The sequence below is a fragment of the Miscanthus floridulus genome, chromosome 7 (genome assembly GCF_019320115.1).
Source record: "Miscanthus floridulus cultivar M001 chromosome 7, ASM1932011v1, whole genome shotgun sequence".
Classification (NCBI taxonomy): domain Eukaryota; kingdom Viridiplantae; phylum Streptophyta; class Magnoliopsida; order Poales; family Poaceae; genus Miscanthus; species Miscanthus floridulus.
Window position 1 is genome coordinate 25,084,949 of NC_089586.1, and position 71,018 is coordinate 25,155,966.

The window sequence follows — 71,018 nt, forward strand, 5'->3', positions numbered from 1 at the left end:
TGAACCGACACTTCTCCAGAGTTGTCTGGTCAATAGACTTCTATGTTGGAACCATATTCATTAGCAACAATAAGATTTTGCATTGGTTGCTTCTGTTGTCCGAGCTGTGGGACATCCTTCCCTGATGCTCTTTTCCTTTTCTTATCTGCATCATGTGACTTCACGAGGGAGCGGTCATAGTCTGATAGTGGCGAAGGCTTACGAAGTTCAATCATCTTTTTCTTGTGAGCATCGACCTTCTGCCTCAGCACATCTCATGGTATGTAAAAGTACGGCTTCTCCTTAAGCTTCGCTTGACTCTTGTTTTTTATATCTATAAAAAAATCTTTCACTTTTTTGTCTTCTTCAGCTGCTATTTGCTCATCAGTCTTTTCAGGAAGTATTTCTTGAGAAATAACTCTTTTTCTCGGGGTCTTCTTTGCCACCGGGACCTTAGGCGTCTTTGTAGTGAGTCATTGTGGAGGGGGTGGGGGTGGTGTTGGAGACCAGTGTGGAGGCGATGAGGCCGGTGTTGGTGGAGACCGGCGTGGAGGCGTTGGAGATCGTTGTGGAGGCGGTGGGGCCGGTGTAGGAGTTGGAGATCGTTGTGGAGGCGATGGGGCCGGTGTAGGAGTTGGCGATCGCTGTGGGGATGAAGTCGTCTCGCCCCCGCGATGCTGTGATGAGATGGGGAATGAATGATTAGGCTAGGCTGGGGGGAGACCCTGCTACAAAAACAAGTTGTGTGTCAATTATTTTTGAAGCCAATAGAAAATTAATGGAAAATAATATTTCATTCACTTTCATTCGTACCTAGGGTGAGGTAGGGGAAGCGGTGGCGCCCCAGGAATGATGATGAAGCATTTGCACCATTGAATAAATGTCTTCTCTGCTTCTCCTAGTGTTTTCTCCCCATCACCGCCTTCAATGTCAAGAGGAACATTGTTGTAACCTTTGAGCACTCTATCGACCAAGACGCTAGCATATTTAGGTTGAATAACTGACCCATAGATTCTTGGTATCTTTGTTCGGTCTATTGGAGATACAACCCCGACAGCCACCATGATTGATGCATTATTACCATCTGGAATGTGCAGCTCACATGTTGTTAGAGGCTCGGTAATGTCATCAACAGGGAAGCTCAACCCAGCGTCGTCTTGAATAACTGGCAGCTCCGTAGAAGCACAACTGCTTTTCATCTGACCAACGGGGCTAATGGTGACCCCCGGTGTTGATTGCGATTGCATTTGACTCATTGCTAGCTGCACTTGCCTCTTGATCTCCTCCTGCATTCTTGCCTCAAGAGATTTTTCTCGTTCACGTGATTCAAGCAATGCTTGTCGTGACTCATCAACAAATTGCTCCAATGCATGGATTCGTTCTGCCTCCTTATCCTTCTTTCTCTAGCGACTTCTGTAGGTATCCTTGTCTGCTGGGAATGCGTGTAGCCACATAACCGGCCCATAGCCTCTTGTTCGACCACCGTGTTTGGGATTCTCTAGGGCATATGTCAATTCATCCTTCTCTCTGTTGGGCTTGAAAACACCACTATCAGCTTCTTCCCTAGCACGAGCTAGTCTCTGTGTTGCTCTCTTAATTTTTTGGTCGAAAATTAGCTTGCCAGTGTCTGGGTCTAGGCTTCCCCCATGAACATAGAACCAATTCTTCGCGCGTTGAGGCCAGTTCTTCTCTATTGTTTCAGGTATGATTCCCTTGGCAGTAATCTCTGCTTCTAGGTTCTGCCACTTGGGAATAGCACTCCTATAACCACCTGATCCCATGCAATGATGGTATTGCTTCTGTCAGGCATTCTGCCGATTCCTCATCACACGTTCCTCACTATCTTGAGATGTCTTGTATTCTACGAAGGCATCCCAATGGGACTCCAACTTGACAAACGCCTTAGCATTGAAATCTGGCGTAGCATTCTTCAAGATAAACTTTTTATACAATGTCTTCTTCCAACTCTGGAACAATGTTGCCATCTTCTTCATTGTCCAATCCCTCACTAGCTTCTTCAAAGCATCATCTGCTTGTAATGTGAAATGCTGAGTGATATCTCTCCAAGCTGGGTTCTTGTCACGATCAAATACAAAACTAACATTAGGAGCGGATATCTTCAAAACTTTTCAATTTGAAGTCATTTAGAGTTCATAATACTAGAGTCAAAGTGTGGTTTTTTTATTTGACCAAATTTGACTTGGTCAAACTTGCTCAAATGAGACACGAAATGACCTCAGATGAAAAAACTATGAATACCAAGTTTGATCATCTTAGCAAGATCTACAATTGTTACATAGCTCATTTTCCCATTTGAGAAATTTTTATCAAACACTAGTCACAACTTCTTAAATCTCATATAGACTTTCTAAAACTATGTCACACACTTATGAAATTTGAACTACATTTTGTTCAAGCTTTCTCAAATGAAAAAATGGCCTATATAAGGATTGTAGATATTGATGAGCTTAACAAACTTGGTATTCAAAACTTTTCAATTTGAGACAATCTAGGGTCCCGAAAACTAGTTTGTAGGTGTCGAAATTTAAAAATCATAAATTTGAACCATCCAAACTTTCTCAAATGGAAAGTTGACCAAAACAACAATTGTAGATATTGATGAGTTTAATAAACTTGGTATTCAAAACTTTTCAATTTGAAGTCATTTAGAGTTCATAATACTAGAGTCAAAGTGTTGTTTTTTTATTTGACCAAATTTGACTTGGTCAAACTTGCTCAAATGAGACACTAAATGACCTCAGATGAAAAAACTCTGAATACCAAGTTTGATCATCTCAGCAAGATCTACAATTGTGAAGTCATAACATATTACATAATATCTGTCTCTAAACATAATATATTAAACATGCATCGTTATATCATACGGGCACAACAGTGAATTTCTTCTTAACGTATGACCCTTGGTTATGATCTTGTCGTAACCATGGAGTGTCTTCATCATTTAACATGATGCTTGGATCTTTCTTCACTATGAAGGGTGGAATTCGGACATTTCTTTCGTAATCTTCTGACATGTCTGACTTGTCTTCAATTCTCACTATATTTATTTTCCCAGAAAGAATTATGTGGCGCTTTGGCTCATTGATCATTGAGTTGATGTCTTCGTTTTTTCCTCTCTTTGATTTTGTAGACATGTCTTTCATATAGAACACCTGACTCACATCGGCAGCAAGGACGAATGGTTCCTCTTTGTACCCAATATTGTTGAGGTCCACTGTTGTCATTCCATACTCTTTATCGACTGTTACCCCTCCTCCGGTCAGCTTCACCCATTGGCACCGGAACAAAGGGACTTTAAAATTAGGTGCGTAGTCTAGTTCCCATATCTCTTCTATGCGGCCATAATATGTTTGTATATTTCTATTTGGATCTGTGCCATCTATGCGAACACCACTATTTTGATTGGTGCTCCTTTTATCTTGGGCAACTGTGTAAAATGTATTCCCATTTATCTCGTACCCTTGGTACGTGAGGATATGCCACGATGGCTGCCTAGCCAACAAATACAGTTGCTCATCAATATTGTCATCGCCTTGACATTCTTTTCACAACCAACCACTGAAACTTTCCATGTGCTGACGCCTAATCCAAGCTTCAGTCTTCCCTGGAAACTTGGATCGTAAGAACTCCTTATGTATCTCGATGTATGGATGCACCAATGACGAGTTCTGAAGAACTATGTAGTGTGCTTTATTGAAATAATCATCTTCCATGCCGATATATGTTTTCTTCCCTAAAGTTCCTTTACCACTAAGTCTCTCCTCGTGTTGTGATTCGGGAACGCCAATCGGGGCAAGGTCAGGAATAAAGTCAACACATAACTCAATGACCTCCTCTGTTCCATAGCCCTGGGCGATGCTTCTTTCAAGCTTAGAATGGACTTTCACATATTTCTTCAAGACTCCCATAAACCTCTCAAAGGGGAACATGTTATGTAAGAACACAGGTCCAAGAATACTAATCTCCTTCACCAAATGAACTAGGGTGTGTGTCATGATATTAAAGAAGGATGGAGGGAACACCAACTCAAAGTTGATAAGACATTGAACCACATCATTCTGTAGAGTAGCTAGTTCCACTGGATTGATTGCCTTCTGAGAAATTGCATTGAGGAATGCACATAGCTTCACGGTGGCTAGACGTACATGTGGAGGTAGAATTCCTCTTAAAGCAACTAGAAGCAATTGCGTCATAAGCATGTGGCAGTCGTGGGACTTTAAGTTTAGGAATTTCTTATCTGGCACATTTATTATACCCTTTATATTGGAGAAGAATCCTGATAGGACCTTGATGCTGCTTAGACATTCGAACATGCTGTCCCTCTCTTCTTTGCTAAGCGTGTAGCTAGCAGGACTTAAGTAATGACGTCCATCATCTGTCTTCTCTGGATGAAGGTTGTCTCGTTCTTTCATGCCCTGCAAGTCCTGGCGTGCTTCAAGTGAATCCTTTGGCTTCCCGTATACACCCATGAATCCTAACAGGTTCACACAAAGATTCTTTATCAGGTGTATCACGTCAATTGTGTTGCGGACCTCTAGGACTTGCCAATAGGGTAGCTCCCAAAAGATGGACTTCTTCTTCCACATGGGTGCGTGTCCCTTAGCATCTTTGGGAACAGATTCACTGCCTTGTCCCTTTCTAAATACTACTTTCACATCCTTGACTATTGCGAGTACATCTTCCCCGGTTCGGTTATGAGGCTTCTTCCGGTGGTCTGGCTTACCTTTAAAATGCTTCCCTTTCTTTCTTAATTGGTGATTCAAAGGAAGGAATCGACGATGGCCAAGGTACACGACCTTTCGACATCTTTTCAAATATATACTGTCAAGGTCATCAAAACAATGTGTGCATGCATTATATCCTTTGTTTGTCTGACCTGAAAGATTACTTAAAGTAGGCCAATCATTGATTGTTATGAACAACATTGCTCGTAGGTCAAAGTGTTCTTGTTTGTACTCATCCCAGACACGTACACCTGGTTTATTCCATAAAACTAGAAGTTCTTCAACTAATGGCTTCAGATAGACATCAATATCGTTGCCAAGTTGCCTTAGACCTTAGATGAGGATCGGCATCATAATGAACTTCCGCTTCATGCATAACCATGGAGGAAGGTTGTAGATACATAGAGTAACTGGCCAAGTGCTATGACTAGTGCTCTGCTCTCCAAAAGGATTCATACCATCTGTACTTAAGGCGAACCTTAAGTTTTTAGCCTCATTTGCAAACTCTGGAAATTCCCTGTCTATCGCTCTCCACTGGGACCCATCAGCTGGGTGTCTCAGCATATTATCTACCTTATGGTCTTCTTTATACCACCGCAACAACTTTGCATGGTCTTTATTTCTGAACAAACGTTTAAGCGTGGTATTATAGGAGCATACCACATAACCTTGGCAGAGATTTTCTTTCTAGGACGTTGATCATCGTGCCTGATCTTATACCGCGATGCTTTACATACCGGGCATTCATCCAAATTCTCGTATTCATTGCCATGGAAGAGGATGCAGTCATTAGGACATGCATGTATCTTCTGGATTTTTAATCCCAAAGGGCAGACAACCTTTTTTGCTTCGTACGTAGTGGTGGGCAATTCATTTGGCTTCGGAAGCATCTTCTTTATGAGGTTCAATAAATTTTCAAATGCCTTATCGGATACACCATTCTTTGCCTTCCACTATAGCAATTCTAGTGTTGTACCCAACTTTTTTTGCCCCTCTTCGGCCGTCGGGTATAGCAACTTCCTATGATCCTCAAGCATGCGCTTGAACTTAACTTTCTCTTTTTCACTTTCCCATTCTTGTTGTGCATCACGAATGACATCGCCAAGAGCATCACCGAGATCATCTTCTACCGCTACCTCTTCTTCATCTCCCTCCATTGTAGTATCATCAAAGGCACCATACTGAGCAATAATGTCATCAATGTCTAAATCTTCTCCTTCACCTTCTTCCATCATGACCCCGCTTTCTCCATGCTTAGTCCAACATATATAGTTTGACATGAAACCTGACTTAAGCAAATGTGAATGAAGACTCATTGAGCTTGAATATTCCTTTAAATTCTTACATAGGGCATATGGACAGCACATGAAACCATCCCGCTTATTTGCCTCGACCACACCTAAGAAATAGTGCAAGCCCTCAATAAAGTCTTGGGAGCGGCGATCGGCATTGTACATCCAATGGCGTGACATAATCTGTATTACACGACAAATTATGAAAACCTTGAACATAATTAAGTATTTTATTACACAACATAAATGATACACACACGGTTGATTAATTAACTAAGCCTGGCTATAACGTAAGCAATCCCAACTATCACTAAACAAACTAAAACTACAATGCACTTCAGTAACATAATTATTTCGTGATCGTACGCAACTAAAACAGACAAATCATTCTTCTGTTGAATATCAATAAGTTTCTCCTGTTGGCTCACTGCCTCATCAGCAGCAGCCGAATTCTACACGTATGTAGCATAATCTTCCTCCTAGTACCAACCATCGCATCCATTGCCCTCTCACTGAAATTAAAGCCAAAAAATATTTAGTCAAAAATATTCAAGAAAAGCAGGTCAATTAGCCATAATAATCAAATGCGTAAGAAACTCACATCGCGATCCGGGCACTTGTAGAAAATACGACCCTTGTTGGGTCCCTATCTCTTGACTCGGTACTCCATCACAATCTTCTGCTTACACTTGCCGCAGATAATGAGAGGGAGTTCTGGCCTCAGTCGTTTCACAACCGAACGAGAGGCCGAGGATCCGGTACCAGTTGTCATCTACTTTCTATACTTATTTTTGCAAACTACTGTAAATTTCACATTTTCTAAAATAATATATTTAAACAAAACTAAAATTATTTATTTATCTAACTAAACCATGAAATATGTACTATGTATAATAGTAAAATACCAAACTATCAAGTGATTTTACTATTGTAAATCATCATGTGATTTTGAGCTAAAAATGACATAGAAATCATATATCTCAAAAACATGTTTCAATAAATAACCATCCGTACTAGTTGACCTTGCTTACGTGATCATCTCGGTGAGCATTTCTCCACCGGACGGCACCGTACTTGGCCAAGGAAGAGCTCCGATTCTACGAGGAAGGCAACACGGTCTTCCAAGACCGTTGCCGCTCTCCCTCGTAGAATCAAAGCTCCTCCTTGATGTCCGTTACCGCTCGGCAGAGAACATGCTCGCCGAGCTGAACACGGTCCGCAAGTTCAACTAGTACGGATTTTCTACAGTTTTCTAACTATTTTCTAAGTTTTTCATTTTATGGAAAAATTAATTCTAAAAAATAAAAGGCATGATTTCTAAGTATTTCATTTCATGGAAAAAAATAATTCTAAGTGACCTGCTCGATATCGGCGAGCTCGCGGGCATTTAGGTTGCCGAGGATAGTAACATTTGTAGATGACATTTGTAGGTCTGAAGTTATCAAATATCCATCAAATTATAGCTCAAAAACATGTTTCAATAAATAACCATCCGTACTAGTTGACCTTGCTTACGCGATCATCTCGGACAGCATTTCTCCACCGGACAGCACCGTACTTGGCCAAGGAAGAGCTCCGATTCTACGAGAAAGGGAACACGGTCTTCCACGACCGTTGCCGCTCTTCCTCGTAGAATCAAAGCTCCTCCTTGACGTCCGTTACCGCTCGGCAGAGAACATGTTGGCCGAGCTGAACACGGTCCGCAAGTTCAACTAGTACGGATTTTCTACAATTTTCTAACTATTTTCTAAGTTTTTCATTTCATGAAAAATTAATTCTAAGATCACGTAAGCCGCCGGGGACGAGGATGGCGCGTGCTCCAGCGAGGACGAGCGAGGCGTGATTTTGATGAACTAATTTAACTTTTGTTTATCCAAACATATATGCAAATCATCATGTGATTTTGAGCTAAAAATAACATATAAAATCATAATAAAGTCCAACATATAAAGTTACACATGCATCTACATCGCAAAATGAGACAAGTTACTGATAAAACATAAGAGGATTAAGTTTGTTACCTCCAAAATCGAAGAGCAACGCCAATGGAGGGGGAGAGAGCAAGAACAACAGCAAGCTGAAGAACAGAAGTAGTGTGTTTGAATGGAATGGCTCGGGCTCGGGGAGGAAGAAATGAGCTGGATTATAGGCCGGGATAATTAGTCCCAGTTAGGGGGACCAAACTGAGACTAAAGATTAATCTTTATTTTCGGGGCATAACCCAAACCGGGACTAAAAGCTTTAGTCCCGGCTGGTATTACCAACTGGGACTAAAAGTAAACCTTTAGTCCCGGTTGGGACTACCAGCCGGGACTAAAGATCCCTGACCCACGGACAACCGTTGGGCAGGGACCTTTAGTCCCGGTTGGTATTATGTCCTTTAGTCCCGGGGGCAAAAAATGCTGAGGCTAATGCCAAATTGGGACATCGTTCTAAAGTCTGTTCTCTAGTAGTGAAAGAATGATAACTAAACCTAGAATGCAGATTTCATCGTAAAGAACCTAACTAACTAAGCTGCGCTCAGTTCATGTGCTTGATGGTTTTAACTCTCTTAATAATTTACTCTGCAGATTCCTTGTTGAGTTTTCAAAGAAAACTGACATTTTATTAAGAAAACCTTATGTAGATAGCTGTCCAAGAAAAGAAAGCATACAATAAGATTGTGAATAACGTGGACGCCTCCAAGAACTAATTATAAATGCCTATTGATGTCTGTCGTCTATGCTCTGATAAGATATATACTCTATCTGACCGTTGGGTATCATGCAGGAAAGCGGGGCCACTGAAATGGACACAACTCGATTACAGCTTACAAGTGGCTTTCCATTTTGGATCTTGGCCTGACATCAGTGTCAGTGTTGTTCGGTAAAGGATGGTGTGTGTAGATCAAATCTGGGAAATCCATTATAAAACCCTCATCATGCATGGTGTGGTCAAGTGGCTCAATGTCAACTTTTGCCAAGCACGAAGCGTGGAGTGTTTCTGCCGCAACACCAACACACAGTGTCCTGATTGTTTCAAAATATTTATAGCGACGGATCATCCATCGCAGCATTCCATAACAAAATATTTATAGCGACGGATCATCCATCGTAGCGTTCCATAACAAAATATTTAAGGCATCTTCTTTAACCAATCATATATGCTACAGTTGAGATTTCCATGAGGGGTGTCGTGGTGACATGCCACATAAGCACTTGGAGGTTGGTATGCCACTACCAAAATGGTGAGTTCTCCAAGTGTTTTTAATAAGTACCGGTAATAAAACACTACCACTAGCCATAGCATATGAGAATCCCCAGCAGGACGCATTTGGTAAGAAAAAATTTATACTAAATGTTGAATGCTAAAACATTTAGAGAACCCCACATCACTAGAAGAAGTTGGCAGATTTTAGTTGTGGTGGATCAATTTTTGGACTTACCTGGAAACTTAGGACAACTTTAGAACCGTTGGTGAAATTCCCTTTTATATGTAGATTGACAACAAAAGATTAACATTACGACTACTATGAAAAATATTTTCATATCATATAATTTCTTCCCTATCGCCAATCAAAGTGTCTAGTCTATTTGTCATGACTTATATAAAGTGACTTATGGGTCATAGGCAGTGTTACCCATACCTATAAAGCCGATTTATATAAGCCAATAGGGCATACACACATATCTTATCAGGGGTGTCGATGTACAAATGGATATATTTTTTCGATCTGAGGAAGTAATAATTAAGGTACTCCCTCTCCTTTCTGTAAACGATGAAACTCTTTATAGAAATATTAAGAAAATAATTTCTATATTACTTTCTGATTTTTATCACCATGCCAGTGTACTCAAATTATTGGGACTTGAGAAAGAAGTATACAAAGTCTCACTTTCTAAGGTTTTTACATTAAACACGCAAAATGAGGGAAAGCGAGCTATAATTCTGTTTTCTTCTTGAGCATATACCTTTCACCGTCCAGTTACATGAATCACGATAGAAACTGCATTGACGCCTGAAAGCTACACTAAACAAGCGAAGACAAATATCTTAAAAAATAAGTTGCGGTCCAAAAAAAAAGGTGATAATCTATATTGCCCCGTTCCCATTTCCCAAGCTGCTTTAGCTTGGTTCAATCATGTCAATTCACTGCAACAATCTCACTGAATTAACATGAGTGAACCATAGCTCTCGCGGGGTATTTCGTTGCTGCAGGGCCGTTGGATTGGAAGTGGGTCGTTATCAGGTTTAGGTTTGCACTGTATATTTGCCCTTTTTTTTTTGCGACTTATATTTCCCCCGTTATGAGTGAGAGCCAAACGTGAATCTTTCAGCCTTTCAGGTGTCGATTGGAAGTTGCAATCATAATTTGGATACACGCAATTCAAGTGGTTTTGGCACTACACCAAAATTATCAAGGGCCAGCGCCTGCCTTTTGAACAAGCGACGAGGCACGCGAAGCAGCGGAGGGCAGGGTGCCGGACAGCGAGTTTCCAACATGCCAGTATACCTCATTGCAAGATATGCTCACTTCCTGCAGGCTTCAGCATTGTACTATGTAAATATTTGCAAGATATGCTCACTTCCTGTAGGCTTCAGCATTGTACTACGTAAATGAGTGCACTTTCAGGTCATCATCAACAACCAAAATGGATAGCAAATATTCAGGTTCATTATGCTTGAAAACAATAGCACAATTAAATTTTAAAAAGGCCGAAACCATGAAGCTGAATTAACAAGAGAAACGGTAATGGTACAGTGATTCAAGAAGTGAAGGATTTTACATCACCACGAGCTGGTGCTGGACCTTCCCGTTGGATCCAGCTAATTGCTCTTGACAGGAGCACCTACAGCCAATATAACTCCTTACCCAAGTGGGTTATCTGGAGCCCTGGTATCGCAGGCCCAATATGCCTTAGGGTCAGGGCAGGGCCAAGAAATGTGGTGATGTTCACATTCGCAAGGTAAGCCTATGTCTCAGTGCCACCTTGAAGTATCATCTAGTAAAAGCAAAGTTCAACAGAAATGCTGTGCCAGCAGGTTATCTTGAAACCGACGTGCCAAAATGAGCATCATTTGATCACTTTGTTCTTCTCGATGCAATCTCCGCTGCCCATGCTTTTCCCATGTCTGTCTGAAATTTGCCTACATGGGGGGGGGGGGGGGGGGGGGGGGGGGGGGGTTGGGGGGTTAGTACATTGTGAAGTCGAAGAGATCGAGCAAGAAATAATAAAAAGGCATAGACATGTATCAGTTCATGATCAAAGGAAACCATCATGGATGGTAGTGTCAAGTTTTAAGTAACAATAATCATTCAGGCACTGATATGTTCTGAATTTATGATGAATGTTTATATTATCTCAGAAAAACATATTTCAAGTGTACGAATGAAAAAAAAATGACAAACAGCCTTCTCAGCTTAGATGAACTGTTCAATTTTATGTGCTAAGATGCCCATGAAAATTGAGAACATAATGGAAAGAGAGAGAAAAAATCACACCTGCTGTTGATTGGAAGAATTCTTCAAGGTCACGTCCTTGCTCTGGAAATTTTAAAATACATAGGCGTAAGTGTGATACTGTTAACCCATCTCATGATCAACAAGGAGTTTACCGGGCATTAAGTGATAGGATATGGATTATATGTATTACTTCTCACACCCAGAAGGCAGTGGAGCAAATTGAATAACGACGTAAGCACAAATGATGCAAAAGATGTGCTATATTTGGAAAATGTGAGCTGATTTTAACTATATCCATTTATTTGGTTATTACAACAAGAATACTTGATGACTGCATTTTAATAGTCATGGTCTGTACTTTATAGCTACTTGTGCATTCGAGCGCCAGTATGAACTCACCCTTTTCATACTCCAGAGCTTGAAGTATCATCTCAATCTGGAAATATAACAGAGAAACACGAGATTACAGCATGTAAAGGAAAAGGAAGAAGTTGGAGCCACAGGTCAGGGTCATAATGATTGCCTACACTAGCTAAACACCCTGCCAGTTATATGGCATTGCCTGTTGAATGATCACAAGGACTACCATCTGATAGGTTCAGACAGATGTTGCCATTATGCCACCAACTTGATGGTATGAAATATGAAACTGTACCTTATCAAAATCTTTGACAACCTTTGCTTCCAAAGACGCATTCTCCTCATACTCCATCCAAAGTTCACGAATTTCTTGTGCTGCAAAACAACAGCATGCAGATAAAGGCGAGTATTTATTATATATAACGTGTCAAAGATCACAGAAACTCTTTAGTCTGGCTTGTACAGAGAACATCTGTTATCCAGCATGAAGAACTGTTTCCAAAAGGCTGGAGCCTGAGATTGACTTTTTTGAGTTCTAAAAGGTAAACTTCACATGTAAGTAAGGGATGCCGACGCTCTCCAATATTTTTTTAGCGATTAATTATGTTTTGAATACTGGGTTTCTATGTTGTAGAACTCTCAGGGCAAAAACGTTGGATGCTATGATAGCCATTTGAGCATAATAAAAGGATCCATAAGGCTTCAAGGTAGAAAAAAACATTAGAGATGGAATAATATTATCACCATTTATTACAATATCATGTTCCAAAAAACTATAGGCATCAACATTTGCTGAACAATAATGGCAGTATACCAAATGTATAAGAGGACAAACTCTTTGGTTTTGGCTTCTAGATAGGCATTTCTTATCTTTACAACCTCCATTTCAAAATGTAGGGCATATTAGGATTCAAAAAAATCAATCAAACAAGTCAAAATATTTGTATATTTAGTGCATAAAAGATACATCAATAGATTCGTATTTCACATGCCTTTTAGTGAGACATTGGTTTTGTAGTAATTGATAATATATTCATATATTGTAAGGGAAATTATTGGACAAAGCGTACCTTTGAAGAAAATTCTCAAACCCTAATACACCTTATAAAAAGAAGACAAGTATAAAGAACAGTTTCTCTGAAAAGAGTCTCAGAGTAATTTTAAGTTATCAAGAGTTTCCTTGACACCTAAGGGATGTGAATGCTCTCAGAATTGTTCAATAATATCTAAAGTTTAACTATGTATCAAAAAAATGAGAACACAAAATGCTCATTGGATTTCTATGTAGCAGAGCCCTTCAGTATAGGCAAAAAATAATTTCCAGGTCCTGATGTGCTTCCCTGATGGAAGTGAAAAGTGTCGTATAGCAAAATCACAAAATTCATTGACATCTGCATATTATTCTTTTTTTCCTATGAACTGTGGCACTATGAACACATACTGGAACCACTAAGTCTAAACTATTGTGTCATCTAGAAAGCTGTTGTCAGTTTCCAATAGCATCACATTCATTTCATATAACTACATATCATGAAAAGACAATTCGTGGTAGCAGCCTACGATACCTACAGCACAATATGTTAAATGTATTACAATTGCAAGTTTTGGTATTCACCTCTTGAACCTCCACCAAGCAGCTCGCACATATGGTCCAATGCTTCTTTCTCCCTGCGGCTCTTCTCTTCCTTGGGTACACCATCAGAAGGGGTGATGTCACCAACAATTGCTGGAGCACCAAAAGGCAAAATTGGGCAATTAGTGCCAGCAACAGGCTAGCCGGCTCAGGAACAGCAGTCAGCAGCAAGAGTATATATATGCAAGGCATAATCATGTGTTCATTCTCACTGATATTTTTTTAAGCTGAGTGCCATATTGCATGCTTCTGAGACAATGAAATACTGTGAATGAAGAAAGGAAAATTTGCACATAGTTTAAGTTTCACACTTTGACTAGACCTACAGCAGAGGCCAAACAAGTAGCTCATCATGGCATGAGTACTTGAACGCACATCCTACATTCCTACTACAGGTATCCAGTGGTCTAGTTACCATCTACCAACATCCCAGGTAGTAATAAGCTGCCACATTCACAATTTACACTCCTCATCTCATACAAAGCCCCAAAACTTCAGTGAAACCATCTAGATAGAAGTCTTCTGAGACCATACCTTCTGCAATGTCATGCACAATCGCCATCTTGACACACCTGTAAATGAAAGGACAAATAAACAGTGTATGAAAACGGAACCGTAAGAAGGTTAAGTACTGCCGAGCTAGAGACTGCAGAGCAAACGGTCAGGGTCACCTGTCGCGGTCGACGCCGGGTAGATCGGCCGCGACGAGCGCCATGACGCCCATCCGGTACATGTGGTCGGCCACCGACTCGGGACCCTGCACCCCGCGCTTCACCCAGCCCGCCCTTTTGGTCGTCTGCAATCACATCCACACTCCCATCCACCGTCACATCTCCATCCAACTAAGCCGGCCCTGGAAATGCGAAGCGATTGGACGGGGGCGCCGGCGCTCACCTTGAGGCGGTAGCAGAGCGTGAGGAAGTCGATGGCGTTGGACGCCGAAGGGGCCGGGGCCGGGGCCCCGGCGTCGCCCGATGCGGCGGGGGCGGCGGGGGTCGGGGAGGACGAGGAGGACATGGCGGCGGCGAGGCGGTGGGGGAGCGCGCGGTGTGCCGGGGCAAAGGGGAAGGGGTGCTGCGGGGGCTTGGCGGCGGCGAGGGTGGTGGCGCAGAGGGAGGAGAGGGAAAGGGCTCGGCTCCCACCACCCATCGGTATTAGCTGAGGCCGGAGCAGGCGGAGGAGCGGTGGGCAGCGCAGCGCATGCTCCGCGGATGCCGGGGTGGTCGCGTCGCTCGCGGAACCGGCGCGTGCCCGCCCGCGACCCCGTGGCCCAGCTTGCGTGGCGGGCGGACCTCGGCGGATCACGTGGGGTTCCCCTAATTTGGGCCCCAGCACACGGGGATCGCGTGCCTTGCCGAATCAGTCGCGCTAGAGAGTTTCCTTCCATTTTGGGCTACCGTTCCCGTTCCGCAGAGTCATGCAATGTTGCGGTTAGCCCATGGTTGGCAAGGAATGCGGCCCGGCCCGTAGGGCCCCAAGTGAAAAAAAAATAGTGACAGCCCAACAATTTATACGTCTTGGGTTAAGCCTAGTCTGAATTTTAACCCAGCTCAACCCGCCTAGAACTTATAGCATGGGAATAAGGGATTAAGGGCCCGTTTGGATCATCAAAGATGATGTGAGAATCTGGATAGTAGAGGGATTGGATTGTAAGAATCTAAATTATAAAAAATAATAATTTAACGTATTTGGATTCTTAGATTATAATTGGATAGTGGGTTCATTATAGAAGCAAAATTCCTAAAATGCACATGGCTTCCTCAACTTTTTTTCTTCCAGCTAGGGCAAAATCATCTTTTTCTCTTACATGAAATTATGCCCTTCTAGCTTTTCAAATTACATAGTAAATTTTATGTATCTAGACAGAGTGTATATCTAGATTCATAGCAAAAAGCTATCCTATCTAGAAAAAAACAGAACAACTTATAATTTGAAATGGATGGAGTATTAGTTTTCTCTATAATCACTTCCATTTTAACAAGACTATTCACAAGTAGTATTAGCATGGCGTACATAAAAAAAAACTAGTTTTTATACTACCCAAACATAATGATATGTAAATCCACTTTAAAAACAATATAATATAACAAGTTAATAACTTAAAATATGTTTCTTAAAAACATAATAAAACATGTTTTAAGAAAACAAATTAACAAAAGTTTGTTGTGTGTTGAAATTGTGTTGGTAAATTTGGGATTGTGTCAAATTAGTTTAATAACAAATAACAAAAGAGTAAAAGAAATTTAGAAACGTAATTATGAAATGATGAATTATACAACACATTTATTGTTTTTAACAAAAGATAATACACATACCATCCAAGTTCAACAAAGTACAAACACAACTATATGACAATGGTATATAAAATGAAAACTAAGTTATTTTCATAGACCATCAACCTACAACCTATATGCCACAGTACACCGGTCCCGCTTCGCGATTTGCCCATCCACATTATCAAGTACAAAAAGCATCACACGCCATAACACTTGACCATCATATATAACAAATCTCATTTATAAAGTCATCTGAGAAGAAAGGAAAGATCTAAGAAATATTTGTAAAATAATACATAATGCACAAATGGTTTCTAATAGATAGTCCACCAAATCAACTCAGTGAACTCTTTTATGGTTAAAACGGACTACAACTGTCATTACAAGCATCACCTAGGTAACAAATGAAATTAACTTTCACTTCACTACTATTGTTGCTGCAGACATCCCTCTGCTCCTTTTGACCCTGACAAACAATATAACACAAATAAATTAGTGATGATTAAAAGTCTAAAAGAAGTGCTACTATAGCAACATTATAGTATATTTACCCTTTGCTTTAAGCCTCTCAGCTTCATCTTGGGTAGCAAGAAGCCTATAATGATAAAAATTTAGTGAGATGATTCTTAAAATACCTTATACTAGTCATAATAATAACTCATTTAAAAAATCATAAACTTACATTTGCTCTAAACTACTGATACGTTCTAATAACTCCTTCTCTCTCGGCGTTGCTCCTTCAATCTGCCTCAAAAAATATTTGAACCAAAATTTCAGTGTAATGCAAGTTTGAGACAAGTATGGCATTTTTAATATACCAACATCAAGATATTATCAAATGGTTTCCCGAAAGTTGTAACAAGACATGGATGCAATCATGCAAAAGCTTTGCAAATTCTAGAGTTTTTGTTGCTCCCATGCATGCAAAAGTTGGGTCACACAGCATGGTTGAACCATCAAATATATGAAGGATGATAGGTATGATTGTGAGATTAATAACAGGTTCTTACTTTATGGGTACATACTCCAGAATACCAAGTTAACTAATAACAATATAAGATTAGTAATCGCTAATAAACTTTTCAATTTTGCATTGAAGATGTAATCTAGTATGAAACATAACCAAGAAAATTAAGTTTGAGAAGACTATATTAGTTATTAGTTAATTAGCTTAAAGGCCTAATCATTGATAACCAAAGATATCATGGTATAGCAATATATAATATAATCAAAATCAACACCTATGACAAGAAACAAAATATTTAAGTTATATAATTGTACCTTGCTATAATCATGTATCACCTTAAAACGACCCTTCTGAAAAGCCGTTTTCTCTAAACATTCATCAACATCCTTGCAAGTAGAAACTGCCCAATACATAACATCATTATTCGTCTTATTGTATATGGCAACTAAATTTAACCTTATATCTCTAATCAATGCAATGAAATGTATAAATAAAAAATACATATAAATTTCAATAAAAACATATATTACATGTTATGGGTACATTAATAAAGTTGTTTGTTTATATAACTATATGTGTGAAATTTTACTCTGAGGGTGAAGAATTTAAAACGTGCCTGCTCTTGTCAGTTGCTTAGCAGGTGATATGGAATGAATTTCAAATGACTCACTGCGCACGAGACCATTAGGACTTCCTTTATCAAGCTGTTTCACACTGATAGAGGCAATTTGTGTTAGGTAAAAACATATGTCTAACTATACCTTAGATCAAATAATTTATTCCTGTGCAACTAAAGCAAACATACACATAAACAACCAACCCTTAAAGACATTTTTTGATAAATAAGAATATGTTTATTGCAAGATTAAATAGAAATAAACTTGTTTATATTTATGCAAACAAATCATATAGGATACAATAATGTTTATAGACAAGTAAAAAATATTGGTATAATTGACCAACAACTAACACAACATCCAGATATATCTAAATAAAAAAACCAACCTTTGAGATAAAGACATCGGACTTGTTGAATTTGATTTTCCTGAGCCATCATCACCAACATTCTGTAAATGTAGCTTTATTGTTACTAAATACATTGTGTTGTCTAGTAATAATAAATCACTATGAAACCACTTAAAATTATATTACCATTCTATCATCATTTATAGAGTGACTTTGTGCTCTAATATCTTTTAACTGAGTAGTTTCATCAACAATGTCAAGTTCAAATAGAAAACGTAAAAAGTCTTCTGCTTCATTCTCATTGGGGTACTGCAATTAAACAAAAGTTTAGAGAATTGTAAATAAAAAAATATAGACATTATTTCAAAACTTTACTTAGTGAATATGCACGTACCAATGCCGCTTGTGCTTTTAAGTCTGAAATATCAAAATTCCACTCACTCACACCTCTTCTATACTCTTCCTGTTTCATCAGAGTTTTAAAGTGAGAATTGATATATATACCATCTAACAGAACATTATTGTACTTATAAGATTGTCACATTATCCATGGATGGATCATAGCTTTAGTTAGTAAACATTCACTTAACAGATCCCACTTCACTATGTACTATATTTAGTTAAAAACATACATGTTGAATGATAAGTTATTAGAACTTTAAAGGAAAACTAGAAGTATACTATATTAATAAAATAATATGAATGTGTATTTACCTGTGATGCTTTCTCTTTGCAGTTATCAAGAGGTTTTTTATCTGCTTGCAACTTCGCTTCATTTTCCTATTTAAAATATGTATATTGTATTATTCAGAACCTACAAAATCATATCAGTACAATACTTTTACCTTTATAAATTGCATCCGCTCAGCCAATGATGGCAATTTATTTAGCATACATTTCACGGCATTATGGTCCGACCTTGATCTTTTGAAAAATGGGTGCTTTAATAGCTTTTTTGCAGGTGGCCTCTTTGTTGGATCTTTAATGAGACAAGTGGCAATCATACTCTTAAAAGACTACAAAACAAGACAAGAAATGAATCAATAGTCACACATAATCAATTGCCTAGAAAATATTTAAAAACCATACGTCTGTAAACTTCTTCTCCTTTGTGTTATGAAGTGATGGAGGGGCATGTTGCAACGTCATGAGAAAAACCTGCATGGCATTTCATAAACCTCAGTTAAGCACATAATTATGATGGAACAATATAGACTAAATTGATGCAATACCTTTGCTGGAGGTTGGCTAGAAAATGGTGCATGGCCAATAGCAAGCTCAAGTGCAGTAATTCCAAACGACCAAATATCTGCCCTGTAATTTTTTTAGATAAGGAAACAAATCAACAACTATACTTAACTGTTACTAAACGATGACAGTAACAAGGTAACAAGATATACTTGAAATCGTAATCCTTTTGCTCCATAACTTCAGGGGCCATCCTTTGAAGGAAAAAGAAGAAGTGGAGAGCAACGTTAGTATTGTGTAAGAAAATATGAAATGCATTATACTATATAGCTGAATAATTTATAAATTGCATTATTTTTTGCTACCAACAAGGCGTCCCAACAAGTGTCTTTCTTTTGCCATGTCTATTGATTATTGAATCATAAAGGCTGGCGGTAACTCCAAAATCCGATAGTTTGACTCCTTTATCTTGATCAAGCAGTATGTTTCCAGCCTGTGCTCATGCATAATGAAACAAATTGAATGTCTTCTTATTGTAAAATTATACGTACAAATCAAATGCCTTCTTATTTTAATTGGTTAACCGATGCATAGCCGTAGTGAGGCAATGATGCATAGCCGTAGTGAGGCAATGACAAATTAAAGGATCCATACCTTTACATCCCGATGTATGTGACCATTCTCGTGAAGGTATTCTAAACCTTTCAGGGTTTCGCGTAGCACAAACGCTATGAAGTTCTCGTCGTCGAATCCTTTGGGGTACGAAGACTTCATCAAGTGGTAGCACGAACCTCCAGCCATGTAGGGCATTACGATCCACAAGGCTTCGCCTTCTGTAAACGAGCAGTATGCGCTAAGAAGGTTTGGGTGGTCAATCATAATCATGGTCTTCACTTCCTCCGAAGCATTGTTCTGCAAAACAAAAGAAAGTAAGTGAGCCAAACTATATATTTGCGCTTCATGCCTCTTGAGTAGTAGCTAATATAACCCTTTTCCCCCTTTTTTTTCTCTGGTGGATACTGATGGTGAATCTAAACCTTTATTCAACTTACGCATGTCCCAAACCTGATATGCACATATAGGTATGCTTACATATGCCACTATAAGAACTGAAGTTACTCAAGAGATGATGTGTTCCTAAGGTTGCATAATTAGCATAACACACAAATCAGTTAGTCACACCATAAGAAAGTCAGTTAGTCACACCATAAGAAAGTCAGTTAGTTACACCATAAAAAAGTTTGCACGAATTGATACTTTTGGTGCGGGTAATTTATTTAGTCAGTTTCAAACTTTCAATATAGCATGAGTTTGATGAGTAACGAAACAAGTGCCTTACGTACTTACCACGTCACACTCGGTGCGGTGCGCCATATTCATGATCTTGACGGCGACGACCTCGCCGCCCAGCGGCAGGCAGCGTGCGCGGTGCACGACAGCGGTGGCGCCGTCGCCGATGGGCTCGAGCAGCTCGTAGTCCACGGCACGGATAGGGAACTCCCGCTTCCTGTCCCTAGGTGCCAAAAACGCGCTCTTCTTCCCCTTCGTCCACATATTGGCGCGTCAGCGCGCGGGCGGGAGGCCGAGCCCGATCCAATCAAGAACCGATCGGTCGGATGAATCGGCAGGGGGGGGGCGCCGAGGGATCTAGAGGCCGCAGGTGGTGGATCCACGGGGGTGGCGCCGCGCGAGGCTTTAGGCGGTGGGGGATCGCGCGAGGACCGCGTGCGCGCGTGCTCCCTTTCCCGTGAGCGAAACGAGGAGGACGACGGGGAAGCGGTGGCCGTTGCGGGGGAGCGCGATATTTATATCGTAGTATATCTCGGCCCGGACGCCGGGCTGGCGGGGGCTTTCGGTTCGGTGGTGGTCGAGCAGATGCAGATCGCCCACGATCGATCGGGACCTGGACGAGGACTTGGAGGAGAAACATATCGGCTCTGTGATCGGGCCGGGCGGCCCGTGCCCGGCATTGATCAAAAGGGGAAAGAGATCACGGCGGATTAACCGGGAAGCAGGGTACAGTACAGATCGCCCTCTCTCCCGGAGACCTGTGAGCCGAGCGGAGCTGGACGTGATTCACCTGGACTGGACTCCATACACTTCACCTGCACTCCACAATCGATCGGATGATGATTGGGTCCGGCCGGTCCGCGTAAACAAGTAACAAATCGTATTAGCTTATTAGTCACCATTGATCACGTTATTAATCACGTATCAGGTTCGAGTATACGCTGCACCATATATGCACACACACGAATGTAAGATTGATCTCTCAGCCAATAAGCCCAACGGCCTATTGGGCCTTGGTCACACGCCCTGATCGGGGCGCCCAACCTTACATGGTTGGTGGACCCCCGTCGCACTGCGCTATATAAAAAGCTGGAGGCCGGCGGCTCGAGGTACGAGGTTCACCGTGAGCCGCAAACCCCACCGACAAACCCTAGACCGATATAAGAGGGCGCGCAGCCAGCGACGGGAAGCTCGACTTCGCCGTCGTCACTGCTACGCCGTCCGTCTGCACTGCATCGACGTCCGTGCCACCTCTACTCCACCCGTCGCTGCCCGTGTGCTGCCTCCATCACCGAAGCTGAGATGGCCGGCTCTGCGACTCCCTTCGAGGGCTCAGGTTCGACACCAACACCTCTCTCTTTATCTCTCCGACCTTTCTCCTCTGTTCATCCCGTATTCAAAGGAACAAACCCTAGATCTAGTGCTAGAGATCCTAACTGATTTTAACATTGGCATCAGAGCCAGCCTATCTAGTACGTGGATCTAGATCAGAAAAAATCCAAAGAAGTTGGTCCGATCTTGAATCGGATCAAGATGAAGAAAACCTAACCCTAACAGAAAGGGGACAGTCATTAGGGGCTTCGGTCGACATGGGGTTCGGTTGAACCCTAACCTCGATCCCTTCGGATCTGAGAAAAGATGAAGGTTCGGATGAAGAAAACCTAACCCTAACTCTAGAGAGTTCGGGAAAAAGGAAAGAAACAGAACCGATTTCAAATCGGGGAAAAGAAAACAGTGGCCATCCCAAACCCTAACCCTAACCCTAATCGGCAAATCGGATGAAATCCAAACAAACGAATCAATCAAAAGAAAGAGGAAGAAAGGAAAGGGGATGGCCTACCTCAGCGTCTGCGCAGCACTGGAGTCACGCCGGCACGCGGGGAAAAGAAAGGCCGGCCGGGGGGGGGGGGGGGGGCACGGCTCACCGGGATCCGGCCACAGGGGCGCCGCGGCCAGGCCGCTCGACGGCGGCGCGCTCACCCGCTGGGGAGCGCGCACGCCGGCGAGGGGGCCGGCGACGGTGCCAGGGCTCCACCGATTCTCCGCTTGAGTTGCTCGGTGCGGTGACTGACTGAGGGAGAGCTGTGAGGCGAAGAGAAAGAGAAAGAATGAGGGCTAGGGTTCAGAGAGCGACGGCGTACACTGGTTTTGATCCAGCGAGATTGAAGGCCGACCGTCCGATCGCGTTGGACGATCAGGATTCACCGCGCCGCGGCTCGGGCCTCTTTTGGCCCAGGCGGGCGATGCTGCTCGGCCGAATTCCCGGCCCAGGCCCAGGTTGTGGCCTGGGTGCGGGGGAGCGCGCTGAAAGCCGCCTGCAGCCGTGGGCCGTGGGCCGGTTGCGCTGCTCTGGGCCGAAATGGCCGAACACAGTGAAATGTTTTCTTTTTTTTATTTTCCAGAAACTTTTGATTCATAAATTCGAACTGAATTTTGATGTTGAAATCTATACAATTTTGATCCAACGTCAATTTTGTTCAGAGAACAGTAAAGTGTTGTAACAGTTTCTGGAAAATAGAATTAAAAGATTTATTAAAGTTTCCGCTGCGTACTTAAAAAATTGTTGCTTTCATTATTAAATTCGAACCAACGGGAGAATTTAATTTTGAAACATAGATAATTTTTACAGTTATTATAATGTTGTTATTATTCTGACCAACGTTGATTAATAGCAATATTATAATATTGATGCTATTATGGTTTTTTGTTATGCATTATTTCTATTTCTGCCCAACGGTGATGTAGATTTAATGTATAAAACAATTGTATGTTTTAATTTTGACCAACGTTAAACTAAGGCATACAATTGTTGTTGTTATTATTTGTGTTCTCACACTATTTGAATTGTGTTTTCAGGAGGATACAACTTGATGAGTTGTATCAAAGAGATCCCCACTCTAAAAGGTGATAACTATATTGAGTGGAAGAAAAAGATAGACCTGGCTTTTATCCTCGCTGAGGTGGACTAGGTTGTCACCACACCGTGTCCTAGAGAACCTGTGGCATCGGTGAGGGAGACTGATGAGACTGATGCTGCATGGCAGAACAGAGAGCAGGACTTTGCTCCCATAAAGATGTCTTTTGACCTCGAAAATAGAAAGTGGATCACAGCCAATAAGAAATGCTTAGCTGTGATAAAGAATACAATTGAGCCTGCAATAGTGGGCTCAATTCCAGACTATGACACGGTCATAGAGTACCTAGAAAGAATAAAGAGTCAGTTCACTAGCTCTTCAAAGACATATGCAACCCAGCTGATCAAGCAGCTGGTAACAGAAAGGTACTCTGGTGGCGGCAGTGGCATTAGAGAGCACATACTGAGAATGATCAATCTGGCATCTAAGCTCAAACCAATGGATTTGGCACTCAAGGATGAGTTTCTTATTCATTTGATTTTTGCTTCTTTGCCCAAAGAATTTGACATCTTTGTTGTTAATTACAACATACAGCCTAAAAAATGGGATTTAGAAAAGCTCATAGCCATGTGTGTGCAGAAGGAGGAAAGAATAAAAGTTTCACAAGATGGTACTGTCAACTACCTAAAAGATAAGAAAAAGAACTATAATAACAGTTCTTTCTCCAAATCATTTGGAAAGGGTCCCATGCAATAGTCTCAGAACAAGCAATTCCCAGTGGATAAAGATCAGTGTCTCTACTGTAAGAAGACGGGACATTATAAGAAGAATTGTCCTGATTTCCTAAAGATGATAATAAAAAATAAAGGTGAGAACATTATTACGTTCGTAAATGAATCCTTGTATGTAAAGTTTTCAAAATCTATTTGGTAGATTGATTCAGGTGTAACTATTTATGTTGCTAATTCATTACAGGAATTCCGTTCGATGAGAACTTTACAAAGAAGCGAAAGTTTCATTAAAGTCGCAAATGGAGTACAAGCAGATATTGAGGCCGTTGGAGATCTTCCTCTAGAGTTTGCTGATGGCTTCATACTTTTTCTTAGAAATGTTCTTTATGTACCTTCTTTGCAAAGAAACTTGATTAGTGTATCAAAGTTGGACCATGATGGTTATGATTGCCATTTTGGAAATGGCAAATGTCAGATATTGTTTAATAATAAATGTGTTGGTCTTGTCTTCCGACAAGACGAGCTTTATTTGTTATCACTTCGTGAAAATGTGAATTCCGTATGTGATGTGAATGAGAATGTATCCTCATCGAACAATGCAAACAGAAAACGAAAGAGAGCTCACGATGCGTTGTCGAAATTATGGCACTGTTGTTTAGGCCATATTTCGATGGAGAGAATAGAAAGACTAGTTAAGAATGATATTCTTCCACCATTAGAGCTCTCAGATTTAGAACAATGTAGAGATTGCATAAAAGGAAAGTATGTAAAGAAAATTAAGAAAGATGCCAAACGAAGCGTAGGAATTCTATAGATTATTCACACAGACATATGTGGTCCTTTTCCTGTGAAAAGTGTGGATGGTTATGATTCATTCATAACATTCACAGACGATTACTCTCGCTTTGGCTATATTTATCCAATTAAAGAAAGAACAGAAGCGTTGGATAAATTCAAAATATTTAAAGCAGAAGTTGAAAATCAGCATGATTTAAAGATTAAGATAGTCAGGTCTAACCGTGGGGGAGAGTACTACGGTCGGCATACCCCATATGGACAAGTTTCTGGACCTTTTGCAAGGTTCTTACAGGAGAATGGTATAGTCGCCTAGTATTCAACACTGGGCGAACCTCAGCAGAATGGAGTAGCTGAAAGGCGTAACCGTACCCAGATGGATATGGTGCGTAGCATGATAAGTTACTCCACTTTACCGATGAGTCTGTGGATGGAGGCGTTAAAAACCTCCATTCATATTCTCAATAGAGTACTAAGTAAGTCAGTGCCCAAAACACCGTATGAGTTGTAGACAGAAAGAGTACCCTCACTTAACCACTTGCATGTGTGGGGGAGCCCTGCTGAGGCTAAAGTTTTTAACCCAAACATTGGGAAGCTAGATCCCAAAATAGTGAGTTGCCATTTCATTGGCTACCCAGAAAAGTCAAAAGGTTTTCGTTTCTACTGTCCTAACAGACATACAAAGTTTGTGGAAACGAGACACGCTGTCTTCCTAGAGGATGAAATGATTAGGGAGAGCATGGTAGCTCGAGAAATTAACCTTAAAGAGAAACGGGTGTATGCACCCACTCCGATCATTCATGAGCCATTTTCTCACTACCTGCTGTTACTGCACCGACAGTACAAGACACTGTGGTACCAGCACCTGTTGTTATCCCACCTGTGGCAACAATGAATGATGATGAGGAACCTATTCCTCAGGATCCTATAGAAACTATTGCCACACATAAGGGGGAGCAACAACAGCCTTAAACAGAAAATGTGCCAAATGAGGAGGCCCCTAGAAGGTCTCAAAGAGTTAGAAAATCAGTTATTCCTGCTGATTATGAAGTGTACAACACTGAAGAATTTCAAATGGAGGATGATCCCACCTTATTTGAAGAAGCCATGAAAAGTGATCATTCATCAAAGTGGCTTGAGGCCATGGAAGATGAGATGAGATCAATGAATGCAAATAAAGTTTGAGATTTGGAGATAATTTCTAAAGGAGCCAAAACAGTAGGCTGTAAATGGGTCTACAAAACAAAACTTGACTCTCAAGGGAATATAGAGAGATATAAAGCCTGACTTATGGCAAAAGGCTTTACACAAAGAGAAGGGATTGATTACAATGAGACTTTTTTTCCAGTCTTATGTAAGGATTCCTTCATAATTATAATGGCATTAGTGGCACATTATGATTTAGAATTACATCAGATGGATGTAAAGACGGCATTTCTCAACGGAGACTTAGAAGAAAATGTTTACATGGCACAACCGAAAGGTTTTGTCATGAAAGGAAAAGAACGTTTGGGAAGCCGCCTAAAGAAATCCATTTATGGATTAAAACAAGCTTCAAGACAGTGGTACTTGAAGTTTGATCAGATAATAAAGAATTTTGGATTTAAAGATAATGTTGAGGACAATTGTGTCTACGCAAAGTTTAAGAATGGGAAGTTTATCTTTCGTGTCCTGTATGTGGATGATATCTTACTTGCTAGTAGTGATGTCAGTCTACTACTGGAAACAAAGAAGTTTTTGTCCTCAAAATTTGATATGAAAGATCTTGGTGAAACTTCGTTCGTTCTAGGGATCGAGATTTACCGAGATAGAAGTAAAGGGGTATTAGGACTGTCACAAAAGGCATACATAGAAAAAGTCTTAAAGAAATTCAGTATGCACAAATGTAGTCTCTCACCTGCTCCTATAGTTAAGGGCGACAGATATGGGGATTTTCAATGCCCTAGGAACCAATATGAGATCGATCAAAGGAAAGTGGTTCCATATGCTTCAGCTGTTGGAAGCTTGCAATATGCTCAAGTGTGTACGCGTCCTGACTTGGCATTTGTTACTGGGTTACTTGGCAGATTCCAGAGCAATCCTGGAATAGAACACTGAAAATTAGTAAAGAAAGTCTTACGTTATTTGCAAGGAACGAAAGGCCTCATGATGACGTATAGAAGATCTGATTCACTCCATATAGTGGGATATTCAGATTTTGATTATGCGGGAGATAATAGAAAATCCACGTCTGAATATGTGTTCACTCTCGCAGGGGGAGCTATTTCATGGAAAAGCTCAAAGTAAACCGTCACTATATCGTCCACAATATATGCCGAGTTTGTAGCGTGTTATGAGGCAACGGGGTAGGTGAACTGGCTAAAGAAGTTCATATCCGATTTGAAGGTGGTTGACGACATCAATAGACCACTGAAGTTATACTGCGATAATAATCTAGCAGTATAGTATGCTCACAACAATAGGTCAAGTGGTGCTGCCAAACACATTGACATAAAGTATTATGTTGTGAAGGATAAAGTCCAGGATCAAATGATAAGTCTTGAGCATATAAGTACCGAAAAGATGCTCGTGGATCCGCTTACAAAAGACTTACCACCCAACATGTTCAGCGAACATGTAGCCAGCATAGGTTTAAGGGAAAGCCTATGATTCCTGGACTATAAACGGCCCAAAAGTTAAAGTAACTATTTCAAATCAGAGACGTGCATTGTAGCTATTAAATCTATCGGCGATTGACCGTGACGATGAAACATGCTCTATGCATCATCTGTGAAGAAATGAGTAAGGATAAAAGGATTGAAGTTTAAAGTTTAAAGATAAAAGTAATAATGAGATAAGGGGGAGAATGTAAGATTGATCTCTCAGCCAATAAGCCCAATGGTCTATTGGGCCTTGGTCACGCGCCCTGATCGGGGGCGCCCAACCCTACATGGTTGGTGGGCCCCCGTCGCACTGTGCTATATAAAGAGGTGGGGGTCAGTGGCTCGAGGTACGAGGTTCACCGTGAGCCGCAAACCCCACCGACAAACCCTAGACCGATCTAAGAGGGCGCGCAGCCAGCGACGGGAAGCTCCACTGACTTCACCGTCGTCACTGCTACGCCGTCCGTCTGCACTGCATCGACGTCCGTGCCACCTCTACTCCACACGTCGCTGCCCGTGTGCTGCCTCCATCACCGAAGCTGAGATGGCCGGCTCTGCGACTCCCTCCGAGGACTCAGGTTCGACACCAACACCTCTCTCTTTATCTCTCCGATTTTTCTCCTCTGTTCATCTCGTATTCAAAGGAACAAACCCTAGATCTAACTGATTTTAACAACGAATACACGATCGATCGACATGGCACGGGAGAAATACATATACACACACTGCGTGGCATTGAGTTGCCAAAAGCATTGCATGGGGCCCTTAGTAGCTTCTTTCTCCAATCCTGTGCAAATTGAACGCAACAGTGCTCTGCCTCAGTACAGTTTAATTAATTTGGTCACCAAATGGTCACAGGGATGGATCGATGAAAGCGAGTGAGATCTCGAATCCTGGCGCGTGATGGATGATACGGTCGTCGGCTAGAAAGAAATGTGAGCCCTGCCGAGAACCATATGATGCGCAACCGTAGGTTACTATACCCTGTAGCTGTAGGCCTGTACACTGTACTGTACCAAAGGCGCGAGAAAGATGCAAAGCAGCAGCACGCCTGGAGGCTGGAGTGTTCTCTCCGCATTTTACATCCGCCGTGACCGTTTCATCCTGTCTCTTAAAACACTTAAATAGATTTCTCCCAACCCAAAAGTCTTTTAAGCTGGCCTCCAAAGAAGGCTGGGTCAAATTGCCCTTTTCAAAGAAATAAGTATTTTAAGCTGTAGATCTAGGAGAGTGTTCCGCCACTCGTCTGTCCAAAGCACGAATAAGAATTTAGTCCCTTTTTAGAAACGGATGAGTCAAAAGAACCGTCTCGAAAAATTACATCTTAAAGGCGAGTGTCTTAATAAAACCATTTTTAAAATTAGATGTATCTGTTAGTTAGATACAGTGCTTTCTATTTTAGTTAGATATGGTTTATTATGTCAACTGTTTCTATAATAAATCTGTGCCAACCATAAAAAAGATTTATGTACTAGTGTGAAACCCATATATATGCATTTTAAGTTGTCGCATTTTGAAACAAACTAGTGATATATTTAAGTTCCTAGTATAGTATCATAAAAGGACCAAATTGGGCGACGCATGCACACGTAGCCTTACGTGTTTCGTCCACTTTAATTTGTTATATGAAAATGAATAAATCATTTTGGTTTAGAATCTAATACTCTTGTCATGTTCGCTTGGCTGATAAGCCATGACCGAAAGTACTGTTAGCTGATTTATTGTGAGAAAAAACTATTGTTCGTTAGCTGAAAAAGTACGGCTTATAAGCCAAGCGAATAGGGCGAGATCTGTTGTTATTTCCCCCTTAATCAAGATCGAAGACAAGTTGCTGTTCAGACTTTTCTGAGATGGAAACGGACATTCAGTTTTATCACGTGCTCCAGCCAAACCGACTCTACTGAATGCTACGGAGTACTGTACTTGCTACTGCGCCATACCATGTTCAGTACTAGCAAATGCACGTGGGTTGGTACGGGAGCATCAAAATTTTGAACGCAATTCAATACAATAAGAATGAGAAAAAATAATGGATTAGGAGCCTCAAAATTTTCAAAGCAAACAAAAGTGTAAATAACAGTGCCACATTCTAAGCCACATTGATAACAGTGCCAACGAGTGTGTATGGCCGATAAGTTTTGCACAACTATCTCTTTTACAAAATTTCCAAACCAATTAGAGGAGCATGGACTTTTTTAGATCATTGACACTAAAATCTATCTAATCCTAACATGTTTTGAGCCACAAAGAGACATGCGCACCAATTCGATCCGTAAAACTGTAAAATCAAAAAAAATGGTGAACAGTACATTTGATCGGTATGTGATCCATGAGTAAAAAGAAAGAAAACAAATCCAACTTTGCGATAACAAAGAAGGTGGTTCCTACTTTGCAGGGACTTAAGTTCACCTTCTCTGTATGGCCAGTGTGCTTTGCACTTTGGAGTTTGGAGATGTGTGCATGAATATATATTTCTCTAAAAACATGGGTTACTTGATAAGCATAAAAAGTACATATGAATTTAGCAAGCTCTTGTAAGAACACATTCTTTTAAAAGTCAAGATTACAATTTAAATCTATGTTTTTAAGTCTTCTAGCTCCAGTGACGACGAAAAATGGTGAAGACACTCTCATCATAGCCACAGAAGAGAACGTTGTCGTGTTGCTTCCAGCAACTTGGTGAAGACACCAGCCTTATTGCATAAGATCTTGAGGAACCAGCTCAATCTGAAACTGCGAAGATGTATGGCACAGTGAGTCTGTGAGGATCAACAAACACTAAAAATTCTGCTGCAAAGTAGAGATGGACCAGCAGTTAATAGTCTCAGGTGTTCTGCTCTCATTCATTCTAAGAAACTTCAGAGCTTAACCTTTCAGGACATGATTGGTTGATAGCTTAAGTCTAAGGCCATGTTTAGATGCCCACTGAATAGGCGCCGCCGAATTTCGTCGATACACTGTAGCTACTGTATCGTTTTGTTTTTATTTGGTAATAATTGTCCAATCGTTGACTAATTAGGCTCAAAACGTTCGTCTCGCAAAGTACAACCAAACTGTGCAATTAGTTTTTGATTTCGTCAATATTTAGTACTACATGCATGTACCGCAAGTTTGATGTGACGGGGAATCTTCTTTTTGCATAGTGCCAAATTCTGGAATTTGAGGGAACTAAACATACCCTAAGAATATTCTACTACATCAAAGTCAATGAGGAAATTAAGTATTGCTTAAAGTAGAGGTGGTACATTAGTATTCAGGTACTGAAAGAGTAACCATAATTTTCAAAACATTATCTGAATTTTTGGTTCCGGTGATTTCATAACAGTTGCTGCAGCTTTCTTCTGGTGGCAGTATTCACGAAGTTTTTGTAGTAGCGTTTTTTTTTTTTTTTTTTTGCCCTGTTTGCTTCGCTGAAAAAATAAGCCAGATTATAAAAGAAGTGAACAGTGCATACAGCTCCGTTGCCTCTTTCGTTCTTTAAAATCATCCTTACATTCTTTAGAATCAGCTTGCTCACCAGAACACACTTTAGTGATGTTGGTAAAGGGAGGCCGCTTAGGTTGTTTTGGAGGCCCCATCTGACCATAAAATTTCACATAAATCGCATTTCTGTACTGGGCAAGCAAAAAAGTTGTTCACATATATCAAAATCATATATTAGCAAACTTGTTTTCAGCTCTTTAGCAAATCAAGCCAACACACCGAAGAAAAAGCAAGCAGAACAGGGCAAGCAAGCAGGACAGGGCAGTAAGACCAAGATGTTACCCTTCAACTGATTACAGCTAAGGTCCCTGAAAAACAAATAAGACAAAGATGACTACAAAAGAAAACTTTTCCAAACGACCAAACTACAACCTAAGCCATTCTTAACTTACATCAGACCAATGATTCTAGTCAGACCATAGAAGTCCACTTATGGTGGCATAAGACAAGCGAGTTACATAAAAGCAGGAATTACTGAACACTGACAGCCAAATCCTATATCAACTATTCCATAAAAAACAATGATTCTAGTCAGACTATTGCATAAAAACAGTTTTTCAGCTCTTTACCAAATCAAGGCAACGCACCGAAGAAAGGAGGGGAGCGCAAGCAAGCAGGACAAGGCAGTAAGACTGAGATGTCACCCTTCAACTGATTCCAGCTATCCTTGAAAAACAATAAGGCAAAGAGTAGTACATGAGAAATCTTGCCCAAATTATTACATAGAATACTGAATTACTGAACACTGACGGCCAAATACCAGGTGTAATTAATGTTTCAAAATTACCAAAGTATCAAAATTACTCATGCAAGCAGTAATTATTCATGGTGTTTGAAGTGTAGCCGGCAAGACAGACCTCACTATTTGGAAGACCAAATGTTATTCCACAAAGGACAGCTCTAACAACTGATTCAGTACTCCAGAAAGAGTACTTAAACCAAAGAAAATATCAAATCTTTTAGTAGCTCAATAAGGATCACATGCCCTTTATATTAAACACAAATCTGATCAAATTATATTTCTCTGTATAAAATGCACCGAAATGGCACACTAAATTTAGGAGTATCGAGAACCGAGCTAGGCTCGGGTGGCTAGCAGAGCTAGGTGTGCTCGCTGCCGGTGTGAGTTCGATTCCCTGAATCGACTCATGTCTCTCACCGGGATTTATTCCCAAAAATAATCTACAGCCTCTATCGCATGGAGCCACAAAGGGATTGCGACGCGCCCGTCGCCTACGGAGCCATAGATGGTTCTACAACTTGCACAAGAGACACGTCACTTTCAATGCATTGGTAACAAAGGAATTTGGATTGCCCATTTGACCAGTTGATAAAAAAAAACAACGTAAAGCAGGAATTACTTAACACTGATAGCCAAATCCTATATCAACTATTGCATAAAAAACAGAAATACAGCAAAAACAGAAAAGGCAAAGAGGTCAACTATCACAATGTACTGAGCTCTGAGCAATGGGCAACATTTGCTGGTTTTTCATGTTGGTAGGGTCAATGTGGGGTACCTCAAGATTCAAGTAGTAGTACTAGTCAACATGCTACGTTCAAGTTATATACGATCACACAAACCCACTGCCACTTCTCAGTCCACCAGAACCCTTGCTTGCCATGCTACCAAACACGCCACCCTTGTCCACCATTGCAACTGCAGCCATGCACGCTTGCTCCTCCTCTTTTTTCTCTGCAAGACTAGCTTTGCCCCAGTGCGTACGGGTGTAGAGATGCAGGTGCCCCGCCGCCCCCCCCCCCCCCCCCCCCCCCCCCCCCCCGAACCCAGCGGCGCCACCGTCTTCCCCGCTCCGCGCCGCCACCTCATTATCGCGCCGCCGTGGGTAGGAGAGAGAAAGGGAGGAAATGGAGCTAGGGTTTGGGGCTGCAGTCGTGACGCGGTTCGGGGAGCGATCCCTGCTGTCGGAACGCCCATTGACGGTGCAGAGCTGTCGGCAGCGGCTCGGGCCGAGCAGGCTGGTGCGGGCACGACGCTTTCTCGGCGCAGACCAAGGTTGTCGAGTGCCATTTACTGTTTTATAAATTTTAGAAACCGTTGTGGTCAGCTTCCGTTGTAGTCTAGCTGGTTAGGATACTCGGCTCTCACCCGAGAGACCCGGGTTCGAGTCCCGGCAACGGAATTTTTGTCACTTTTTTTTGCGTTTGCGCACTTGTTCTGGCGAGAAAATGGGAAACGTGCAGCTTGGCTTGGGCCAGAAAAGGCATCATCGGGTCGGGTGTGCCCAGTTGTGTATAGCAGCAGAGCAGCAGTAGAGGATGGGCCGGCGTATGGGTGGGAAGGTGTTCTTTCAAAATCTAATGGCTTATTCGGTGATTATAAATAGTTTTTTTTTATAAATTTGATCAGATCTAAAATGGCATATTATTAGGATAGATGCAGTATATTTTCATTCATACAAAACAAAGCTCTTGACAAATTTTACATGAATATAATCATCGTCGCCCAAGCATTATGGAACAAGACAAAAAAAAAATCAGATTTGCTAAACAACATCCGGTTGTTTTGGCGTCTGTGAACGACCCGATTTCCTGGCGGGGCGATGAAGGACCGACGGGCGGTACACGCCGCATGCGCGCTCGGCTTCCTCATCCGACCGGTTCCCACCGCAATCACCGCTGTGGCTTCGCCGCAGGCAGCCCAACAGCAAGCTAGCATGCATGCACACATGCAAGCACACGGCGGCACAGATGCGGCCGAGTGCGGCGGCACAGCAGCGCGCGCTCCACGTCGCCTCCAGCGCAGGCTGCCACCGTCAGATATTGTTTTTTTTAATTTGTGAAGAATTTGACATATTTGATGTGTCTTTATATGATATTTACAATCCATAAAAATAATTTATAAATTTGACATATGTTTATCTGAGATCTGCAATGATCCTCAAATTACATCACCGTATCCAATAATTTACACTGAAGAAATCATTATAAATATAGTAATAAGGCGGTGTAAATATAGCTATAATGGGCAAAATCTGGTTGTTGGGCGGGGCTAAAACGCCCAATTGTTGGGTAGATAGATTCAAAAAATCTACTCGTTATTGGGCAACTAATGTGTCTTTGTTCAAACTTTTTTTTAGGGTCAATGGAGGAGAGAGAGCCCAAACCTTAAGGTTCTATTTTGATGTAGATATTCATAGGGAAGAATTGCATTGTGCTACCAAATCTGAGTGGAAAAAAATGGTTGTAGTGCAATTTTACTATTTGGGTGTGTATATATCTAAGGCAGTCCCCAATTCAGTACATGGAAACAGAACCCACGTTACACTTTTGAAATTGACCAAGTCAACCTGTTATGGTGCGGTACCATGGCCAGGGATGATGTAAGCTTATTAATTGCTCCCTTCGTCCATAAGTCTCCATCGTATTAGCCTTCGGCGCAATGACTAAGGAGCAGTAAACAACGCCGATTTACATTTAAGGCAAGGAGCAGCCAAGGAGTCAAAGCCAAGGAGCAATAAATGCAGACAAGGAGTAGCCAATGAACACCAAATGCGCAACACGTACGACGAGCCAAACCCGTGGTCCGAGACTAATACGAAGGAGACTTTTGGCAAAAGATTTTTTTTTTTTTTTGCTTAGATGAAGGAGATAAATAGCCTGAGGGAGTAGATAGCGTGTGCACTCATGTAGTCATGTGAAGATGTGATGCATGAACGGCCAGTGAATTGGGCCCGGCGCACGCACAAGTCGTGTGGCTTTCGATCGAAGTTTCGATGTTGAAAGGCGGCATTGCAACCAGCCAGTCACACACTCACACTCACACAGCGCGCCGCCGCGCCCAAACAAAGTCAGCGATCGATCACCTGACAATTGCGTTGGCCATCCGATTTCTTATTCTGAATGAGGATTTACATCAGTGTTTATTTTGTCACGAAAAAGAGGCCATCGTCGTCAAGATATAACTAATTAACCCATTTGCCACGGTGACTTTTATAAATAATTAATAACCCGTCGATCCTGCCGTCAGATCGTCGATGCACGCGCGCGTGTACTACTTTTTGTGGCGTCGTCGTCCTATTGGACAGTAGTACAAGAATAGCCACGGTAGCCCGTGGGCTGTCTGTTGGGCCAGCTAGCTGTTGCATGCACACAGACACAGCCAGCCGCGCGCGCCTGGACCAAAATGATGAGCGAGGCTGGACGAGACGACCAGTCGATCACACCGGCGCCAGCCCATGCTTGAGCGCCGCGTTCCAGACGACGTCGATCCGGTCGACGTCGATGGCGCCCACCTCGTGGTGGTCCCATCCTTCGAGGAAGTGCACGACGCCGCCGGCGTGGCACGCGTGCACCACCCCGCGCTCCATCGTGTACTCGCAGGAGCCGAGGCCCTGCACGTCCTTGGGCAGCCTCATGGCGGCCAGCTTGCCGTAGGTGCAGTCCCGCCGGAAGCCGATGATGGGCGGCACCACGAACTGGTGGAAGTGCGTCCCCGACGGCGCCCACCGCTGCTCACGCGGCGACAGCCACTTGCCCACGATCCACGTCTGCAGAGGCGTTACCGTATATTATCTGTTCATCATTAACGTGCAGGGCGCGCAAAGGTTCATCATGGAAACACTGTACTGTACCATGCAGTTCTGTGCGGCCTGGTACTTGGTCACCTGCACGAGGTACTGCTGGAACTCCGCCGGCGCCTCCCTCTGGATCTTCACGAACCTCTCCGACGACATCGTCAACATCTGAGATATTGACGTACGCAACAGGTTTAGCGTCTGTCCATACCATGGCGAGTCTGAGATCACTCGTATCGATCGATGCCGAGTACAGTGGCGCATGTGTATTACCAGGACTCTGATCTTCTTCCTGCAGAGGTAGAGCGCGATGGCCCTGCCGAGCTTGGAGGTGGCGCCGGTCATGAACACTTCCTTCACGTTGCTGGGGATCTCGTTCAGGATCACGGCCGCCGTCAGCGTGTTGCCGTGCACCACCCTCACCCGCAGGTCCGGGTGCTTGTTCACGAACAGGGTGCCGCCTCCGTTCAGCGCCTCGTTCTGATATGTGATATAGATGGATACAGAGACAGACAGACACGGTACAAAATGAGATGCTTCAAGATGAAAAACTGTTCCAAGCTGCGCTCCAAGATTCAAACATGGATATTAACTCGCGGTAGATTATTTTGTATTACTACTCCGCACTGTGTATACGTGGCCCATGCGTTTCTAGCTAGGCGAGCCATGAGGGGTTTTACACATGCAAAATTAACCCGCGGTAAAATCAGGGTCTGTTTGAAACACGAGAATTTCACAGGAAATGCGAAGTAATCAGTTCATTTTCACAGAAAAACACAGGATTGGGAAAAAATCCCCGTGTTCCAAACATGCCTTAGACTGTCTCCAATAACGTTACCCAGACTCAAAATGAGGCATACACAGTGTTTTGGGTAGCAAGAAACACGGTCCAACAGCACACCCAGACAGAGTACCCATTTTGCATTCCACCCGAAACGAAACGCAAATAAGCGTCTCCTAGGGAGACGACGCAAATGTCTGACGCCCGTAGTGGTTGGACCTTGGCGAGGCGCGGCCGGCTCGGCGAGGCGAGCCCGCGGCGGGGAGCCACCGGCGCTTCCAGATGGGTCCACGGCGGGGCGCGGCCGGCGGGGCAAGGCGGGTCCGCAACCGGCGCGGTCTTCGCGGCCAAGCGGGACCGCGGCGGGGAGCCGCCGGCGCGGAGAGGAGCGGCCACGCGGCCTAGATCCGGCTCCCAGCGGTTCGAGGAGGGAATCCAGGAACTCGGCGCGCTCCCGCATGACGTCGACGGTGACCGGGAGCTCGAGGCGTCAACGTCGGCGCAGCGGGTGGCGTGCTCGCGCTCCATGTTGAGGAGGCTGGGGCGCACGTAGAGGGAGGAGGATGGGTGGCGCGACGGCGCCGGCCGGGGGGAGTGGCGGTCGGCTTGGGGCGGCGCGGATCTGGAGCTGCCGCCTTGGGGAGAGAAGAGAGGGAGAGATCGAGCAGAGAGAGAGGAGAGGGAGCAAGGGAGGACTTGCATAGGCCGTTGGAGAAGACATTTTTTTTTGCGTCCGTGACTCATTTACTATCCATGACCTAAATTATGGAATAGATCTCAAGTTTGGGTTTGTAGTGTCGGAGAAAAAATGCGGCACGCGCAATACTGACACCCCGATTGGATTCCCATGCCATGAACGAGAACGACCCGTCACGGACTCGAGGCACGAGTACAGTACAGCATGACCCACGGCCGTACCTGCTGCCACGCGCGCTTCCCGTGATCTGGGTGGCCGTTCCGCTGGCGTCCACGGCGGTGCGCGACAAGGACGGCGGGCCAGCGGCAGGTTCCGTCGCTTTCCCCCGCGCGCCAGTCGCCGCCTCGCCGAGGTCTCTCTCGGTCGACATCAATGGAGGCTGTTGCCCGCGCCCCTGGCCAGCCTCTCCTCCACACACACACGCTGACACGCCCCATAGGGCCACGCGTTTCGTCGCGTCCTCGCGTGGCGTGGCCATCTCGCCGTCGCCGGCCCTTCAATTCATTGCGCCCACATGCATGCATCCCCGTCGAGTAGTTGGAGGATGGATGCCAACACCACTCATCTCTCGCACTCGCAGCCAGTACTGTACAGGTACTGCTGCTTGTCCATACGGGCAACACGTGATGGGCAACAGAGTGAGGGCCGGGTCATCGCGCGCGTCGCATGATCAATCAAAGCGCGACGAAAAACGAAGCAGGCAGATGGGACACAGCTACGCTACCTCATACGTACTCCTATACTGTATGATTATGCATGGGTTGGGGTTGGCGTGCAACCTGTAATAAACGAGACCTGCTAGTATTTTTCTTTCACAATAAATCAGTTTTATCTGGCCTATCAGTCGCAACCCATCATCAGCTTTTTGGGAGCTGTTTAGCTCTTGTAAGAGAAAAAATACGTGAGCTGACCTTGTTGAGCGCGGCGAGGCTGAGCACCTTGACGCCCATCCTGTCGGCCCGCAGGATGGCCAGCTCGATCTGCTTGTTGATGCCCTTCTTCGCCGCCGGCAGGAAGTACTGCACATCACATCACATCGGCACCGTTCACTTCCGGTGACATCCGAATGAAGCAGCCAGCGGCGGACATACAAGCCAGCGCCATTAATGAGCAAAGCAAGCTCGATCACCGTAGTAGTACCTGGAAGCCGTAGCGGGGCACGGACCAGGTCTGGTGGAGCTGGCCGCGGAGGCAGTAGAAGCTGACGATGAAGGTCTTGGAACAGCACCACATGAGGAGCATGAAGAAGAAGGCCAGCGGCCAGAACGGGAGCAGGAATAAGTGGTTGGCGAACGGCCTGGCGCTCAGCGACCGCAGCGTGAACGGCACGTGCATCGACGACATGATGTCCACCACGTGCACCAGGAACACGAACCCCGGCGTGCCCAGCGCGCCGCCGCCCGGCTCGCCGTCGTACGCGGCCCGCTGCAGCGACCACGCGCTCTCGTCCAGCGTCCCGCCCAGCCAGTCCAGCGCCGGCATGAACAGGCAGAAGTTGCCGCGCCGCTTGCGGTGGTGGAGGCTCAGGTACCTACCGCAGGTGCAACCGATCGAATTAGAGTTGACGAAATAATTAATTACTGCTAACTTTTAGTTACCCCTATGTACAGTAATCACCATCAGGTTGGTGGTCAGAGCAAAATCCATGGCGACAGACAGCTTAGGAAAAGGATGATGACTGCCGCGAAATAAATGACTCTTGCAATGCAACTATGCAAGATTCCGGTTCCTTGTCAAGTTTAGGTGTCCCCCACAGCTTCATTAATTTCGGCCTGTTTTGGTCCTTCGTTCTCCTAGAATCCTATCCTACTAGCTGCTGTCGTGTCACAATGCGTATACTACTCTTAACACTGTTAACACATAACAGGACGTTAATTAATTTCTTTTGTCTGCCATGTCAACGTCTTTGGAGATAACAATATCTATAATATTTTTCTATAAAATTTGTTAAATATAAAACCTTAATTTAATCTATACTTAAGATTATACTCTATGTTTGGAAGGAGGTAGTCTCTCTCTCTATATAATAATGTTAAGCTTTTCTTTACGGTAGTGTAGTGTAGTGTACTCACGAAGGTGTGTAGAGGATGTATCTGAGCATCGGGAACGCTTCGAAGACCCTGGGCGACACGACCTCGACGTTGCTGTAGCCCATGGCGCGCAGGTAGTCGAACGCGAGGGCGTGCACGTAGACCAGGCCTATGGACCCGGCCCCCACCAGGAAGGCCCCTGCCAGCGGGGCCCCCATCACCAGAGTCAGCAGCAGCACCTCCAGCGGCGTCCCGAACCCGGCTGCAAGCAACAAATGCAATGAAAGTACGTACTCCCATTATTACTGTACCGATCAGTATCAAATCCAGGTGTAAAGTTTGGGGTGTCACATCAGCTGTTATATAGGGTGTGTTTAGACACTAATAAAAAAATAAATTATAGAATCTGTGAGGAAACCGCCAGACGAATTTATTAAGTCTAATTAATCAATTATTAACACATATGTTACAGTAGCACTTTGTTGTCAAATCACGAACTAATTAGGTTTAAAATATTCGTGTCGCAAATTAGCCGTAATCTATATAATTAATTATTTTTAGTCTATATTTAATACTTTATGCATGTATCAAACCTTTGACGTGACATGATATAAAGTTTGGGTGAAAACTAAACGAGGGCTAAATACTGTAACGACAGAAACAGTAATGAGATCTCAATATTAATGGCGCAATGATCGCCGTCGCCGCACCTGTCAACGGATGGGTGACTCCCGAGGAGTGGTGCGCGGCGTGGTAGCGGCCGAAAAGCGGGGCCCCGTGGAGGGCCCGGTGGGCCAGGTAGAAGACCGGCTCTGAGAAGCCCACATGCAGCAGCAGGGCGACGGCCCACCCACGGGCGTCCCACAGGCAGAGCTGCCGCAGGCCCGGGAGCAGTGGGCTGTTGACCACCGTGGCCCCAATCAGCGTTTGCAGCACCAGAAAGTTGTCCCTGCGGGGGCGGGGGCCACGGTCAGGAACAGTCACTGACACGTCACAAGACTCACAAGCCGCCTCCAGGCTCGAGTCCGGACAAATACATAGAGTTACAGAATTACAGTCACTGACACGTCACAAGACTCACTGTGCCAAGAATTACAGCAACCGATGATATGCAGACTACTACTGCGGCTTTTGTTATTGACGTGCAGACAGCTTTGATTATTATAGAGCAAGTACTCCTACAGTAAATTCTTTTTTTTTTACCTAAGTATGGTGAGATGAAAATGGAGAGAGAGAAAGTAGTACACTTATAGGAAAAAAAGGAAGGAAACAATATATTTTGGGGCCTTCAAACTCCTAGGATCGACGACTGCGAAAATCAAACTGAGTAGATGCTGCTAGAGTCGTAGAAGCTACTAGCTCAACTGCTATAGCCGTAGTCGTTGCATCAATACAAAGTGTGCCCCATCCACACATTTTGGATGACTCCAGACTCCAACAAAGCTTGTTTGGTGCCGCAAGACGGAAGGAAGATGCCCATGCAGCTGCAGCCAGAGACTGAAGAAGGTAACGGGTGCAGTCTAGTCTATACACATGCATACACTCACCAGTCCCACTCGGCGTCGATCTGGCGGAAGTCGACGCCGTCGGCGACGACGCGGCGGCGGCGGGTGAAGAAGAGCATGTTGCCGTAGGTGAACCAGAACTGGTAGGTGAGCCCCCGCACCACGAAGAGCAGCAGCAGGTGCAGCCACCAGGAGCCCAGCGCCAGCGGCAGGGCCCCCTGCTCCCGCCATTCTTGCACCACCTTCCACACCAGAGGCCCCAGCACCGCGTACTGCATAACATATATGTGCACAAACATGCATGTCAACAAAGAACTACTTGTAGAAATAAACAGGATCGGTTACAAAGATGCATGAACATGCATATATATATGCACAAAAGTGAAGGGAAGGAAGGGAGAGTCGAGCGTTGTTGCCTTGTAGTTGCCGAGGCTTGCCCATGGCCAGGAAGAGAGGGGAGCAGCCATGGATGCTGGTTCTGGCCTTTAGAGACGAAAGAGGCAACACGGTGCACTGTCTAAAGTACTGGAGGAGTCCAGCCGGGAGAGAGAGAAACAGACACGTACACCTATATGTGTAGTCGTGCTTGGCTGCTCTCTTCGTCTCTCCTCTGCGTGCTCCCGGCCGGACGCCACACACAGCCTAGTACTTATAAGCAGAGGAGGGGAGGGTGGTGGTGGTGGTGGTGGCAGTGGGCAAAACAAAGACAACCAGCGGGGCCAGCTCGCAGTCGCAGTTCATCACCACGCAAACGATCGTGGATTATTTTTGTAAAAGAGATATATCCAGCCTGTTCGGGAGGCCGTAAACGATCGTGGATTATTTACTGCTGGCTGGTTTGGTGTGAGAGAAGAACACTGTTCCCGGCTGGAAATTTACGATCGTTTACGAGCAAGCGAACCGGAATTTCTCTGCCATTATTCGACCAGCAGCAGCAGTCTTAACTTAACCATGGTTAGCTGTTGTAATAATATAAGGGTTTTATAGTACTAGCAGGGAGTATCCAGCATGGTTCATCGTCACTAATGTCCTGTTCGCTTGGTTGATAAGCCATGACTGAAAGTACTGTTGGCTGATTTCTTGTGAGAGAAAAATAATGTTTGTTGGCTGAAAAGTATGGCTTATAAGCCAAGCGAACAGGGCGCAACAGGTTGTTTGTTAGCCGTTGAGGTCAGGTCATGGCGGCAACGCATAAGAAGTCAAACGTTTGTTAGGTGTAACTGATATACTACACACACGCATAGAAACCGACTACCCATGGGTGCAGTGCAGTGCGGCCATGATGACGCACGCACGCGGTGGGTGCAGCTCGATCGACGACGACCGACCGGGCGGCGGGCGGCGGGCGGGCGGTCTGTCATCGGAGCGCCATGGAAGAACGAACCGGTGCAACACCGTAGGAAAGGTGGCTCGTCATGCCGTTTCTGACCAAGACCGGTGGAGGTGGAAACCGCCGGGATCAGGATCAGGATCAGGATCACGATCAGCACTCAGCAGCAGTGTCTGCCGACTGCCGGCGCGGAGTGGTTGCGTGCGTGGTGGCCGATTTGTTGGTTGCCGCAGCCGGGCGGGCAGTTGGCTGGCTGGCTGGATCGCGGTGCCCGTGCTGGGCGCGCCTGCCGACGGTAGTAGCCGCCCGCAGATGGCGTTGAAAAATATTGTTCCGACTGATTTGTTGTGAGAGAAAAACATTATTTCAGCTAAAAAAAAAGCTGAACAAGCTGAATATGGGGTAAGCTGGACAGGACCAATGAAGCGAAAAGGACGGTGGCGTGGCATCCGATTCCGATCGGAGTGGCGATCGATCGGCTGGAGCGTCGTCCCGTGTCTTCGTCGTCTGCCGTGAACAGTGCTGGCTAGCTCCGGCGGGCGGGCGGACCGCATTACGTAACGTGTACGTACGCGCCTGTATGTATGTATGTATGTATGTATGTATGTATGTATGTATTATTAATATTGCGGTACGCTATTATGTCAGATCATGCATGCATATCACGGCCTCGCATGTGAGCCGCCCATGTCTTGTCGTGCTCACACCCAGCCCTCCCTCCGGCCCCCAGCCTGCAGCAGGGCCGGGCCGGAGCCTACGCCGGGGACACAGTGCTGGCGTGGTATGAGCCGTAGCAAACGACGCCTCTTTAAGCCTGCTGTGTACTGTGCAGTAGTACCGTCCGTCCGTCCCCTTTCCCCGACCGGCGACCCCCGCCCGCTCGCTCGTCGGTTATTAATGCGGTGGGCCGCCGCCCGCGCGCGGGCTCCCCACCGGCCACCAGATCTCGTACCGTTCCACCGGCCGGCCCGGGCGCGATTGGCTGTCCGCCTGTCTGTCCCAGTCCGCGCCCGCGCGGCTGTGGAGTGTCAAGTGTGGACGCGCGCGACGCGAGCGCGGTCGTCATCCTGCGACTGCGACCACCGCCGTGCGACCCGGCCGGCGGCCGGCCGTCGGGTCTTCTCAATTATTCGCATGCATGATGATGCGTGCAGTGCAGGTGTGCAGCTCTCCAGCTGCTGGAGCTAGCTAGCCCTCTCATCGGCCCTGATGCGTAGCATAGTACACGCAGTGCAATATATTGATATACTAGATAAATACACATGCGTCAGATGCAGTGCTGAGATATTGCTTAATATTGTTGCTCGCATGTAATTTTTTACTTGAATAAAATTATATATAGTTGACATTGCTGTGTTTGGTAGATGTGCAGGATATATAGAACTAACCTTCAGCGACCAACCCTAGCAGGCAATTTCTTAAAGTAAATCACGATCCAGGGGAACTTCGGCTAGGTGCGAAGCATGTTCGCTTGAACTTATCAACCGGCTTATCGGTTATAATCTACAATATTTTTCTCTCACAACAAAACAGCTTCAGTCGGCTTTAATACCAGCCGAACAGGCCTGTGGACTGCGGAGGAGTTTTATGTATTTGCATTGATTGTGGAATGTATCGTGTGCAATTTTTTTTTTGGTAAAGTCCAGGCAAAGAAGAGTACTAGAAAAATAACTACGTGTCCAATATGCTTGCCAAAGTCAGAGTTCGATCCGGAGATTTTGTTTTGTTTTGTTGTGCCGGTTGATTTTTTTCTATCTAGTAAGTCCTAGAGTCTGATCCTTTTTAGGAGCGTACTTGATCCTGATTTTGTTGCGGCGTATTTTTTTCTGCAGGTTTTTTTTCCATCGAGTAGATCCGAATTTTGTTATAGTGTAAATTCTTTTTCCCTGTCGATTTTCTTTCCATTAATTCCTAGAGTCGGATCTTTTTATGAGCCTACTTCTTCGAACGATCTGGATTTTGTTTTGTGAGATTGGTTTACGCGGTCCGTTCACGTTTTTATCGGAGATTTTTTTTAACCGGAGTTTGGGTATGTGGTGTGGACTATTCCGCTGAATTGATCACGATTGTTACAGAAATTGATTTTTGCTTTCTTGATTTGTTGCGGCTGTTACGAAGATTGAGCTGATCGTATGGAGCAAGTGTGCGTTACCTTCCTGATCTAATCGCATGGAGCGGCTTTAATGTCGCACCTGCGGATAAAATAGTTACGAATGTTTTAGTTGTACAGGCAGAGATAGAGATACAGACATAGATATACTTACAATACTAACATATAAGACGACGAAAAGCGAGTTTTAATTTGCAAATTAAAGCTAGTATCTATCCTTCCCTGGCGTGCGAATGCCACCACGCGAGCTCCGCCAGATCCCCGGCGGCCACATCCAACCGAGCTCCCGTCAGCCACCACGCAAGCTCCTTCCATATCTCCGGCAGCCACATCCGACCGAGCTCCCGTCGGCCACCACTCGGCCCACACACGAGCTCCGACGAGGTCTCGCCAGCTACCATTCTCTGCACGAGGTCCCGCCGGCCACATGCGAGCTCCGTCGATCTTGGGGTTCGGGGTGCCCCCGTGGCGCGCTTCTCCAGCGGCACCCCCGCCCCCCCCCCCCCCCCCCCCCCCCCCCCCCCCCACCCCCCCACCCCACGGCGCACCAGGAGACGAGGTGGCGGCAGGAGTGCAGCCACGAGCAAGGTGGTGGGCGGTGAGCCGGTGTGAGCAGCAGTTGTTCGATAGAATGCCAACAAGAACAGACTTGAGAGGTGATTAAGCTAAAAGTCACCCTAACAAAGATGAGGTGACTATACCAGAACTATCCTACCAACCAAACCAGATCTTAGCTAGCCAGGCTTAACTAGTACAAGCAAACCAAACAAGTAGTCTTGTACTATCCTATACATGCTTAGACTGGCCAGGCTCCGCTAAGAACACAGCCATACACACCTATATGCATTCGTTCCACCCCTCGGTCGAACATGTCTCCGCTCAGGGCCGTCTGATGCTCACTTGCTTGCGTATGTTAGCAGCAGAGAAAATTTGGGCGGGAGGGAGGGACAACAACACGAGACTTGCTTGGGGTGGAACGAGGGTAAGATATTCTCAAGGAAGATGTGGTATTTACGTAGGTGAATCTGAGCTTCGGTAAATCAATCGGGTTTCTTCTTTGCTTTTTCTTGTATTTTTGGTGTTCAAGTTTACTTCTAGGTGATTCGTCCTGATCAATTAGTTCTTGGTTTTTTGGTAGATTTTAGGAGAAATCGAACCACCATATATATGTCCAGCAACATTTGGTGACAAGTAGAATCGATTAAATATGCATAATCTTTGTCCATTTGTGTTTTCATGTTACCCCATATTAAGAATTCTGATCTTGTTATCAGTTGCAAGCTTTATATTCTTCAAAATTGCCTATATATTTACCCTCCTCTAGGCAACATCTCGTTCCTTTCACTTGGGCTTTATTTTTATGTTGGGTAGGATTGCTTAGTTGCTCAACAAGTTACTTTTGTTGTATGATGATCTTGTTAATCTTGACCGATGGCTTGTGGAACTTTGTGTCAGCATCGCTAGGGGAGTGGAACACGACGTAGTCACCAGCCAGGCGGACGACGCCGCACCAGACCGCGACGCAGTCACCACGAACCCGAGTGTTCCAGAACTGAGGAGAAGCGACCGAGCCCGGCGTGCCAATGTGCGATTCGGTGGACACGAGTGGGTGTGAATCCTAGGCTAGACACAACTGCGCCTATGTGATTCACGCCGAGGCCTAGGCCTTGTATAAATACCGAGAGAGAGACAGAGGGGAGACAACAAATATTATCATAAACAGATCAATACACAAGCCTTCCCTTGCCCGCCCTTGTGTGATATTGCTTCATGTCTTCTTCTTCTTCCTCAAGCCTTCCAATTCCCCTTCCCTGCTATCTCTGATGCTAACATCTGCAACTCAGAGCCAATCCGGTTGATCGCAATTTCTTCCCTCCCTTTCCAATCACAAACAGCCTCGGTTGGATCCCTCTCGGCGACGAACAGCGACGGCTGAGCAACGCCTGAGAGCCCATAATTCCCCGACCCGTGAGCAAATCGGAGCAAATCGTGATCTGGATCTCTCACCCCCATCGCCGCCGCCCCCACCGCTCCCACCCAAGCCATCGATCACCCGCTACTACACCCGCAAACCCAAACACCCTGACACCATGAATCCCGACACGCAGCTCCTATTGGCAGAGATCCAGAAGTTATCTGCTGACCAAGCTACCATCCAGAAGTAGCTCTCCGACCAGAAGGATCTCCTCGACCAGCGATTCGTCGAAGCTGATGAAGCCCTAGACAAGCGCTTTCGGGAGGTGGACGCTGTGGTCGAGCAGTGGATCATCGACTCCGAGCTCCATCAGGACACACGCCTCGTCAACATCAAGAAGGCTGCCTCCGACCTCACCTCCTGGCACCAAGAGCATCAAGGCATCGTTGATGACCTCCGCCTTCGCATCAGCAAGCTCGACAAGTACTGGGACTAGCCAGTGCTCGAGTCCGCCGCTGCTCACATCGAGCCGACCATCTTCACCGAGCCACCAGTTGAGTCGGAGCGGCACGTCGCACCTGCATCTGCTGGCTACAAGGTTGCTCGGCCCAACGGGCATGACGTCGATCCTCACCATCGGGAGATGAGTTTAGGGTTGTCACAACCTATACTCATTCCCCGGTCACGGGTATGGACAATTCCTCTAGAAATCCCCCTAAGATTCATGGCACTGCATATGATTTGGTGTTGTCCCGCAACCACCCACCCGAGAACCACCATAACCCCACCGGCAAGCTACCTAAAATGACCTTCCCAACCTTTGATGACACCGATCTTAAACTTTGGATTACATGCGCTGAGGATTACTTTGAGATGTACTCGGTTGATCCTTCCGTTTGGATCCAATGCTCTCGCATGTAGTTCCTTGGCCCTGCAAAGTGCTGGATTCAGTCAGTGACTGAACAGCTGAAGACCATGAAATGGTCTAAATTCTGTCAAGCCTTGCATACCCGCTTTGATCGCGATCAGCATGAGTTTCTCATTCACAAAATGAACCGCATCCACCAAATATCTTATGTCCAAGATTATGTTGATCGTTTCTCTGAGCTAGTTGACCAACTCAAAGCCTATGATGCCAATACCAGTGCTCTGCATTACATCACTCGTTTCCTAGATGGCTTACATTCAGAAATTCGTGCTGTCATTCTTGTTCAGCGCCCCGATTCTCTGGATACTGCATATACTCTGGCGTTGTTGCAGGAAGAAGTTGCGGAGTCATTAAGGAAACGTGAATTCAAACCATGGAATCAGAAAGCTGGCTATCCCCTTCCTCCCCGACAAGATCGTTTGCAAGCTGGGGTTACGAACAAGCCCGCTCTGAATCAGAAATCACTAGACAAGAAGCTAATTGATCTCAAGGCTTACCGGCGTGCCCATGGATTGTGTGATCACTACGGAGAGAAGTGGAATCGTGAACACAAGTGTGCGCAGCAAGTAGGACTCCATGTACTAGATGAGCTCTATGCTTTTTTCTCTAACGACACTGTAGACTATCCGACAACAGATGGCGATGAAGATCCAGAGATGGAAGAAAACTATTGTTGTCTATCCTCTAACACTGTAGCCCAATCTAGGGTAAAGACATTGCAATTCCACGACAAGTTTCAGCAGCAGTCCGTCTTGATCCTCTTGGACTCAGGTAGCTCCACTTCATTCATCAATCAATAGTTACTATCTCAACTGTCTGTCAACCCAGTTTGGTGCCCTTCACTAGCTGTTAGGGTAGCAATGGTGAACTTATGCAGTGTTCTGCTCATTTGCTGGCAACAGTATGGACTATTCAGCACTATCAGTTTACTCATGATTTGAAGATCTTGCCCCTCACACACTATGACATAATTCTTGGCATGGATTAGTTGCAGCTTTTCAGTCCAATGAAGGTGGATTGGTTGCATCGCTGGTTGGTCATTCCTTACAAGGGTGCAACTGTCAGGTTACAAGGCAATCTACCATTAGGAGTACTATGGATGATGAACTTTTAGTGCAGCTATTCAGTGTCACTCAACAACCCACTGTTGCCAATGTTTAGTTACCTCATGTCATCCATGACTTACTAGTCGAGTTTCCATCAGTGGTCTGTCCACCTGACCAACTACCACCAAATAGAGGCTGTGACCATGAGATACCGTTGATTGAAGGTGCTACCCCTGTCATAGTGCGACCATACCATTACCACCTAGCCCTCAAGGATGAGATTGAATCCAAGGTTGAATCTATGCTGCAACAGGGACTCATCCAACCTAGCACTTCGCCATCCAACTCGCCTGTGTTGCTGGTATGTAAGAAAGACGGCTTCTGGCGATTTTGTGTGGACTATCGCTATCTCAATGCCCTCACTGTCAAGACTGCATTTCCTATCCCAGTGTTTGAACAACTGACGAATGAGCTCACTGGTGCCCGGTATTTCTCCACTCTGGACCTCCTTTCAGGCTATCATCAGATACGGTTGCATGAAGGTGAAGAGCATAAGACTGCGTTCTCTACTCATGTGGGCCATTATGAATTCAAGGTGGTCGCCTTTGGACTCTCCGGTGCGCTCGACACTTTCCAAGGAGCTATGAACAGTACTCTAAAACCTTGCCTTCACCGATGTGCTATTGTCTTCTTTGATGATATACTCATTTATAGCAAGTCCTTTGAGGAGCATATCGACCACCTGTGTCTAGTATTTTCTCTGCTAGCCAAGGATCAGTGGCACATCAAATTATCCAAGTGCAAGTTCACGCAAACCGAGATCATGATTTGGGACATGTCATCAGTTCCAAAGGCATGGCTACAGACCCGGCTAAAATTGAGGCAGTGGTATCCTGGCCAACCCCGACTATAGTCAAAGAGCTTTGTAGCTTTCTCGGCTTTGCCGGCTTCTACAGCCATTTCATTTGCCATTATGCAGTCATCTCAAAGCCACCGACAACATTGTTGAAGAAACACTCTATGTTTGTTTGGTCTTCTGAACATGAGACTACGTTCCAAACTCTAAAGAAGTGCTTGTGCTTAGCTCCTATTCTGGCACTTCCTGATTTCACTCGACAGTTCTGCATTGAGATTGATGCTTCTCACTATAGGGTCGGTGCTGTGCTCCTACAGGATGGACATCCACTCGCCTTCCTTAGTTGAGCTCTCAGCCCCAAGAACCAAGGTTTGTAGGCTTATGAGAAAGAGTACATGGCTATCGTAATTGTTGTCGATCAGTGGCGCTCATACTTGTAGCTTGGTGAGTTCATCATCTTCACTGATCAAAAGAGCCTTGTCCATTTGAGTGATCAGCGCCTTCACACTGCATGGCAACAAAAAGTTTTCACCAAACTGTTGGGGTTGCAATACCGCATCATCTATAAACCGGGCACTGACAATCGAGTTGTGGATGCACTATCTCACCATAGACAACCAGAGGAACTATCCACGGTATTAGCTCCAGTGCCCTCCTGGCTCGAAGACATCATACATAGTTATGACTCTAATGCTCGGGCTTAGGAGCTATTGACTAAGTTAGCCATATCTGCAAACTCCGAGCCTCACTTCTCTATGCACCAGGGGCTACTTCGGTACAAGGGCCATATTTGGGTTGGGGCTGATGTGATCCTCCAACACAAGATTATTGAGGCTTTCCATTCTTCACCAGTGGGTGGCCACTCGGGATTTCCTGCAACCTACCATCGTATCAAGCAACTCTTTGCCTAGACAGGTCTGAAATCCTCAGTTCACCAGTTTGTTACTGCATGTCCTACCTATCAGTAGGCCAAACCCAATTGTGCCAAGTACCTGGGTGTCCTTCAACCTCTACCGGTTCCCACTATGGCGTGGCAAAGCATCTCAATGGACTTTGTGGATGGACTTCCACCATCTGGGGGCAAGAATTGCATTCTGGTGATTGTGGACCGCTTTTCCATGTACGCACACTTCATCCCAATGGCTTACCCATTTACTGCTCTTACAATGGCTAAGACATTTATCGCCAATGTGTACCGCCTCCATGGCCTGCCATTGTCCATTGTTTCTAACCGAGACAAGGTGTTCACGAGTCAGCTATGGCAAGAGCTCTTCCGTTTGGCTGGTGCCACTCTCAAGATGTCTTCAGCTTACCATCCACAAATGGACAGGCAAACGGAGCGCGTGAATCAATGCATGGAAACATTCTTGCGTTGCTTTGTCAGTGCCTGTCCAGCTAAGTGGCTCCATTGGATTTATCTAGCCGAGTATTGGTACAATACTACATGGCATTCTTCGCTGAGCTATTCACCATTCTATGTTCTCTATGGTCATCATCCTCATCATTTCGGGATCTCTAAAGACAGTGCAGTTAACTTTGTTCCTCTCGATGATTGGATGAAAGAGAAGTCCCTGATGAACACGCTGATCCAGCAGCACCTCGCTCGGGCTTAGAAACGAATAAAGACACAGGCTGACAAATCTCGCTCTGAGCGCCAATTCGCAGTGGGCGACTGGGTGTACCTCAAGTTGTAGCCATATGTCTAGGCATCCCTGGCACCACGCGCTAACCAAAAGCTAGCATTCAAATTCTTTGGCCCCTTTTAGGTCATCTCCCGTGTGGGTGACGTCGTGTACAAGCTCAAGCTTCCGAAGGAGTCCGCTATCCACCCCGTCTTCCATGTGTCCCAACTTAAGACGGTGGTGCCTACATCTCACCCGGTGGCTGATCTTCCCAACACTCTCGACGGGCTGTAGATTCCAGTGAAGATCCTTCAGCGGCGCGTCCACGCCACCGACCGATAAGTGCCACAGGTGCTCGTGAAATGGTCAAATCTCCCACGATCGCTGGCCACCTGGGAAGACACTGAAGCTCTACGGCAGCGGTTTCCATGCGCCCCCGCCCAGGGACAAGCAGGTCTTCATCGGGAGGGGATGTCAGCATCACCAGGGGAGTGGAACACGACGCAGTCACCGGCCAGGTGGATGACGCCGGACCAGACCGCGACGCTGTCACCACGAACCAGAGCATTCCAAAACTGAGGAGAAGCGACCGAGCCTGGCGCGCCAATGTGCAATTCGGTGGACATGAGTGGGCGTAAATCCTAGGCTAGACACAGCTGCACCTGTGTGATTCACGCCGAGGCCTAGGCCTTGTACAAATACCGAGAGAGAGAGAGACAGAGGGGAGACAACTATTATCAGAAACAGATCAATACACAATGCTTCCCCTGCCCGCCCTTGCGTGATCTTTCTTCCTGTCTTCTTCTTCTTCCCCAAGCCTTCTAATTCCCCTTCCCTGCTATCTCTGATGCTAACACTTTGATATTTAAAATGTTTCTCTTTAGCTAGTAACATGGAACCTATGGGGCTTGAGCATCTGGTTTGGGTGTTGTTAGTAAAGCTCAATCGTAAGGACTAGTTCGTGTAGCGATCACCTTGAAAACAGTGCAACCATGGGGACTATATGGCTTTGGGCTTGGCTAAGTACCTAGATGTTTTTAACTTGTCATTAGTTTACCGAAAAGCGAAAGAGTGGGGACTAGGTGTCGGCCTGCCACAGGGGTACAATTTGGTTTGTTTTACTATTCTTTTTAGGCGCCACTTGGATGGGAGTATCATATCATTCATCTATCGGATAATAAAATGTTAGCCGGCTACCAATTATTACAAATGTCTTTGGAAATATTTTTTTGTGGGACATAACTCTTTTTTTTTGCGAAATTTGGTACTTGCGCAATGATGTTGTTAAAAAAAGAAAAATATACTTCATGCAATACTTCAAGGACATGTTGCTTATGGTTTTGGGTGTTACTACGACATGAGAATACTAGGGTGGGTGATGATCCGGTTGGCGAGCAAAGCTTTCAAAAGATGTCGTTCTGGACATCTTATCAAAATGGATGAAAAGCAATAATAATTTTTTTATAACTTTTCATCTAAAGTGTGATATTTTCCTGTATTTGTAATTTATCGTATAGTGGTAAATTAAAATCGCGCCATATAAGGGCCTTCCATTTATAATTTACCATATAAGGACCCCCCAAAACGACTTGATGCTACTATGACAGTGCCCGAGGATTGAAATCTTTTTTAGCCGATCAACTAGCGGGTTTTTCGACCCATCAACAAAACACGAAGCCAGATTAGCCCATATATTGATTTGGCTGCGATATGAGACACCCAATCCTTAAAAGCTCAATTTTAGATGCATGGATGGACTTGTTGGGGCGAGACGTAAGGCCTCTTAGATTAGGCCTCCTATGTCCGATCACGTCCCATGCGATGTTGAGAAAGGAGAAGGTTCGTTAACCAGTCGGCCCAGCGGCCCAACAGAGGCCTTTTTACACTCCCTTTCTTTTATCACATCAAGGCCTTATACACTCATGATGCACTCACTATTCTCATTTCACCCTACTTATCTGTTTTCACCAAAAAAAAATCTATTTCTATTGCACTGATTTTTGAGATGCGGCGGAGCACGCCAACTTGCACGCGTAGGTGTGTGCAATGCAACCAGCCAAATGAAGCCCGGTACATGAAGCTCAGCTTGGTCCTCTTCCTCACCGGCCTTCTTGGCATCTTGCTATATAGTATGATATATCCCCTCGCTATTGCCGTTGTTCTTGTAAGGGAATGAAGCACCAGTTCCTTCCATTCTCGATCTCCTAGCGTGTGGAAACACCGCATCACAATCTTCTTGCGCCAGACAGAATGACTTATAATTTGGAAGAGCTATAGTGTATCAGTTCATTAACATATTGCAAGTAACAGCAGTAAAAATTCAGGTAGATATGATGCTTGATCTTGGTTCTCTTTCGACATGCCTGCTGAATAAGATAGTTCCAATTGTAACTTGTTTTTTTAGAAAAGATACATAGTTACAGCTGTTGGTACTTGGTAGTTGTCAAAAGCAGTATGGAACTCAAGTTATGTCAAAAGCTGAAGCAAATCTTCTGATGATGTTGGAAAGGTTGTCTTCTGATTTTTATTATTTTATTTAGGTTTCATTTCAGGTAAACATATTTTGATTTCACGAGTATAAGTCTGATGACTAAAGCATTTTATATATAAAGGTTAAAAGACAAGGGATGGAGTACACGAGTTGTTAGCCCTTCGCAACAAATTTGAACTACATTTGCATTTTGCTCGAATGATTCAAGAATCAAGACTATGAATCCCCCTTGCAGTATAGCATATATATAGGTAATTGGGTATCTCTGCCTCAATTGACAACAAATGCTACCAATATATAGCTAGAGAATGCTCTTGTTGAATCCAATGAAGTTTTCAGCAGCAAGCCATGAGAGTCTCCCGGCGCCCTCCCCCTCTCCCCTCCACCCACGCCGTTGACACCACCTCCCTTCCCTTCGATGATGCCCACCGGTGATCCCCTGACGTCGAGGTTTCGGCCATGGGGTCCTCATCGGACTTGGCCGCGCGTCTGGATTTCAACATTGGCCTGGAGTTCCAAGATGAGGTTCGTCGTTTGTTTAAGTCACCGGTTCATTCCTTCTTCTTGTCACGTTCCGGCGTTTTCTCTTTCGTTTAACGGAAGATTCAGTTGCTCTCGCCCTTCAATCCTGTTTGGGAGGCCGTGCTTTGGATTTCCATGTTAAATTTCTAAGCAACAATCACTTCCGCTTCTCCGTTTTCTCGAAAGAGGTCGGTTTTCACATCTATAAGCTCCGCAGAGTCACCACTTCCTCTTTTGATTGTTATTTCCAAATCTGGAATGATGGTACTCCACATTGGGAACGTGAGAAACATGCCTGGGAGATTGAACAGGAGAAAGAATGGACTGAGGTTCGGTACAAAAGATCAAAGATGGATGCAAAGTCTCAGAAAAAGGTCTCTTTTGATAAAAATCTGATCCACCCTTCGCCTCGGAAAAAATTCTCTCCTGTGCTTCATCCTACCCCGGAGAAAATCTTCTTTGGTTCTTTCTCGATCCCTGCTGTGTCCCAGAGTCAATCTCATTTTGGGAATACCAAACTCAAATCTGCTTGCAGTCTTGATCGTGTTCTTCGAGAGCAACGGCCACCTTGCATGCAGCGGCAAGGAGAAAATCACGCCTCAGTGTTGATGCTGCCATGCAGCGTGGATCCTCAGCCCATGTTTCAAATTCGAATTCTCCTGGTAGTGGGCCTCCTTGCCTGCGGTGTCTTAGTTTGGGCTACCCATCTGCTAAATGTCTGGGTAAATTTCGTTGCTGGAAATGTTCAATGTTTGGGCACACGAGGAGGACATGTCTGTCACGTTCCCGTTCAGTTTGGATGTGGCAACAGAAACCAGCAGAAAATAAGGAAGGCAATCAAAACGATCGTGGAAATCTCCGGACTAGTACCAAACCTTCCTTGGTGTGGAGACCTAAAATTCCCAACGGCGGTGCACCCATCCTCCTTGATTCCCGTGCAGAGACCCCGGACTCTTCGCCTTCCCTTAACCTGTAACAGGAACATCCCATTGCTCATCCTCATCCGCCGCATTCATCCCCCCCACCCCCACCTCCTGCCGAAGATAACCCTACTCCCCCTGTGCCGCCGCACGCTGGTGACAGCACCATGGCCAACTTTCCTGTAAACCCAAGGCCATTCCTCGTCAGCGGCCTTCAGGTTGAGCACGGATGGAATCGCCCGGCTCGTGGGCGGATTGCTCTTGGTGGTGAACCAACCAGGGATCATGAGGACTATGCCATAGTCTCCATCACCCCGATGCCGGAGGAGGTCAACCAGCTGCGCCCGACTCTCAACTTCGTCTGCGATTTCCTCCAGCATGAACATCGTGTTCAGGCTACAGCTTCCCATCTCTCGCCACTAGGCCTTGGTATGATCAAGTTACGTACAGTAGCTCAGAGGGATAAGCTTGTGCGTGAGTCGCCTTTCATACTTGGTCATAATGATGTTGTTCGTGCGGTTAAGCATGATGAAGGGATCAACGCTAGATCTTGCACTTACCCCCGGGTCTATTGGTTAATGTTCTTAGCGTTCCCGCTTGATTTCCAGAAGGATATTTACATTAGAGCAGCGGTGGCTCCTTATGGTCGATTGCTAGATTGGTATCATGATGAAAATAAATCAAGAATCCTAGCTCAAGCTCTTATCCTCAGCCCAGACAGGGCCCCTCGTAGTTTGGTTGTATCGCGGGGAACCATGATTGGTGGCATGGGTCGCTCTTGGACAGTTCCAGTTTACATCTTGAATGGTCACTTTCCTGATGCGTTTCCTGCTGAAGAGGATCCAGTGCCCTTTGATGGAGAGCCACACTCGGAGCCTGGCCCTGTTGTCCTTGGCCCTCACCCCCAGGCACCGAATTGGCAAGCAGAGCAACAGGGGGCTGCAGGCAACCTTGGTGTATTTTGTGGCAATCCTCACCCAGATGCTTTTAATCTTCATATGCAGCAACCAGCAGTTCAGCAGCAGGCCAATGGTGGGCAGAATGATGACATGGATGTGGATAATGCTGATGACGAATGGCCGACCTGGAACCCGGTAGTCTTTGCTGCAGACAACGGCCAGCAGATCCCGTAGCACCCAGCAGTACCCCAGGATCATCTTGACTTAGAGCTTTCTGGATCGTCAATGCGTTTCCTCCGTGGTGATGGCCCTGACATTGATCTGGATCAGGTGTCTCAAAACATCTCCGATGATGATAGCTCATCTTCAAGCGATGCCACTTCTGCTGCTATAGAGGACCGTGCCCGTTTTGCAGCTGCACAGGCAAGATGTGCCAATATCCTGATTTTTGGAAGGAAGGGTCTGCCTAATAGTGTGTTCGTCAGAGCCAACGATCAGCCCGTTATCAGAGAGCCGATCATCGTGGATAGAAACGCACTACAGGTTGCTGCTCCTTCTACACCAGCTACACTAACAGGTCTAGAAATAGTTCCCTGGAAGCCAGTGCGTGATGTGCTAGCTCTGCAGCTCTGGCCGGCAGTGATTGAGAGCAGGCGTATGGCAAATGCTTCAGCAAAGAACGCCAATGCAGCTCCTGTGATCATCCTGGGTGGCCCATCAGATTCCAGCCCGCCTGGTTTTGAATTTAAAATGGCGGAGAATAGGCCCAGCCCACCAAAAACCAGGGGCCGAAAGAACAGAATGGCTGCATCAAGGAAGACTGTCTCCCTCCTACGGTAGTGTCAGCAAGCAGTCCAAGCACCCCTTTGGCTCAGGCAAGTGTTCGACGCAGTACTAGACTCACAAACAAGGAGGGATTCCGCACTGTCAGGCTTGACGCAGAACCATCCAAGAAGAGAGGAAGACCTGTGTGGTGAACCTAGTGATCTCACTGAGGATGCGCTGATGCAGGCGCCCACAGAGCAAGGTTCCAATGATCAGCAAGCCGCTTGATTCAGTTGTCTCGCCCAGCGAGCATGCTATCTTTTGCATCATTTCGCATCATCCTGTCCTTCTGTTGAACTCCTTTTCTTTTGCACTATCTGGTGTAATCTATCGTTTAAACTATCATTTTCCGTTACCACCTGGGGATTTGTGTGCTTGTTAAGAACTCATTAGCTCGTTTATGGATGATGCTTATCTATTTCCTTGCTGTTGCCCTCTTATTTTACCTTGATATGCTAGTCATATCAGGCCCCGCTTTTATCTTAGGGGGAATTATTTATTTGGCACTGAAACAAATCAGTGTTTCGTATTTGGCACTCGAAAATTTGAACTTTCTTATCTGGCATCAAGTTGAAATTTCCTTTCGTAAATGGCACTGCCGTCCATTTAGGACAGTAACGGTGTCAAGTGACTGATAAAAAGACATGAATACCCTTGTTTGCAGCAGAAATTCACGGTGCCAAATAGGGAAGTTCAAGTATTTTCGTATGGACGATATTGCCGGAGCTCTTGCGCAGCCCCGTGCCATCGCCCTGGCGACCCGACGCATAGACCCCGTACCAACGTCCCTGCATCGCCGCCCTACCGACTGAAGGAGGCAGGACGATGGCGTGCCGCTGCCCCCACGGGAGCGCCTAGCTTGCTTTGCCGCAACCTCGCTAGTGCCACGCGCTGGTCATCGCGGTCTCCACGTGCTGCTCGCCGCTGTCCGCGCGAGGTCTGCCGGCACCACAGCGCCTCACCGTGCACCGGCGCCACTGTCGTGGCCCCGCACGCGAGGTCCGCTCGTGTTGCTCCTCGTGCGAGGTCTTCCCGCGCCACCGCGGCCTCGCCGTGAGCCGGCTCCGCCACTCGCCAGTCGTCGCTGGACCTGTGCGCCGCTTGCCGCCATCCCCGGGCGCCAGCTCGTAGCTCGCTTTGCCGCGTGTTCGGTGCTGCCCTGCGCGCGTCGCAGCTCGCCGCTTGTCGCGGCCTCGGGGATGGCGGCCCGGCCATCGCGTCGCACTGCGGCAGTGGGGTGCGCTGCGGCAGGGAGCTGGCCGAAATCGAAGAAGATGGTGGCGTCTATGGAGTTCTGACCCAACGCCGGTGACGCAGCCCATGATTTGGGAGGTGGTGAGGTACCTGGACGGCGGTGACCGGGTCTAGCTAGCTAGCTACTAGCCATCAGCACAGGTGGAAAAAGCTAGCCATTGGAATGGGGCGTGAGACAATGCGGTGGCCGCTGCCGGCGCTGCTCCTCGTCGTGGCCGCGCGGCTGGCCACCGTCGCCGTCGTCGTGGTGCAGGGCGAGCCCCAGGTGCCGTGCTACTTCGTGTTCGGGGACTCGCTCGTGGACAACAGGAACAACAACGACATCGCGTCGCTGGCGCGGGCCAACTACCCGCCCTACGGCATCGACTTCGCCGGCGGTGTCACCGGGCGTTTCAGCAACGGCCTCACCACCGTCGACGCTATATGTAAGCTCTCACTGTGTATTCATGTGTCGTTTTTCAGCTCGGCTTCTGGGCTTCGACGATTACATCCCCACGTATGCCGCGTGCGAGCGGCGATCAGCTTTGGCGGGCAGCTGCAGAACTACTAGGCGGCGGTGCAGCAGCTGGTGAGCATCCTGGGCGACGAGGACTCCGCGGCCAACCACCTGAGCCAGTGCATCTTCACGGTGGGCATGGGCAGCAACGACTACCTCAACAACTACTTCATGCCGGCGGTCTAATCCACCAGCCAACAGTACACGCCGGCGCAGTACGCCGACGTGCTCATCGGCCAGTACGCGCAGCAGCTCCGGACGTTGTACAGCTACGGGGCCAGGAAGGTGGCGCTGATGGGCGCGGGGCAGGTCGGGTGCAGCCCCAACGAGCTGGCGCAGCACAGCGCCGACGGCGCCACTTGCGTGCCGGAGATCAACGGCGCCATCGACATCTTCAATCGCAAGCTCGTCGCGCTCGTCGACCAGTTCAACGTGCTGCCGGGGGCGCACTTCACCTACATCAACATGTACGGGATCTTCGAGGACATCCCGAGAGCCCCAGGGTCGCACGGTACGTATATGCACGTGTTTGAGTGGACACCAAACCAAAGGAAATACTTGAACTTCCCTATTTGGCACCGTAGATTTCTACTGCAAACAAGGGTATTCATGTCTTTTTACCAGTCGCTTGACACCGTTACTGTCCTAAATGGACGGAAGTGCCATTTACGAAAGGAAATTTCAACTTCATGCCAGATAGGAAAGTTCAAATTTTCGAGTGCCAAATACGAAACACTGATTTGTTTCAGTGCCAAATAAATAATTCTCTCTTTATCTTACACCTGCTCAGTGACGGACCTAGGTTTTTACCTCTAGATATGCGCAGCAAAAAAATTTCTTATACAATTCGGTGAAAATTTTCTTTTTTTATTTTTTTATATTAAAAATTTCTACCTATCTCTATGACTGGCGGACCGCAGGGTATGTGGTGGCCCACCTTGCATACCCTGTGGGTCCGTCCCTGCACCTGGTTATCCAATGAATATACGTAATTGACACATATTGTGTTGGAACGTTCGTGGTATTAATGCAACTGAGAAGTGGGATGCTGTCCTGTAACATCCTAATGGGCCAAAGTGGGCCCAATCCAATTTTAGTATGGGCCGGCGCTATTGTAGCAGAGGGTGGCGGGTACTGTAGCAGCTGGACTTCAGGCTACTGTTCACCGAAAAATGTCCGTCCACATTCGGAGTACTGTTCACGCGGTACTGTAGCGTCGGGAAAAAACACTGTGCAACCATGTTTAGTACCCTACTGAAACATGAGGAATCGCCGGATCAACTTAAATACCAGGGCCAGGAACACGTAGTAACTTTCGGTTAATTGTTTTGAACGAAGCGAGGACGAAAGTTCAAGCGGGTTGCTACGCGGGTGGGACCACTCCTAGGAAGAGTGGGCCTGGGCCATGTATGTCGGGACTGGACGTTACATTTGGTATCAGAGCCGACTCTCGAGGTTTCACGGGCACGTGGGGACGACTGCGCGGGTATGTTGTGTGCATGTGCGTGGATCCGTCGTGGTCACGGCATGGCATACACATGCGCCGGCACGGGGCCACACAAACATGTTGAAGAGAGGCGGATCCTGGGGTAAATGTCCCGAAAGGGTAAGCTGATCTGGCATTCGACGGGGACGTCGAATCTTTAGGGGGGATGATTGTAACATCCTAATGGGCCAAAGTGGGCCCAATCCAATTTCAGTATGGGCCGGCGCTACTGTAGCAGAGGGTGGCGGGTACTGTAGCAGCTGGACTCCAGCTACTGTTCACCGAAAACAGTGTTCATCCGAAAATGGACCGTCCAAATTCGGAGTACTGTTCACGTGGTACTGTAGCATCGCGAAAAACACTGTGCAACCATGTTTAGTACCCTACTGAAACCTGAGGAATCGCCGGATCAACTTAAATACCAGGGCCAGGAACGCGTAGTAACCTTCGGTTAACCGTTTTGAACGAAGCGAGGACGAAAGTTCAAGCGGGTTGCTACGCGGGTGGGACCACTCCTAGGAAGAGTGGGCCTGGGCCATGTATGTCGGGACTGGACGTTACATGTCCGTGACAAAATAGAAGAGAGCGCCTGATAATGTCTCTTAGGAGTACTCGTCTTCTATTAGACATTAAGTACATAAGGGAGGTCACTAAATTACGCAGTTCCGTCGAGCACACCACAAGGGAGAACCCGAAAATCCATATTTTTTCATCAGGATCACAAATGAGAGAATTAAGCTTACAACAGTCTTAAGTCATTTCTTACGTCATTTTTAATATAACATCAGAGTTATGAACAATTTAATTTAACAGCGGAATATAAACATGTGATCAGAGTTACAGCGGATATAAATATCTATTCATGACATGATGAAGCATTGATATATAAGCTATGACAACAGATTATAGAACTTCTATTTATAAAAACATTTAGTGAGAGTTATAAATAAAAACTATGATCGCAGCGTAAAGGAATCTTCTCTGAGCCCACTAGGAGGAATCCACACACAAGAGTCAGCTCTAACATCCGCCTGTCACCTGCAACAGGGAAAAATAAAACCTTGAGTCCTCAATTGTACTCAGCAAGACTTACCCGTCAGGAGGAAAGAAAAGACTCCAAGGGTATACAAGGCTATTTGGCTTGTGGGTTATTGCATCTGCGGAAGCATTACTAATCGTGTGTTATTATATTCAATTTCATTAGCAGTCACCATTAGTTCATTAACTAACAATTCTATGTAAGCACCTGTGCTACTTTCAAGCAGGTGGTAAGCAATCAGAACCAGTTTTTCGTCTTTCATATTTCGGTTCTTACTACGGTGCTAGATTGTAGACAAGTCGTACTGGATTACCCAGTGATTCGCGAATCAATGTGCCCAGCTAGGTACCCCGAAACACACGCCCCGCTTGTACCCCAGGCACAAGCAGGACCAACCCACCACTCTCGTGTCAAGGGTTCCAGGTCATCGTCTAAACTTGGACTCCAAGCCCCCACACCTGAGTCCCGAACTCATTGTGGCGCTTAGACCTCCACCATTCCCGCCTCCAATCAGTCAGTCCGGAAAAAGCCAGAACCCACGACAAGAGAGCAACGAGCCTTCCCTGTTCCCATAAACAAGTATGTGCTCAGGATAATAAGTCTGTGACCTGCCTAGAACCCAATGCAACGGCCGGTCCTTAATCGACATAGGCGGAACAAATGCAATCCGAGCCTCGCTCGAATGCCAAACCAAGTCCAGATCCAAAGTACCATTTCGCCCAATCTCCAATTATTATCCACATATATTCCATGCGATAGTAATATAATAGCAACAATAATATCTTTTCTATCTCTCACGAGTGACAGACAATTACTCGACTTCTACCAGAGTCCTGTAGCATAGCAATCTATACGATCCTGTCATACTAGTAAGACTCATAGGATAAGGATATATATATGCAAGTGGGTTTCATTCAACTCCTTAAACTTAATGCACAATCATAAAATAAAGTACAGAATAATAGGGGTTATGCATCGCGGCTTGTCTGGGTAAGATATAACCAAAAGCTAGCATTCCATCATGGTGGCACGATCATCAAGGCACCATCTTTTTCGCTACTCCGGTCATCTCCACTACCCATCGTTGTTCCTATTATGATATACGTGGATGCAACGCATAGATGTAAATAATGAACGACAACCGAAACTCTTAGAAATTTGATTACGCCTCACAAGCTAACGAGATAGCTCTAACGTGCTAGTCTACGTATCCACGTCGTCAAGTAAGGCTCGTTCCTAGAAAATGTTTTTGTTCTACAAACCCCCAATTATTTTTGACATTTAATGGATTAAATATAATTTTTTATACTAGGACTCATTTAGTTACCTTAACACACTAATTCCTATGGAGCTACAAAAATTACAGTGAGCACCTAATATTGTTAGAAATCTACTATAAAAATTTCAAAGCCAACACTATCACTAATTTATCACAACAATTCCTACAAGTTTATATTTTGACAATATAAGTATCTCAAATTAATTATATAGCTTCTAAGAATATTATAAAACTATATGAACAAAATATATTAGCAGATAGATCATGATTTTAGAAACCTAACAAAATTAGTTTCAAAATTTTTGGACACACACAAATTTATATTGATTTTTACAAGTTTGCCTCAGAATAAATAAAAAATGCTTTAGAAACGAAAAGGGCCGGCGGCAACCAATTTGGCCCAGCAGCCCAATGCAGCACGCGTGGGCGCAGCCGCTCGCCAATAGGCCGGCCCAACCGGCCCGCTGCGCGAGCGCACCGGCATGTTTTGCAAACGAGTCCCTGCGTTTAGGGATAATCAACGTCGCCACAAAACACTATTGCGGCATACTCGAACTTTGCATCAAGCACCCTAGATTAAATCGCCTTCTCAACTAGGCGGTCCCTGGCGCCACCGCGGACGACGACACGACCCCGGCCGACACTGCACACCTACATCGGTCAGCAGAGCGAGGCACCGGCTAACCGAGCAAGCCGACGAGCATCGTGGGCCCAAGCCAAACTCCTGGACGACGGTTGGGAGATAGACAATGACCCTAGCGCTCTGTCCGTGCTGCCGGACGACCCGCCATGGCGGCGCGAGCATTCCAGCGACCTAGGATACTAACGGAGAGGTAGAGATAGAGGGGAAGCAGTAGTGGCTCACCGCGGTCCGTGGCGCGGTGACGGTGGAGGCAGAGGAGGGCCGAGATGACCTGGCCACGTGCGCATGAGCAAGGTGGCGGTGCTCCGAGGAAGACACAGCGCATCACCATGCCATTGATGAGCACCCTGGCCAAAAGAAGACGAGCACCAGCCCTAGGGGGTCAAGACAAGCTCCGAAACACCGTCAATTGATCCTTTACTGTTGGGTTTGGGGCTTACCCCCAAATTGTGCTCTGTTCGGGGCGAGATGACCGGCGGCTCGAAAATTCCCGAACCCCGGCCGACCAGAGAGGATTGAGGGGCTCGAGCGGGTCAACTAGCTAGCCTACCTCCAATCCTAGCTACTAGAACACTGAATCGAAGTGGGATATCACGAACCGCGCGCGCAGGCTTGCGCCACGATGCACTCCGTCGGCGGCAAGGCGGATGAGGCAGGGGGCTCACGGCTTGGACAACCTCGACCAAGGTTGCGTTAAATGAGCAGAAACACCCACACGGTGAGGCGTCGAGGGAGCGTGCCATGAGGTGCCGAGATGGGACCGCTTGGCCTTGGCCGAGAGCGGGCGGCGGTAGCGGGACAACGAGCGCACGGGAAGAGCATTGACACCATGACAAAGGCAGTAGCTCGATGGGACAGCGGAGGGTGACAGCTACTTCAGGGTAAGTGGCTCGTGTGGTGAGAAAAGCGCAGCGTCGGCCCGTCCCGGTGTGCGGCCAACCACAACAGGGTCGGCTAACGGCAGTGACCACGGCCAGGGCAGCCAAACGGCAACGGCGCGCCCGTGTGGCGACTGCAGGGCAACGGGAAAGGTGGGCGCGGCACACGCGTGCGGCACGCCCGAACGCGACGGCGTAACATCATGGACACGGTGACTGCAGCCATAGGACTGAACGACCGAAACCATTGTCGTGCACGCTTTTTAAAGCTAAACAAAAACAGTAACTGTCTCGTCTAAGGTTCAACCACTTATGCTAGTTCAAAGCCAACACTACCCGGTCCCTAACAAGACAATCGTGATGCTCAAAGAGTAGCTAGAGAAAAAGATAAATGAGTGCTAAGGTAAGCTCGTCACTGAAATGCCGGTTCACGAACAGAGAGCCAAAGACATGCTTCCAACGCGTTCCAGCGAAGTTTGACCAATTTTTGAGTGAGCATCGTAACCCTTAACGCAACTACGCCCTGCTCCGTGCTCAAGCACTCGCCTGATGCAACCCACTATGTAAGAACATGAGGTTAGTGTTTAAATATTTTAGTTATAATCTAAACATCAAAATGACGCTGTCTACTGCCTTTCCAAACTTAGGAAGGCTAAGAATTTCAATTTGGACTTAACAGCCATTAACACTTTTGTCGTAATTTTTAAATGGTCGAAACCCCTTTAACTTTATCCAACAAGTATATCACACAGAAGTCCATACTTCCTACTAACCCATAGGAACAAAATATTTAAGCACTTTTTAGGTATTTTCCACAATATAATTCGCCAAAGGAAGCATTTTAATCATAAGCTTATTTGTTTGCCGACTTAACCAAGAAGAGTTGATTTAATTTCAAATCGATTTTTGCGCTCCCCAAAATACTAGCTAACAATATTTATTCTCCAAAAATTAAAATTGCATGCCCATCTAGGTAGCTTGCTATATTTATTGATCTATTTCTCATGCCATAATCTCAGTGCTTAGCGAGCTCGTAACACCAGTGGTGTTACAACGCCACTTCTGTCATTTGCCTGCAGGAAACAAAACGTGAAAATTTTGATATGGCTTACATCAGGAAATTTGCTCCACGTCGTTTTGACTGTTTCGATTTTATCCCTTCACTTGGTGTTTCGGGTGGCATCTTGGTTCTTTGGAACAGCGCTATGTTGTCAGGCACTGTCCTCGATAAGCAGCGATTTGGAATGACGGTGAGTTTCAGTTCCTCGCAGAACAATGATGTTTGAAAGTTGACAACAGTTTATGGTCCTTGCGATGAACCAGCGCGCTCAGATTTTGTCCGTTGGTTTCGTGATCATGATATTGGCGACACGGACAACTGGATCTTTTTGGGAGATTTTAACTTTTACCGATCTCTTAGCAATCGCAATAGACCCGGTGGCAACCTGTCAGATACTCTCATCTTTAATGATGCCATTGGCCATCTAGGCCTTGTTGAGCTGCCGCTAAAGGGACGCGCCTTTACGTGGAGTAATATGCAGTCTGAACCCTACTTGAGCAGCTCGATTGGTTTTTCACCTCACCGAATTGGACTATAGATTTCCCTAGCACAGAGGTCCTCCCAACGGCGAAGATCACCTCAGGTCACATCCCATGCAAGATAGTAATCAGCACGAGCATCCCGAAAGCAAACTTATTCCGTTTTGAAAATTACTGGGCTGAACAAGAAGACTTCCTTGAAACGGTGTCTGTAGGTTGGAACATCTTGCATACTTCCAATGATGCAGCTCGAAATATCTCATCAAAATTCAAAGCACTACGTGCAAAGTTGAAAGTTTGGAGTAAGCACCTATCTAATTTACGGCTGCTCATCAGTAACTGCAACCAAGTTATATGCTTTCTTGATGCTCTGGAGGACAGACGGGGCTCTTCTATCCAGAAGCCAATCTAAAAAATGCAGTCAAGAAGCAGCTACAGGTCTGGTTGCACTATAAGAATTTATACTGGCGTAAGCGATACACAGTTAATAGAATCAAGTTGGGGGATGAGTGCACCAAGTTCTTCCATGGCATGGCAACCATTTCTTATAGAAGAAATGCCATCCCCCATATCATGAATGAGCATGGAGTATGGATTCAGAATCATGAAAGTAAAGCTGGTCTGCTATGGACTTCTTTCAGAAATCGGATGGGCACCACATCTTCTCCTACCATGCTTTTTGATCTTGCTAGCATGATCACACCAGTTGAAGGCCTTGACAGTCTAGCTGCCCCAATTCAACATGCTGAAGTAGACTCGGTGATCAAACGTATGCCCAATGATAAGGCACCGGGCCCTGATGGTTTCAACGGGTTATTTCTTAAAAAGTGCTGGCAACTTGTCAAAAATGATTTCTACTCACTTTGTTCGAATTTCTCCTCTGGTCTGGTCAACCTGGAGTGTATCAACACGTCATACATTACTCTAGTGCCAAAGAAGAATAGTCCAGAGACAGTGAGTGACTTTCGGCCTATATCATTGATGAATATTTCTTTGAAGGTGATTACCAAGGTACTTGCTGAAAGGCTGCAAACAGTCATCTTACGAGTTGTTCACCACAATCAATACGGCTTTATCCGATCAAGAACAATACAAGACTGCCTCGCCTGGAGTTATGAATATATTCATCAGTGTCATCAGTCTAAATGTGAAATAGTCATCCTCAAGCTTGATTTTGAGAAAGCGTTCGATACGGTTGAGCATACAACAATCATACAAGTCATGAGGCACTTGGGGTTTCTAGAAAGGTGGTTGTCTTGGGTCCATGCTATTCTCTCAACAAGTTCTTCTGCTGTCTTATTGAATGGGGTCCCTGGAAAATTCTTTAAGTGTAAGAGGGGTGTTCGTCAAGGTGACCCACTATCCCCACTTTTGTTTGTGCTTGCGGCTGAGCTCCTGCAGATTTTGATCAACAGAGCCGCATCTTTGAATCTGTTGAAAGTGCCAATTCCTCAGCCGATGACTGATTTCCCGATCGTTCAGTATGCGGATGACACATTGTTGCTTCTCCAAGCGGATGCCAGGCAGCTATTTTTCCTCAAAGCACCGCTCCACAGCTTCGCAGAATAGACAGGCCTCCAGGGGTCAACTACAGAAAGTCACATATGTATCCTATAAATGTTTCCCAGGAAAAGTTGTCACACTTAGCTAATACCTTTGGATGTGATATTGGAATTATGCCATTTACATACCTCGGGTTACCCATGGGTACAACCAAACCACGTATGGAGGACCTCACCCCAATGATGGACAGAGTGGAGAGAAGGCTTTCGGCATGCTCTACCTGGTTATCATACTCAGGTCGACTCGAGATGGTAAACTCGGCTATTACGCCCATCACTACCTATGCAATGTGCACCATCAAATTACCCAAGGGAGTCATTGATAATATTGATCGTGCAAGAAAGCAGTGCCTCTGGCGAGGCAATGATAATGATAGGAAGAGAGGTGGCAATCTGGTGGCTTGGGAAATTGTCATGAAACCAAAAGAGAAAGGTGGACTTGGTGTTCTGAATTTAAGACTGCAGAATGATACCTTGCTTATGAAGCACTTAAATAAATTCTATAATAGAGCAAATATCCCCTGGGTTGATTTGGTCTGGAGCAAATATTATACAACCAAGGTGCCCCATGCAGCTAGGGAATCAGGATCCTTCTGGTGGAAGGATGTACTCAGGCTTAATACCATTTTTAGAGGTGACACCAGGTGTGAATTGGGTAATGGCTCCTTTATCTGTTTCTGGGATGATATGTGGGTTGACTCAGTGTTATCACAAACCTACCCAAGATTGGCCTCATTTGCCAGGAATGAAGGGGCCTCTGTGAGGGAAGTCATGCAAGCAGATGACCTGGATAGCCTATTCCTACTACCCCTCTCGCAACAGGCTCTTGAGGAACTTGAGTAACTCCAGAATCAGTTCCCATTTGGGGCAACACCTATACTTCGCGACGGTTTTACTCTAAAGTTTTCAAGTACATAGATGCACACCCGGTCTTCAAAGTCATCTAGAAATCTAGGTGCACCCCACGTGTGAAGTTTTTTGCCTGGTTGATTCTAGTAGATCGGCTCAACACCAAGTCCATGCTGCGTAGAAGATACCTGGATGTCCAAGATGATGCTATATGTGTTATGTTTATGTGTGATAGTGGGGAAGAGGAGACCTCTGATCATCTATTTTTTTGGCTGCGAGTTCGCAAAGGACTGTTGGGCAAACCATACACATCGACTGGGATGTATCTTTACCTCTGCTGGACAGGTACACTCAAGCGCGAGGAGCTCATTCCATCCCCTTCTTCACGGAAGCAACCTTGATAGCGGCGTGGGAGCTATGGAAAGTACGCAACGACAAAGTCTTCCAAAGGAGAGATCCAAGCCCTAGCATTTGGTTGTCAAATTTTAAGCATCAATGTAATCTTCAGTCTATTCGTTTCAAAGATGATCTTAGGTCATCTTTCTGTGTTTGGCTGGATGCCTTCAGTTAATCTTGTTGTAAGGAACTCTCTGAACTTTATTAAATTTAATTGAAAGTCCTGCACTGTGGGGATCTCCCCCACAGTATTTTTGGTCAAAAAAAAATATAGCTAGGGAGATACTGCAGCCAAAGCTTTACCATCGATCGGCACAAGGTTTACTTCCTTACAAGTTACAATCCTCTCTGTCTGACTCCTATATATCTGCAGACTACAAGATACTCGATCTACTCTTCATCATTTCCACATTCTGGTCTGGGGCATTGTATATTCTCTCTACTGAGTCACATCAACTTGCAGCATGTTGAGGGAAAACTGCTAGTACAATCTATCAACCATTGTTCTTTTCCTGCAAATTGAACTGCCCTTTCAAAGACCTCTGCATGCCAAGGGGCAAAAAACACAAACACATAAAAGGAATTCCTGTAAGATACAGATATGGGTGTTAAAAGTAGGATTCATTAACGTGCTTTCATACAAAGCTAATTATAGATCGCCTTTTTATCAGTTCATTGAAAAAACAACAGCAAAAAAACAAAACTCAGAAAACTAACCTGGTACACAAGATCTCAACCTCGTTGCACCGCATTTGAGATGCGCCTGAGGACGTCGACTTGCGCGTGTAGATGAGCAACGTAGTCCACAGCCTCATGAAGCAGCGAGATCTCATCGAGCAGCTCACCGCCAGGTATCATCTTCCTCAGCACCTTGGTCCTCTTCCTCACCAACCTTCTTGCAATCTCCCTGCTACCGATCATCGCCGTCGTCGTCGACGTCGTCCTTGCAAGCGACGAGGCACCGGTGCCAGCTCTCCATCTCCGTCTTGTGTGGAGACACCGCCTCACGATCTTCTTGCACACGTGCGTGTTCTTCTTCTTCTTCCCCGGCGACGACGACGGCTTGCTCGGCCTCCTAGACGGCGACGAACTCGAAGCCAAGACGGCCTGCGGCCACCGCGCTCTGCCGCCGCGGGCAGTCGCCATGGCGATGTTGGCCGACGACTTGATGGCGCACTTCCTCTGCTGGAGACTCATCATGGCGGCGCCCCCAGAGGCAGAGGATGAGATGCAGAATTCGCTGCAGGCTTGGAGACTAAAGATCATGTTCTTGAGGAAGCCTTGCTGGAAGGCCTTGGTGTTGGGGCCTCGCATTGCGTTGATTGAGCTGGAAAAGTAAGAGCCAGGTCGTGTAGGAAGCAATGGAGAATGTGTGTGTGTGTGTGTGTGTGTGTGTGTGTGTGTGTGTGTGTGTGAGATATATAGAGAGGGAGATTGTGTGCTTGTGGATCGATGTATATATTCATCTGATCTCCACGAGGAACGGAGTTGCATCCTGCATGTGGTGTGAGCTAGCATGCATTCCCACCATTTTGTGGTCCTCTTGGCAGATAAGCTAGCATGCATCCTCTTCTCGCTTTTCTGATCATGGCACATGCTCCATTGTTGTACAGTTGCATGCGACTGAAAGGTCTCATTTTGAAGGTTGAAGCTAACAGTTAGGAGTACTCGCTGAAAACAGTGTGTGCTAGCTAGCTAGCTGTATAGGTGGTTAGCAGAAAGAAAACAATACAACAGTGTGTAACAATTGACAGCTCAGAATTAATTATGTGGTTGAGGGGCAGCAAAGTAGTCCAAGGTATAGTGTTGTGTTGTGTTATTCCATGGATTTTCTATTGCATGCTCCGTGTGTGTGTGTGTCTATATATATATATATATATATATATATATATATATATAGAACTACTATCCTGTAGCTGGCTACAGAATAACTTATTCTGTAGCCACTTTGAGTTATGATAATTACTATGTTAATTTACGAGATTATAGTAACTCCTTACTAAGTGGTTTAATATAACGTTATGGTAAATATCCCCATGTGTTATAGTAACCTAACTATCGTAAATATGTATTGACATTATGGTAAATTAGTATATAAAATTATAGTAAATGGAGGTGGCTACAGAATAACTTATTTTGTAGCCGGCTACTGAATAGCCTCTCCCTATATATATATATATATATATATATATATATATATATATATATATGTGTGTGTGTACCTCATATGTCACATGATCATCTCAAAGGACAATCACAAGTACAAATGTACAATGCAAGAAAAATAGTACTTAAATAGTTGTGAATATCAACAGCTAGAGCTAGCTGGTATCCCCCATGCATATATTTGAGAGAGATCATGCATTGAAAAGAGATGGAGCGTGAGAGAGGCCGGCTAGGGAGTGGGGTCCGCACCGGGCTCCCCATGAGCATGAGCATGAGAGAAGAAGAGGCAATCAGGCAAGGCGCACATGGCGGCACATGCTGCGCCACCCGGAGTTGGCAACCTTGCGAGTTATGAAGCGAGAACGTACATTCGTTGGCATGCATGTTATGTGCTGTGCTGCCGTCCCTCCCATTCCATCCATCACGCATGCATGCATGTTCAGCGATTTATAGGTTACTTTGTCTGCGACGCTTTAGAGCAATTCCCATATCGTGTAATCTATATTAGACTATTTTCAGAAAAAAGAGAGACCAACATCTATTGTATCTTACTTTCTAAAATAACAAGTCATGTGTCCCGAAATTATCGCATGCTAGATATAGCTTACATGTGCCGCTAGCCATTCGCCTCACCCTATTGGAAAGACGGTTGGAGTTTTCTGCTTTTTTTGCTGAGGTTGCAGAAACTTGCAGTTAGATGCATTCGCATGCATGCATGCCCATGCCCAGACTGTAAATTAAACGTAGCTTGCATTGGAGCTAGATTTTACGGTAAATTCAAGACACCTCCAGTAGATGCATTGAGTGAGATTATATTGTTGAGACCTAATTTTTTTTAATAAGTCGACTGGAGGGGAGAGGGTCCTCCACTTGGGTTTCATTGCATTGGTTGGCTCTGAAAGCCATAGTTTGAAACATTATAAGGTTTGAGGCATTCCTTAGCGCACACATCGCGCCACCTGACGAAACTGAAAGTAACTAAATCTATACCTATATATAATCAACAAAGAGGTAAAATTTCTCTCCACCTATTTTTTGGTCCGACTATACCTTAACTAACTTTTATGAATGTGGAAAACCGCCTATAGCCCTTGTTTTTATATAATTAGGAATCATAATCCAATTAGATCTCTCCGATTTCGGGTGGATATGAATCTTAATCCAAATAAAATAAGTCCCTCCAATCCTGAATAAGCTCAATAGAAATCCAAATCAAATAGAAAAGGACAAAAGAAAAATTAGAGAGTTTTTTTTATCCAACTTAGTTCGCCACTTCAATATCCCGCCCTCTTCTAACCGCCATACTCATCTACAGAGTGCTATACTTGGGCGTCAGTTCCGTTTCCGTGCCCGTTTCTACTTTTGATTGGCCCCGTCACTTCTGTTTTGGTTGCCATGTCCGTTTCTGGTTTTATTTTTCTTTTTCATTTTTCTTCTTCTCCGTACGTATGTCCTTCCTTCTCTTGTCCGTATTCCTCTCAATCACGGCAGCAGATCAAGGCACAGAGTCCCGTCCCATGCTGCATCTGAAAAAAATGAGAAAATAAAAAGGAGAAAAGATAGCCCCATAAATCATAGAAAAACCGTAACTCACTTGGACAATAAAAAAAAAGATCTATATCTATACCAAATATAATATTAGTAGGAGTATTAAAGAACCAAAATTTCTACGTAAATTTTGTCTAGCCAATTCATGCACGAACTCGGCTGGTTTCTTTTCCGTATCTTACCCGGTCCACGTGTCCTTTTTTTCTCTCCGTCTTTTTTCTTC

General features: G+C 45.3%; 4 protein-coding genes, 1 non-coding gene and 3 pseudogenes across 6 annotated transcripts; 4 read left to right on the plus strand and 4 right to left on the minus strand.

The window, feature by feature from the left end:
- Window positions 1-10,661: 10,661 nt before the first annotated feature.
- LOC136462868 (uncharacterized) lies at window positions 10,662-14,739 on the minus strand. Its single transcript, XM_066461905.1, has 8 exons — window positions 14,347-14,739; window positions 14,124-14,248; window positions 13,987-14,024; window positions 13,435-13,545; window positions 12,115-12,194; window positions 11,859-11,895; window positions 11,499-11,540; window positions 10,662-11,143 (listed from the first exon to the last, which is right to left on the minus strand). Exons 1-8 carry the CDS (start codon window positions 14,599-14,601, stop codon window positions 11,079-11,081), a joined length of 753 nt encoding a protein of 250 aa, XP_066318002.1. The 5' UTR covers window positions 14,602-14,739; the 3' UTR covers window positions 10,662-11,078.
- A 1,125-nt stretch (window positions 14,740-15,864) lies between these two features.
- Window positions 15,865-20,687, minus strand: LOC136462869 (serine/threonine-protein kinase BLUS1-like). Of its 2 annotated transcripts, XM_066461906.1 has the most exons (16): window positions 20,197-20,686; window positions 19,504-19,761; window positions 19,215-19,342; window positions 19,062-19,103; window positions 18,894-18,975; window positions 18,751-18,819; window positions 18,507-18,677; window positions 18,376-18,441; window positions 18,056-18,124; window positions 17,848-17,970; window positions 17,701-17,762; window positions 17,312-17,409; window positions 17,010-17,095; window positions 16,411-16,472; window positions 16,280-16,323; window positions 15,865-16,194 (listed from the first exon to the last, which is right to left on the minus strand). In XM_066461906.1, the coding sequence occupies exons 1-16, from the start codon at window positions 20,401-20,403 to the stop codon at window positions 16,157-16,159; spliced, it is 1,605 nt and encodes a 534-aa protein (XP_066318003.1). In that variant the 5' UTR covers window positions 20,404-20,686; the 3' UTR covers window positions 15,865-16,156. The 2 variants fall into 2 exon arrangements, 1 of the variants encoding a protein (XP_066318003.1); XR_010760836.1 differs by lacking the exons at window positions 15,865-16,194; window positions 17,312-17,409 and having other exon boundaries at window positions 20,197-20,687.
- A 2,334-nt stretch (window positions 20,688-23,021) lies between these two features.
- On the plus strand, window positions 23,022-23,624 carry LOC136466967 (uncharacterized; annotated as a pseudogene).
- A 9,092-nt stretch (window positions 23,625-32,716) lies between these two features.
- On the plus strand, window positions 32,717-32,789 carry TRNAE-CUC (transfer RNA glutamic acid (anticodon CUC)). Its single transcript has one exon. It is a non-coding gene; the product is annotated as a tRNA-Glu (tRNA).
- Window positions 32,790-34,572: 1,783 nt separating this feature from the next.
- On the minus strand, window positions 34,573-40,811 carry LOC136466737 (very-long-chain aldehyde decarbonylase GL1-2-like). Its single transcript, XM_066465243.1, has 9 exons — window positions 40,613-40,811; window positions 40,239-40,468; window positions 39,402-39,640; window positions 38,734-38,953; window positions 37,802-38,192; window positions 37,573-37,680; window positions 35,457-35,663; window positions 35,241-35,351; window positions 34,573-35,156 (listed from the first exon to the last, which is right to left on the minus strand). The coding sequence occupies exons 1-9, from the start codon at window positions 40,661-40,663 to the stop codon at window positions 34,827-34,829; spliced, it is 1,887 nt and encodes a 628-aa protein (XP_066321340.1). The 5' UTR covers window positions 40,664-40,811; the 3' UTR covers window positions 34,573-34,826.
- Window positions 40,812-46,241: 5,430 nt separating this feature from the next.
- On the plus strand, window positions 46,242-50,582 carry LOC136465234 (uncharacterized; annotated as a pseudogene).
- A 6,495-nt stretch (window positions 50,583-57,077) lies between these two features.
- On the plus strand, window positions 57,078-58,042 carry LOC136465236 (GDSL esterase/lipase At5g45670-like; annotated as a pseudogene).
- A 9,322-nt stretch (window positions 58,043-67,364) lies between these two features.
- On the minus strand, window positions 67,365-68,410 carry LOC136462871 (transcription factor IBH1-like 1). The gene is made up of 2 exons (XM_066461907.1): window positions 67,799-68,410; window positions 67,365-67,623 (listed from the first exon to the last, which is right to left on the minus strand). Exon 1 carries the CDS (start codon window positions 68,393-68,395, stop codon window positions 67,814-67,816), a length of 582 nt encoding a protein of 193 aa, XP_066318004.1. The 5' UTR covers window positions 68,396-68,410; the 3' UTR covers window positions 67,365-67,623; window positions 67,799-67,813.
- Window positions 68,411-71,018: the final 2,608 nt, after the last annotated feature.

Coding starts and splice junctions, on each gene's coding strand:
- LOC136462868 (XM_066461905.1), bottom strand. CDS start 14,601: ATGGGTGGTGGGAGCCGAGCCCTTTCCCTCTCCTCCCTCTGCGCCACC. Junction 12,195..13,434: donor GCTTGGTGGAGGTTCAAGAG/GTGAATACCAAA, acceptor GTTGTTTTGCAG/CACAAGAAATTCGTGAACTT. Junction 11,896..12,114: donor TTGTCAAAGATTTTGATAAG/GTACAGTTTCAT, acceptor TTATATTTCCAG/ATTGAGATGATACTTCAAGC.
- LOC136462869 (XM_066461906.1), bottom strand. CDS start 20,403: ATGTGGACGAAGGGGAAGAAGAGCGCGTTTTTGGCACCTAGGGACAGG. Junction 18,678..18,750: donor AGGAGAAGAAGTTTACAGAC/GTATGGTTTTTA, acceptor CTTGTTTTGTAG/TCTTTTAAGAGTATGATTGC. Junction 17,410..17,700: donor CCGATGTCTTTATCTCAAAG/GTTGGTTTTTTT, acceptor TGCCTCTATCAG/TGTGAAACAGCTTGATAAAG.
- LOC136466737 (XM_066465243.1), bottom strand. CDS start 40,663: ATGGCTGCTCCCCTCTCTTCCTGGCCATGGGCAAGCCTCGGCAACTAC. Junction 38,193..38,733: donor TACATCCTCTACACACCTTC/GTGAGTACACTA, acceptor CACCTGCGGTAG/GTACCTGAGCCTCCACCACC. Junction 37,681..37,801: donor TGCCCCGCTACGGCTTCCAG/GTACTACTACGG, acceptor TGTGATGTGCAG/TACTTCCTGCCGGCGGCGAA.
- LOC136462871 (XM_066461907.1), bottom strand. CDS start 68,395: ATGCGAGGCCCCAACACCAAGGCCTTCCAGCAAGGCTTCCTCAAGAAC.